Raw genomic sequence first — 72,089 nt, forward strand, 5'->3', positions numbered from 1 at the left:
TACCACAGGGTGCTACTAACTTTGTAGCTCATATATGATGAATGGTATGAATAAGGTGCTAGAGGATTTTATTCCTCATGTTACTATGCCTTTCATTGATGATCTGCCGATCAAGGGATGTGAAGAAGGGTTCAAAGATGAGGTAAAAGACCAGAGGGTGTGACGATAGTTTGTTGCCCAGCATATTGCTGACTGTGAACCCATTTTAACTAGGTTTGAAGAAGTTAACTTGACACTTTCAGGGCCAAAATCAATTTTTGATGCTAAAGAGGTTTTAATTGTGGAGCATATGTGTGGCCCAAATGGAAGATGATCAAGTCCAGCTAAAGTTGAAGCTATATAAAAGATGAAAGAAACAAGCACATCAGTCACTGAGGTTCAGAGATTTTTGGGTACATGTGTATTTTATCGTATTTGGTTACTGCACTTTGCTCATGTTACAAAGGTGCTTTATCAATATCTAAGGAAGGGCAAAAGGTTTGTATGGGAAGAGGTTCATACAATGGCCGTCAAAAAAGATTGAAGAAGATGCTTCTCGAGGCTCCTACCTTGAGAAAGGTTGACTATAAGTGTGGAAGGCCAGTAATCTTAACCGTTGACACTAGTCCGACAGTTATTGGGTGGGATATAGGTCAAGATGATATAGGCTCCTACCTTGAGAAAGGTTGACTATAAGTGTGGAAGGCCAGTAATCTTAACCGTTGACACTAGTCCGACAGTTATTGGGTGGGATATAGGTCAAGATGATGAGGATGGTCATAGGTACGTAGTCTGGTTTGGAGAAAAAGTGCTTAATGCTCGTCAAAGAGGTTACCCACAGGTTAAGAGAGAACTTTGGGGTGTTGCTACTGCACTGAGGTCTGACAAAGAATATTTTGTTGGTGCTTCAGTTGTGGTAGAGATAAATTGTTTACCATTGATAGTAGGGATGATTGCAAACTACACTACTCTGAACATTGCAATGTTGCGGAAGATAGCCTTTATTAAGTCTCTTAACCCAGAGTTTTGTGACATTGCAGGCAGATATAACCCTGTTGCATATATGTTGCCAAGGGCCAGGTATGAAGATGAAGAGGAGATGCTTACCACTAATGATGATGTGGGCTTAAAGTTCTATACCTCTTCTCATTCACATGCAAGCTGTGGTACTCATGCTTGTGTTTTGAAGTCTTTTCTAAAGAGATGTATGATGGAGAATGGCTTTTGATAGGCCGTTACCTCAGCACTTTTACCAGGCAAGAGGGATGGAGTGATCAAGAGTACAAGAGGATCAGGAAAAAGACTTATAGCTATTTTTTAAAGGATGGTCATTTGTGGAAGAAACCAAAGTGTTCAAGAGGGGTACCACAATGAGTTGTTTGTGATAAAGCAACTCAACAATAGGTGATTAAAGAGTTTCATGAAAGCTTATGGGCTGGACACAGAGGAGTATGGGCAACTTTTGTCAAAATCAAAGACCACTACTAGTGAAAGGGAATGTACAAAGGTATTGCTCAATTTTTGGAGACTTGTTTAGTATGCCAGCAGTATTCTAATGTGCGGCATCAAGATGGATTACATCCTACTTATCCACTAGCTATGCATTACAAATGGCTAGTAGATTTGATTACAATGCCAGTGGGGGGTTGGCAAATGAGGTATATTCTTCTTGCTAGAGAAGATCTCACTAATCAGGTTGAAGTTGCGTACAAAGTCTACAAGTGTTGTATGCAAAGTTTGGCTTGAAGATGTAATTTCCAGGTATGGCTATGTTGGTAAAATAACTGCTAACATGGAGAGCTGGATGCAGATAAAGCTCGTGAGTTCTTTGCTTGTTTGGGCATGAAATTGGCTCTTACTACGGCATACAATCCAGAAGGTAATGGGAAAAGTGAAAGAGGGCATACGCCTATTGTTAAGGCTTTAGCAAAGGCATGCCAAGAACATTTGGAGGTTGGGCTAAGCTGCGACCTTTTGCTTTATGGGATGATCGCACTATGCATAGTTCAGTTCAGGTTATATGCCATTTGAATTGATGTATGGACAGAAACCCATTATGCCTACAGAGGAGGCAATTATGTCTTAATCCATAATGCCATGGGAAGTAGATTTGTCTACTGAAGATTTGCCTGCTTTACATATTCATCAACTTGAGAGGTGTCAAGAAGATATGGAGCATGCCAAAGAAAATCTCAAGGAGGCAAGGTTGAAGAATAAAGCAGCATTTGATGAGAAGCATAGGCTACGGCCTTATGCTATCAAAGATGGAGATTGGGTACTTGTTTACGATAGTAGATTGGAAAACCAGTACTCTGCTATGCGGAAGATGGTCAAGTGATGGTTTGGACCATATGTTGTACTTCATGTTTATGACAATGCAACATATAAATTATGTGAGCTCGATGGCACTGAGCTTAGAGTGCCTATTTGCAGGGAAAAGGATTCAATTGTTCAAGAAACAGGAAGGTGAGTTTAATTTTGAGGATCAAATCTTAGATCGACAGCTAAGGAATGATGATGATATGTATGCATTGGAATTGTGTCAGATGAATCTTTTGATGATGCAAATTAAAAGGGAAAGACCGTTGGCACATGTCGGGTTCAAAGGGGGTGGATGTCATGCCGCTCCCCTTCCATGATGGGAAAAAGGGCCAGACGCTGCAAGTTTGGCTTCTTTGAATCCTATATGTATATTGAGCATGGCCAGGGCTTGATAACAGGCAAGGTTTGATGTTAAATGTACGCTAGATGCAGCTTTAAAAGGGACATAACCTATGTTTTTTATGCTAAAAGTGGGTATGTTTGAGGTGATTAAAAATGGAATTTTATGGATTAGAATTGTAGTGCTGAAGGTGCTCTATGCCCCTGTCTTTACGGCTCGTCAATTGGAGCTACGGTGAAGAAGTTATGCCAGTTTGAAGTTGGGATTGATTGCAGATATGTACCGGATTGGCCAACTGCATATGAGGGATCACGGATGAAGTGAATGCATGGGCCTGAAGTGCTCATCTTGTGGAGCACGTTGGTCTTTTTCAATTGGCAATCGGAGCTTTGGTTGCCAAGATATTGGCAGTTTGAGTTTCCACGAGGGCCAGTTGCGTACAAGTTTGGTCACCTCGGTGAGTATGCCAACTGGGAGTTTTTGGCTTTTGACCAAGTTCTAGAATCTGGTGCACATAATAGGGAATAAGTGGTAAGTAGCATTTAGCCCAAAAATTTCATCTTCTGCAGTGCATTGATAACGGGGTATGCTTCCAGAGTTGTGCTCAGCACTACGGTGGATGGTAATTTGACAATGGTAATTTGAGAATGCTTGGCTGGGATGTACCCTAAAGGTTATTCTTGGAAATGCCTAGAGGGCAATAAGTGCTTGAAGAGCTTTGTGTCCGGAATGTCGTCTCTTGAAATGCAATGTTCGCGGGATATACCAAACAGAGGCAGGGCCAAGAAGCTGGCTATTTTCAACAGATGCAAAGAGAGGACAAATCTCCAAATGCAATCACATAAGCTTGTATCTTGAAGACAAGAGGCACCATGAAAACTGCCAATAGCTGTTGGAAGCAATGCCTTGTTTAATTTGCATGCCAAATGTGGTGCCCTTATGAATGAAGGGCCAAAAGGCCGCCCACCCAATGAGTCAAATGGCCACCCAAGGGCCAATTAAACCAACCGCCCAATGTAAGTGGGGGGGCAGGGGGGGGTAGTGAATTTGAAAAGGGGGGAAAATGAAAAGGGCGATGGAGTATTCAATGAGCAGAGATGCAGGGGGGACGAAGGGGCTCATGGTGCGCTGGGTAGTGCTCATACGAGCCCGGCTAAGAAGCAAAAAAGAATCAGCCGCCCTTGGCATCCATTTTTGGCTCCACGCCCAATGTAAGTGGGGGGGCGGGGGGGGGAGGGGTAGTGAATTTGAAAAGGGGAGAAAATGAAAAGGGCGATGGAGTATTCAATGAGCAGAGATGCAGGGGGGACGAAGGGGCTCATGGTGCGCTGGGTAGTGCTCATGCGAGCTCGGCTAAGAAGCAAAAAAGAATCAGCCGCCCTTGGCATCCATTTTTGGCTCCACTCCCACCAAGTTTGGTGCTATACACAATTCAAGCTGCCACATCATTAGGCCCAATTCACATGCCACATCAGTCACGGTGTGGTGACTGATGGGCAAGAGGCATAAGAAGAAAAAAAAAAACAAGGGGTTCTAAGAGGTATTGTGTGATAAAAAAGGGGGGGGGGGGGGGGGGGGGGGGGGGGGGGGAGGTCATGGAGAAGTGTGGCGAGAAAGAAGGGAAGGAGGAAGGAAGCTGGTAAAGAAGTGCGATCCCTCTCTCAACTAAGCTTGAAAAGAAGCTCTATAATCTCTCTCTCTCTCTCTCTCTCTCTCTCTCTCTCTCTCTCTCTCTCTCTCTCTCTCTCTCTCTCTCTCTCTCTCTCTCTCTCTCTCTCTCTCTCTCTCTCTCTCAACTTTCTTCGAGTTCGCTCTCTCCCTCTTTGGACTAAGCAAGGCAAGCAATTTCGTTGGCTCCCTTGCCCTCGATTAAGAGGGCTCCCTCACCTTCCATGAAGAAAAGCTCTATCTCAGCACTAATGGAAGCATCAAGGGGACCATCAAGCGGAGCAAGGGGCTCGCCCTCTCGAGCTCCCTAGCTCTTGATTACGAGAAACTAAGAGCATAACAAGTGAAGTGAAGGAGAGGGGATTTCAGGAGGAAGGAAGAAATCCATCGAGGTCAAGCGGACAATAATCTCTCTCTCTCACTCGGCTTCAGAGAAGGAGAGGAAGCAAGCTCTTTCCCGCCCTCTTGACTTAGCAAAGCAAAGTCTCTCAGGGCTTGTACAAAGTAAGAGCAGGTAAAGAACAAGAAGGGATTGGTCAATGATCTATCTATCTCTCTCTGTCTCTATCTATTTGATGAAGCAAGGAGCAACCAAGGTGAGCTTGGATTCGAGGTCGTGATCTTTCTCTCGACGTCGACAAGGAACGAGGATGCATGCTCTTTTGAACTTTCTCTGAGTCTCTCGACTTGGTAAAGCAAGTAGGAGCAATTAGCAGGTGAAGAAGGAAAACCGAATACCATGTTCTTTTAATCTTGAATAGGAGGGATACCAAAGGGGATAAGCTTTACAGGTGCAACCAAGGTAATCTTGGCTCTCTCGGGCAGGTTCTTGAGATGATTAAGCTCTCACAAGCTCGGGATTGCATAGCAATGTCGTTAACGGCCAACATTTGTAAATAAATCCCACTTTGGCTAACCAATAGCAATTAAAGGCATTATGGGTGTCCATTTTAATTAATTCAAGAGTCATTTTCATTAATTTTCTTGGTGTCGTGCATCTTGTCTCTCTTGTTTCTCACTGTGAACATTCCCGTGCTGACCCGATTCATCTCGTGAACCCATTATCCCCGACAGCGCATGTGACATGCGATGGACACGAGGATGGATTCCAGGGATTGGAGTGCGAGTGTCAGGGTGATCTCCCTGAGTGGAGTTGTGAGCCAGATCTGTCTAAGATGGTTAGATTGGTAGAGATTTCCAGGATTGCATCAGCATTCGAGAGTCTCACGTACGAGATAGTGATCTCGAGACCCAATATTGCATTTGGGGCAGGTGCATTTGCAGTGGGAGCAGTAAGCCATGCAATGGTTGATATTGGCCTTGAGCATAGGGGCACTTTGCAACGTATGGTGCAATACCTGCAGGATGTGTGCTGCTTTGGTGAGGAGTATGGTTTCGATCACTCTGTACTTTCTCTATGATTAGATGTAGATGCACACAGATTCAGTGAGCCAGTGGGTGTTGGTTGAGGTCATACTTGTGATGGCCTTGTACAGATTTTGTACGGTTTTCTTTTCTCCCTAACGGCCACATTGGCCTTTACGTGGGAGGTTGTTGGGGTAAAGCCCCATGTGGTTGGTTAGGCCAGGTGCCCGCCCACTATACTTATTCATTATGTATATAATAGAATAAGGGGGATCACATATTGTGAGTGAGTTTTAGCCCCTTCAAACACAAGGTCTCCTCTCTTCTCCATTGCTGCACACACTCACACATGCTCCCGCTTGCGCACTTCAACAACTTAAGGGCATTGATATCCCAGGACATCACAGTCACTCTATGAGCATGCGTTGTAAGGATGTAGCTATCTTGGAATATCTCAACCCAAAAGTCTTTGGTTGCCTTGTGAAGGCAACCCATCGTGCTTCTAGCCCACCAAAAATTCCAGGTTCTCTCTCTCTCTCAAATCACACGCAAAACTCTGTGAAAAGGTAGCTTGGGAATAGCTAGGGATATATGCCTTTGGAGTTTGCAAAGCTCAAGTAGTATGCTTTGCTTTTTCTTGTACCTTTGACTCTGCATAGTTGCTCGTGAACTGGGCATGGTTTTCTGTGCAACTTGTGAGGTTGAAGGCTGGCTGCCTTGCGGGTATACCTTCCTAGCTATCTGCTTCCTGCGAGCCATGAAAACTTGAATTCTTCATGAAAAACAAAAGGTTGCAAAAAAAGAGAAGAACAAGCAGAGAGCCAATAAAATTGTAAATATCGGCTCTGGAGGTGAGGAGAGAGGTCAAACAATAGTGGACTCTACGGAGATAAGAACGTTTTATATAGGGGTAGACATCACCATCATTATTAATCATGGTATATTAATTGTGGCGCTTGAAATTAATTGGGAAGTGTGCACTTCACTATCATTGGGAAGTGTGTATCATTGCATGAACAAAATGTGACAGCATCATGCACAATGACGTTGGGAGAAGGAGGTACCGATTGCGTGTTCGTCGCAGCACAGTGAAATATGGGGGGTCTTCATAAACCGCACCTACCATCTCGCATTGTGGCACGACAAAGATAAATGTCATGCCACAACGCGTATATTGCGAGAGATTTCTAGTCACAACTCCATATTGCATTGTGGCCCAACATTTTGATGGCATGAATGACGTCACAACACGATATGGGGGTGTGCTGACAATCGACATGCATCTATGTCGCGTTGTGGCACAAAATTTGTATGTCGTTCCATAATGCAAGATTGAGGCACGTTGATTGTAACAGCACTCCATATCACGTTGTGAAGCAAGATAAAAATGTCACGTCACAATGCGATATAGAGGCATGTCAATTGTAGGCACACCTCCACATCGCATTGTGATGCGACATTTTTCACGCAATACAAATGCATGTCGATCGTAGGCCCACCTCCGCATTGCGTTGTGGCGCAACATTTTTACGCGATATCAAAGTGTCACTATGAAACGTGTGCACTATTCATGTTGTAATGCGATATTTACCATTGCCAAGCCCCCTTATATTGCGATGTGGATTTACCTCACTCGCATCAGGCACAGTACATTCTCGCATTGTGACATAACACAAATAAGTGAAGTCTTCATGTGCATACCTCGCTTTCGCGTTGTGACACAAAAAATAGATTGTGCGCCACACGCAAGGTAGTGAGCAGTCGTGGCACGCAGACTCCTCCTCCCGTTATGGTGCCACACATTTTGATAATAACTTTAGCATGATCACCAAGCATCGAAAATTGAAACGTAGAGACACGAGCATTGGAACTAGGTAGTATGAAAATTACGTGATTTCAAAGAAAAATCTACAATGAATTCTCCATTAGACAAGTCCAAGAGGTGACCGATGCACTATCTTCTTTATTCATTCCTACTATTCTCCCTCTTCCTTTTTTGTTGGTGATTTCTAATTTGCATTGTTGTCTCTTGCAAGTTTCGCCTTCCGGTTTGCTTTGGTTTTCTTCTTCAACTCCTTTTGCATTGCTTTTGCCTTGGCCAACGTTTTCTCAACCTTCTTCATCCGCCATCATCTTTTGGAAGAGCTTCGCTTTTCCCTTCTGCTTGACCTCGATACCTGCAATGTGTAGGTGTGGGTGACTCTAGGATTGTGCACTTAAGGTGCTTTATATAACTATGGCTCATCCAACCCGGATACATTTCATGGTGTGGTTGAGCTTTTGCCTCAGGCTGTTGTGTATCGCCTTCAATGCATCGGTATTAATGCAATCATTAGGGCGGCTGAAATGACAACATGAAATTCGTAGGAAAACTATAAATATGAGATTCTTCTTTTCCCTCTTTGTACTCCCCAATCCTAGCCAAAGCCTTCTTACTCTCGTCCTTACCATTGAAGATTTTCTTGCCTCCTTCCACAAATGGATCCCTTCCAGATCGAGATAGAGGAGGAGCTGTCTTGCTCTAGGAGGCACCTAAGGACAAGATCTTCCACTTTCTCTACCAAATTGGCTCTCAGCAGTAGGAGCAAGAAATCAAGCCAATGTATAACCCTGACTTCTCATTGCAAGAGGCTAGCTTTTGCAAGACATTTCCTTGCAGAGTTTCATAAGACACACAAACAAAAGACAGTCAACGACACAATTGAGTTTGAGGATTCTTGATATGTCCATATGAAGGACATAAGTTTTGACCATTCTAAGAAATGTGTTTTCTACAAGAGCATCCTCAAGTTCCTAGTGCAATCGCAAAAGAATAACATCGAATGTCATGTACATAATTGAAAGTGTCATGTGACGGAATATTATGATGAGTTCATACCATTTTTGAATGTCATTCTAGATTACCACCGAGACACAGCGAAGGAGGCAGAGAGTAGTCAGCCTTCAGTCATCACTGGTGCAAAGTTGGTGCAACCACCAAGTGGTGGTTTACGTATATCAGAAGGTGTTCAGTTGTCAGAGAGAGAATTGCCAGAAAATGTGCTTCCTATCGTTCCTATCAGTGATCATCATTATGTAATGCTTAATGACATCCTGAACTGTTTGACTTGAGAGAGGACTATTTCCTTGCTATATTTGCTCAGAATCTAAAAGACAATGGCAGTATAATCAACCCTGCCGATGGCAAGTACTCTATCATAGATGCTCATGTAGCAACAAGTGAGTTTGTTGAACCAACAGAGATACTAACAATGATTTACAAGGATGTAGCCACATGTGTCGCGAAGCTTCCAACGGATTCAGAGTTCAAGGCGGTACAAGAAAAACTTGAAATCACAGGATTGGGGAGAACTCCTCCATCAACGACATTTGCGTCGTCCTCATCCTTTGCAACTAAGATCACACTTGACTTATGGAGCGTTGCATTAATCGAAGAAGATGAAAATCAAAAGGTATACTTCTACTTAAATAATTGTTTCTTTCATGTTGGTAGTGCATAGGTAAAGAGTTTCATATGTATGTAGCAACACTTGGATTTAATTTGACATAGCTCATAGTCTATGATGATGAGCTCATTCCTCGTCCTCGTGGAGGAGGCAAGGGAGATTTGGAAAAGAATTTCTTCCTTGGACAATATTTGGAGAATTTGAGCGCCCTAACTTTCCTTTGCTTTCATTCCAGCTTCTCCGAGAACAAGGCTATATTTCCTCTTTCTGTATTGAAGACACTCTCAAGATATGTAGGAGGTGCGGCTATCAAATGAAACCCAGACAAGGTCATACTGCTAGAGAAGCAAACAGTGGTTTCAATGTTTGGTGTTGGGCCTAGCATATATAGCATGTGCAATCTCTACTTTTTAACACATGATGTGTATGGTTTAGCTTGTGGAATCACGTCTGGGGTAAATGAGGAGACCAGATTACCCGACTTGAACATGCTCGCAACAGATACTAATGACTAGACACACTGCTCAAAAAGACCAAGGTACAAGGAGGAGGGACCTTTGGATAAGTACAAGAGGCCATAGTATTTTGTAACTTTTTTCGATGACTACAAATAGTCAAAATGTAATTGTTTTATGCATCAAAATCGGATTTCTTTTATACCAAAATCTTGCAAGAGAATTATATTTTGTTGCAACCATCATTTACATTACGAAAAGTAGAAATTACATAAAGTCTTCTAACACCATTAAGGCACAACTTGCAACAGTGTTGTCCAAAATCTTCTCTCGTGTTGCTTCTATAGCCGCCAATCTGCATGTTGTCTTGCCGCAGAGGATAATTCCCATATCTCCCTTCTTCTTCGTTTTTTAGCTCATCTCAATGCATGGCCAATCTGATTGGCTTTTATTTGTTCCTTGCAATGTGACATGTGCATAAGTTTTCGATACGTTCATTGATGTATCTCGTCTAAGCCATTGGCTTTGTCTACACCACCTCCATGCCGAGTGTGGCTGAAATATCCAGTACGATCTTGGTAGTGGGTTTTCTCCATGCATTCTGTAAACCAAATACCCACGCTACCATATTCCTTTGCAAAACAAGGCATGTGATTACACATAATATGATGTGCACAAAGCAAGTACAAACATTAGAAGTATACATATTTGCAATTCAAAAGATTAACATATTATCAAACCAATTACATTACCATGTAGTGAGTGATATGATGATTTGTCAACGCATTTATGAATAATTTGTGAAATGTCTCCACAGCTACTTGAAAATTTGCATGGTTGGCTTCAGTCCATGAGTTCAATTCACAAAACCTGAATATTGCGTCCAAGGTTTTTCATACCTTTGCCTTGCAAGTCCTTGCTGCACCATTGTCTGCATGATCAACTACAGCATTGTGCAATTTTTTTCACTTGTTGTATTTCAATGCTTGTTTTCCTTATGCACTACGGCTTGTGCATTGTCTTTCAGTCATAGACATTGATATGAAGAGTCGGGCTTTCACACCGCCAATAGAAAACTTATTTGGAACATCCCGACCATTCTTAAACCTCTTTTCATCTTGCTCTATCTTAACAATTCCTCCATGCAAACCCTCCTCTGAGAAGATTGTCTCCAAATCTGAAATTACCCTTTGCTTTGCAGGGAGAGGTTAAGTGGTCCAAGCAAAACGGATGTAGTTTTTTTCTATCCTACAAAGTGCATGCATTATGCATATATGCACTCTAAAAAGTGGGATATCGGTCAAAAGTTGGAGCCACGAAGATCCCTCTCTAGCGCTCTTCTTCAATATGGTTTGTCTAAGATGTGAAGCCCTCCCATGCAATATAAGCAAGAGCTTTTCCTTGTTGCTCCTTTGGAAACGTTGTACATGCATTTGAAGGTCTTTAGGTCTCGAGCCAAGCTTCTTTCCATTTCTTTGTTTGCTTGTTATTTTCGAAATGCTAGTTTGATGGAAAACCCAGTTCAATATATCAAAGTTCTCAACTGGCACTTCAAAAAATAGTTTTAAGCTTTTTGGAATGCGCATTTTGAAACATACAAGTAAAATTTAACGTTAATTGAGCTTCAACATAACATTAGCTCACTTTGAAGGTTGCAAAAAGGAAAATGTTGTTTTTAGATTGCACACTAAAGTTTCTGAGATCAACTGGTCCAATTCTTGCATCCAGAGCTCTGTTCATGAGTGTGATTGTGACTTGCTCAACCTTCGTTCTCTTTACAAGCTCAAACTCATTTCGTTTGATGACAAACTTTAGGACACCCTTGCACTCTTCGGGAGTAGCATCAAACAACTGCACAATGTATATTTACGAAGCGATCAAATCATAAAAAATATTGTTATACTTGTCATATACAATTTCCTCCTCTTTTGATGATCTATATGTCAAATCAATGTGAAAAGGACTACCCAGAGTTTGAAGCACCTCCTCGTTAACTTCGTGTCCTGTTTTTTGAACAGAGAAAGGGCTTGGAAGTAGAGTATGCTTGATATGAATATTTTTAACTTGTGTTTGCACGTATCAGAGTACGAGGAGTTAGGATACTAAACCCTTTCTTAATAAAATGAAAACTGTAAATGACGCTACATACCTATAACTGCAACATATCTTTTATTGGATATTCCAGCTTCATCTAAAATTGATTGAACATCCGATGCATGGAGTTGGTTCTTCTTTAAAAGACCGGCAACGATCTTACCATAGCGCTTCCAAGAGGATAGCAAGGTTTTTGTCATCCAAGAGGCTAGCGACGTTTTTGCGATTCAATATTAGAACGTAAGATACCGAGGAGGTGCTTGTGTTGTACTCCACTTCCTTGTCGGGGTAAAACATACATATCAAACGTGAGAGATATGTTTGAGAGTTGAGGAATATAAACCTAACAAGGATAGATGCATAGATGCGCACTTATTTAATGGCTTGCACTCTTTTTTTTACTCTTCTCAAGCCAACCTTCAAGTCCTCGATGTCCCTTAATTTTCTCTCTTTGACGAAAACCTAATACTTTTGTTTTCTCTGAGTCGTTGAGTGAACTCTTTCATGGTCTTCTTGTTACCTTCAACCTACTGAACACATTGCACGACTTTCGTGAGTGAGTGCACATTTCCCTTGCATGCAATGTCTCTCATTACAAAACATCATTTCTTGCAGCCAACTGCTTGGTATAGCCATACAAACCATTGGATCCATTCTGACATAGTTCACTAAGAAAGTTATATCTTTGAAAAGTGGAATGGTGTTTGTAACAAGATGCTTGGGATGTATTACGCCGTCCAACCAAAGGTCCACATTTTTCACACCATGTGATTTGAAGTTCTCCTTTGAAGCTTCAGAAATGGTATTTAATTTGTTTTTCTTACAAAGAGGCTCATACTCTCATGAGAGCTCTATGTGCATATGATATACATCTCTCCGATTCCTCGTAGAAGTTTTTCGTGGAGAAGCTATAAGAGTGGATTGAGATATGACTAAATTGAGAGAATGTTATTATGACTAGATTACTTTTTGAGTTTTTCAATAAACGTACCTTCTGCTCTAAAATATTCGAGTTTTTAGAAAACATATATAAAAAAGAGAGAACGAAATTCCCATTACCTCTCTCTACATCGAGAGAGCATTTCTTACAAGGCCCAAAGTCCAAACTTTACCTTATGATATTTTCGAAGGTGAAGGAAAAAAATCCAAAGAGTCCTCAAGATCTATCCAACAAGTGTTGTATTCAAGACATACAATTCAAGATGGAATTGGGTTAATCAATCTACCACACTAAAGTAATACAAAAATTATTCCAATTTCATCCTCTCTCTCTCTCTCTCTCTCTCTCTCTCTCTCTCTCTCTCATGTCAGATAAAAGCTTTTGAGTCCTCTTGGGGTTTTTTCTATGATGGTAAAAACTTCTCTTCTCATGTGTGTGTGTGAGAGATGTCAAATAGATCTTTTTCTACAATGTTAAAAACTTTTCTCATGGGCCTCTCTCTCTCTCTCTCTCTCTCTCTCTCTCTCTCTCTCGGGTGGGTCTCTCTCTCTCTCTCTCGGGTGGGTGGGTGGGTGAGAGAGAGAGAGAGAGAGAGAGAGAGTACACACTCTCCAGCCCAACATTCAATATGTATTAAACAGAGGAGAAATTTTCTCGCTTCATGAATTCTCCAGACTACATGGAATCTGACCTACAAAAGAAGAAAAACAACCAGGTAATTCAAGGAGACAATGCATGGAACATTACATAAAAAGAGAAAAATAGCAGAGGGGGCAATACCATAAGACACACAAAGCTTGCATACAGTGAAGCAGACAGCCATATGTATGGAAGACATCACTACATAAATCGTTCACCAAATGTGACAAACAATATTAAAAACCACACCAGGTCGTGCCGGCATCTGATAACAAAACCCGTGTTAAGCAGTGAACCATAAAAATGCAATCATCATGAAACAAAGCTTTCTGCCGCAACAAGAGCTCTCCCAAATACAAGGCAGAGCTTGTAAGCAACATAACCAGACACTGTCCTCTAGAAGCTTATTCAGGACTTTGCACCTAGTATGTACATAGAGATAACTCATGAGTAAGCCAGTGAGATGCTGCTCAAGTAGCTCTCTCATTCTTGAATTCTTGCCAAAAGGGAATTGCAATTGACAGACAGCTCTCTTGAAGGTAACAAAGATGACATTTGTTCTGCACAATTACAAGGCGTAAGGGTCAAACCACTGCTACTAAATATTGAATCTAGTAACCTTCAAAGAGAATAGATGGCAAGAAGGTTGACAGGAGAATACATTTGGTCATCTGCACCAAGAAGACCAGATTGCTGCTGCAATATCTTCTCTTCATGACAGTAAAAGGCGATGAGACTCTTCAGCGCCATTTCTGATGATGGTTTGCCTTGCAAAGAATTGAAGTCTAACCTGAGAGTGAGAGTCCTTAAAAACTTTGTTGAAGAAGACGTAGTCCTCTCCAGGAAATTCAGATTAAGCCACTTTATCCCTTTTCATAATCTGTGAGAGAGAGAGAGAGAGAGAGAGAGAGAGAGAGAGAGAGAGAGAGAACCCATCTAGATGAATACGGATTGATTAAAATCGCAATTAGGCAGACTAAATGGAAAAATTTACCTTGCCATTTCATTGTATTTCACTTCCCACCAACTCTTGATGCAGCCGCCACTTCTAGCTGCTGCCACATCAGGTTTTGCTTCTCTTTAAGGACGACTGCATTTGCCTCCTCTTCTTTAAATTTACGCTTACACTCTTGAAATAGCTCTTGATCCGTTTCTAAAAACAACTTTCTTGCATTCATAGTCATGCCATGAATAGCCTGATTCCAATGACCATTCGTGTTCTTCTCCAATGCAGGGAAAATAAGAGGCAAGATAACTGATCGGTTTGGTATCACAAGGGTTACAAAATGATCATTATTCCAGAAAAACAATGCACGCTCTGCCACCTGCTCAAAATCCAGGAGTCAACAGATAAAACTATTTTAAAAAAATCTCAAATTCAAAATATATTGTTTGTAATAAGGAAACCAGTCATTAAAGGTAGATTGTTTATTCCTCTCTATCAATCCCATTAGATGTCATGGGAACTTGCAATAAATCTCATTGAAAGCACTCTTCCAGTATGGGCAATGCAAAGTCCAGCACATATGAAGTTTGCACCAATAAAAATAGGAAGATTATGCATATAATTTTTCCTCTTTATCAAACCCATCAGCCATTATGGGGGCCCACAAGTAATCTTGCCGCATGGCACTCTTCCAGTTTAGACAAAGGTCAAAGTCAAGCACACATGATTTTTGAACCAATTCAAATAAGAAGCGTGTGCAGATATTCCTCTGTCTATCCCATGAGCCGTTATGGGGGCTCGCTTTCAATCTCACCACATTGCACTCTTCTAGTATAGACAATGTCAAAGTGGAGCAGACATGATTTTTCATTTTCAAACAAATGAAAATAGACATGATTTATCTCTGTTCATAATCTGGTGCTTCTTACTTCAATTGAGTGGAACGGAATGAAACAGTGGAACTGTATTTCATTCATCTGTGGAACTTAAAGATTCACGATTGTCCCAAAAACCTGACCAAGTTTCCCAAATGATCTACCTATTTTGCTGAACACCCTTGCAAGGACATTCAATGCTGGAGGATACCCGGCCAAATATAAATGCATGTTTTCCACCGCAACTAACCCCGGAGTCTTACCAAGCACCGAGTAAACTTTACCGAGCGAACACAAAAACCGAGCAAAATCAAGGCGAAAGAGAGAGAGAGAGAGAGAGCATAGTTACAGGGGACGGGGGGGACGGGCCCTAGGGCCGGGGAACGGCCGTAACCGGGCCGGGAACGGCTGGGAACGCCGAGGGACGGACGGAAAACGGGCTGGACGGGCGGGTCGTAGGGGGGACGGACCGGGGACGGCCGGGGCCGGTCCGGGGTCGGACGGACCGGACGGGGACGGCAGGGGTCGGCCGAGGTCGGATTCAAAAAAGTGGCCGTTTTTGACCGTTTGCAACGGCTCTGTGCAGCCCCAACTGCCATATTTTTTAAGCCTTGGCCCTTGGGAGGCTATAAAAGGCTCCCTTGGGCCTCTTAATACTCATAGTCTCAATGCTCAATGCTCATTCCATTTCCCTCAAGCTCAAGGCTCAAGCTCATTCCATTTCCCTCAAGCTCAAGGCTCAAGTTTGAACTTTGAAGCTCTCCTCTCCCTCTTCTACCCACTTTGAAGCTCTCCTTTACTCTCTCTCCACACAAGCCCTTCTCATTTTGTATCCATCGATCATCGATGTTTTATTAGCACATTTCAGCCTATATGACTCATGTTCTTTGGTCTATTTAGTGTAAATTTATGGTCAAAGTGATGCTCTATGTGTGTGGCATGTGTGTAGGTCAAAAAATGCCAAAAAAACTCTCTTTTTTTTTTTGCCGTTCCGACCCCCGTCCCCGTTTCCTGACTTTTGCCGTCCCGACCCCGTTCCCAACCCCGTTCCCGACCCCGACCCGCCGTCCCATGTAACTATGAGAGAGAGAGAGAGAGAGAGAGAGAGAGAGAGAGAGAGAGAGAGAGAGAGAGAGAGAGAGAGAGAGAGACCATACAAGAAGGATTCATTTGATGCCATTTCCAAGTCAAGAGTCACACTTTAGTGAACACTAACTAATGACAACCAAGTAATTCTCACATTTGGTTGCATCAAGTACAAAACATGATACTTTAGCATGTATCACACTCGTTATTGATGAAGGCATGTCTTTTACATGGTTTATCATAGGTTTGAACGTTGTACCATGGATCCCGCACCATCCTTTTAGCCTCTGCCTCAATGTACACTGGCAATTCTGTGCTCGGCTCACACGGTAAGGTGGCCGGTTCGGTGGCGTGCTTCCAGGTATCAAATCAATGGTATGATCTTCAGGACAAGCAAGTGGTAACTTGCCTGGCAGGCCCTCTGAGAAGCAATCGGCGTGAGTGGAGAAAATCTTGGCGTTCTTTATCAAGTTTAGACATTTTTGTCCTATCCTCATCACTCAGCTCTTTCATAAAGATCGAGTAAACAAACAGACTGGATTTCATTGACTTTGAAATGGCCGAAGCCGATACAATAGGGACAGACTTGCCCTTCGGTTTTATATCGAGTACAATGGTTCTACCCTTCTCTGTAGTTAATGTCGCTTTCCTCGCCCGATAGTCGACCACGGCGTTGTTCTTGTGGTACCAGGGAATTCCCAAAAGAACATCACAACCTTCCAAAGGCATTATGTAAAAGTCCTCGTGCCCCAAATACCCCTGACAATGCAACCGAAGTTTGCCAATGACAGGTGTAATGGCTACGTCCCTGCCGGGTGCCGCTAGAACTGCCTCTGCAAGTGGTCCCATCCGTTCGGGAGTGATCTCGAGCCACGCCGCCAATTCCGGTGAAATGAAGTTGGCCTTGGCTCCTCCATCAAAGAAAATCAGGGCTTCTTGGTCTTTCACTTTGCCCCAAGCTTGGAAAAGTTCTGTACTCTCGTCCATCGTGTTGGGATGGGTACCCACGCAATCTAGAACCAGTCCTGTTTTCATCTTGCCTTATCGTCCACATTCCTCAGCTGTCCTCGAGCTCTCAGGCCTTTCGTCATCCTTGTCGTTCTGTTCTTTCTGTGCCTTTTTAGGGCACTTCGCGGAGATATGTCCAGTTTCCCCGCATCCAAAGCACTTCCCTTCCCTGATGAAGCAAGCCCTCTCCTGAGAAGTAAGCTTGGGTCGTGCATCTTCCTTTTCGTGCATCTTCCTTTTCTGGGTTGCTCTTTCTCTTTCTACTTTCATTTGTCGAAGTCTGTTCGGCTCTTTGTGTCATGATCTCATCGATGGGGTAGGTCAGACTGCCAGAGTGGATGGCAAAACCCCGTTTCGCATGACTCATCAACTCTTGAATAGAAGCTAACTTCTATTCCAAGCAGTGATCTCGGATCTCTGTAGGTAGACCCAAGGTAAACCGCTCAATCTGTTCCTTGAACGAGATCTTCTTAAATGAAGTGGAGGGTAGAAAAGAGCTTCAGAATCTCTCCCAATAAGATGGTTTCAAGCAGTTCGTATATCACGTTCATACTCTCCAGTCAACTAAGAAGAAATAAAAAGTCTCTTGAATTTCAGCCATTTAACTGGTGTAGTCTTGCTTAATAGAAGCGTGGACCACCAAGTTCGAGCATTCCCCTTAAGGTAAGAGGCAGCTCTCCGAACCTTAGAGTGCTCTGAGTAACGTCCTCCCGTGAAAGCAATGTCAAACTGTTGTACAAAAGACAAAGCCTTCGAAGCATCTCTATATCCCAAAAACGTGTCAAATTTAATTGACTGTCCACCTTCCTTAAACTCTCGGACTTTCTTGCTTTTGTCTTCCAGAAAGTCATACTGGTTGGCTTTGTAAAAATTCTTCTTCTTTGCATAAAAGTTGCTCTCATCAGAGTCTGAACTGTCTGTAGACGAGTCCTCTGTAGAACTGTCACTCACGGGGCGAGATTTAGAATTCTTTGCCTTTTTCTTACCCTTTCCGAAGCGTTGCTTCTTGCTTCGCTTTTTGCCTTTTCGGTCTTCTTCGCTCGAGTCAGATGAGCTAGAAGAACTGTCAAAAGAAGAAGAAGAAGAAGAAGAATTGGGTACTCCTTCAAATCGAAGACGCTTCTTCTGTTTCTTTGCCTTTTCGAAAGTCGACTGACGACCCAAATAGCCCAGGAAGTCAGTGCCTTTCTTCTGCTTTTTGCCGTGCTTTTCAGCTTTGTTTTGCGCGTCAAAAAGCTGAGCGATTCGTGCATCCACCACCTCTTCTAATTCCTTCTCTGTATACTTCTTGAGGAACACGAGGTTTCTTGAGAGCGGGTTTTGGGGGTGGTGTTGTGGTTTTCTGCCACTGCGTGTGCACCTCCTCCATAGAGGTCTTGCTCATACATTTTGCCATTTTCAGGTCCTTGGCAAAATTAAGTATCATCTTTGTTGCATCCCGATCAATTGTCGGCGCTCCATCTCTTGACGCTCCGCCTGAGTGGGCCTAGGCGGGCCATACTCCTCGCATGAATCTTCGTTGGGATCCTTTCCCGCATCTTCGGATGAAGAGGGAGTTGACTGATCCTTGCATGAAGCCATAGGTGCCACGGAAAAAAATTAGGCATCGGATTTCCCATAGAAGAGAAATCGGCCGTGCTCTGATACCACTATAACAGACTTGGACACTCCAAGTCAAGAATCTACCGCGACAGCACCAAATAACCACTTCATAACAATTCACAGTTCACAGTTCACAATTTATTCGACACTGGCCCGGCGGAGTTCCGTGCCTAGAGATATTGGCCCAAAGACTGGCGCCCCTTTCGGTATTTCTTTTTGTATTAATCTGAGTTCTAAGTACAAGAGTGCGGGCAAGCGCTCACACTCAGACTCTGCATCCAGATACTCTAAGTTGTCAGAGGCCCTGCCTGCTTATTTAAGATACAAGGGATGCCAAAAGCAGAGCCCCAAAAGCTTTAAAAACCAAAAGCTGTAAATTTCTAAAAGTTGGCCTCTCACAAGGCTTAATTAAATTAAAGCAAAAAGGTTTTCTCTCTACTGCCTTGCGTGAAAAATAAAGCAGCTCTTTTTGCGTAGCTTTCAGCCCCTTATTTCACGTAGCCAAAAGCTGTCCCCCAAAAGCTGGCCATCCCCTACTGCCACGTGTCAACAACTCCGCCAAACACGGGCGTCCATACTACAGCACCACGTCAACAGCAGCCACATCAGCCCTGCAGCTTCATTTTCGGGACTGTTTTTTTTTCCCGCCAGCTGGGGTGTGTACTGCTGCCCATAGCCAAGCCATGCCACGTCACTGATTTGTGACAGTTATCACCCATAGTGACGGTCTACCCATGAGTCTCCTGGAGAGAGCTAAACCAAGACTATTGGGGAGTCATGCGAGTGGTAGCTCCACTGTCGACAACCTAGGTACTTGATTACAATGTAGCAAGAGCTGGTCTGCCGTCCTCGATCCGTCGTCGCAACAAGAGCGGTCCCTTGTTTCTCCTTGTTGGCCTCTTCTCGCTTCTTCTTTCTTCATTCTGATTCTTTGTGCCCTTTCTTGTGACAATAGTAGCATTCGGTGTCCTTGTTCTTCTTCTTCTTCTTACCTTTGCATTTCTTGTTGCCTCCTTGAGCGACTAACGCTCCTTCAGCATCAACAGGACCTCCAGCTCTGCACATGGAGTGCCCCTTGATTTGTGTGAGGGAAGGATGAATCTAGTCCCATGTGCGAAAGGAGGTACGTCTGGATGTGAGTAAGCTCTGAAAATAGGGATCAAAGCGTGCAAGAAGCTTGAATAGTAAGAGGCCAACCATGCGTGCCGAGGTGATGTCGCCTCCGGCAGAGACAAGGTCGTCCCAAAGCTCCCGCATGCGGCAGGTCAACCCATCGAGTGAGTTGAAATCCTTGATGCAGATCTTGTACAACTCCCGTTCAAGTGTGATATGCCCGAACAATGTCTCCTCAAACTGGTCAAGTATCCGTGTCCACAATGGATTAGCATGCTCCTCTTTGGAAACTTCCTTCATGATGCAATCCGAGAGATTCATCATAAGAAAGTTGAAGACTCGTATGTCCCGATCCACCCACTAGTCGATCTGATCTTGAGTGGCGGTGGCTGAAACCGGCCCGTAGGGCAGTAGACTTTGGCTTTCACCCAAAACTTTACTTTAAACTTTAGGACAAAGAGAAACTTTGCAACTAAAAACCTGTAACGGGAATTGACACTTCACACACGGCTCGGAAGCTAGGGCGCTACCAAGGAGACGCCGACACCAATTGGCCCCAAAGACTAGCGCCCCTTTCAATATTGCTTTATTATATTCAAAGAGGGAATAAAACTTGTGATCTCCTACGAGCTGTCCCGCATAATCCGGGCTGGAAATGACCTGTCCTGGCCCAATTTTGACAGCACAACTGTACTAGGACACTTCACAGACAATATCCCCAGGTAATAGGTGACTTTCCCGACGCATAAGGACACTTTGCAAAACCTAGCGAGAATCTGCAGCACGCTGATTTCTCTGTTTTCTGCCCTGAAAATGCGCAAGATCACCCGCACAGTAATCCCCTCACGTCCCCGAACCTCCTGGAGGTATTAGAGACCGTTTAGGGCCGAAACCCTAAACCTACAAAAATACACAGGCCGTTTTTCTCTGTTTTGGGCTCGTTTTGCGAGCCGGTCCCATCTGTAGCAAGTCTTCGAGCTCCCGCACCTGTAGGGCTACTTGCCCTGGACCATTCTGCTATTGGTTACAAATTAATGAAGGGAAGACTTGAAGTTACATATCAAGAGGAACCTGCTCCTAAACAAAATCCCTATAAAACAACGTTCTCATTCCAAGGATTCTCATGACACTTCGACTCCACTTGCACACCTCGCTTTACTGCTCGCCAATAAGTAACTTTTCAACAAGAAGGCAAGTGTTTTGAATGATTCCAGACAAGACACACTTCCTATGTGTATCGATATAAAGGGGATAAAACTCTTGAGCAACCTTCTGCCAAGAAGGCCAAAACCACAATGAGACTTGTTCCAAATATTTATGCAATTTCTACACCCGAGCCACTAGAGAATTATGCAAAGCTTATGGAAAGATTTGTGGCAACAAAGCACTCATCCTCTATGATCCTAAACTCTGGAGTCAATATCTATCCAGAATTTTTGAAAACCATCGATTTTGAGTACGATCAACTTGCTGGACGAATTGAAGCTAGCTATAGGAGACACCAGTATAGTTGTCCCTCTTATTGGTGATTTGTCTGTCACCGTTCAAGCACACCATGGCAAAGTGGACTTCCACATCATGAAGTTGGGAAATTGTGACGCACTTTTGGGGATGCCTTATCTTAAAGATGATGCTACGAACCATTAACTTCGACCAAGATAGCAAGACAGTCGTCCTCCAAGTTCGGCTTACAAAACCTCACGCAAAACATTTTGTCATGGTTTTTGTGTTTATATTGTTGGGGAAAAAATATTTAATACATAATATCTTCTTTAACTTGTTCTAGTGCCGATTGAACTTGTTTTATTGTGGTTGCAATGCTGGTTTTATGTCACGTGACACATCCAACCCTATGTGTCCGTGGACAAGCTACAGCAATATGTCCTAGGCTTGACTCTAATGAATTTAAAGAATCCACATAACCCACTTCCTCTGTCAATGCAATAAATGACAACACGAGTGTGTCCCAAGTTTCTCCTGACCCTCCCATTGATGAGTCTCTCATTAAATGTTATGGTCATATAACGGGGCAGTGTTTTGTCATAATGTTTGACCCAGGTAGTATGCATGATGTGATTAGTCCCTCTCTTGTTGAGAGAGCCCGCCTAGAGGTTAGTCAGAAATCTCCTCTTGAGGTCTCTGGTTTCGCTCCCGGTATAGACTCTCTCATCACGAAAGAGTGCCTTGATGTGTTATTTACAATTCAACAAGCTGCTTTCCATAGAAAATTTTTTGTCTCTCCTCTCTCAAGATGTGATATGATTTTGGGCATTCGATGGTTTCGTGAGCATAACCCTCTCATTGATTGGGCGGAAAATACGTTCACTTTCAATGCCAAAAGTGACTCTCCCCTTGTCATTCGTGGAGAGCAAGTTGTTCATTCTCCATCTCTCATTTCTAAATGTGCAGGCAAAGATTGAAAGGATTCCGGAGAAGGAGACTCTCTCAGTCTCTTCTTCTCCAAAGCATGATACACAAGATTTACATGATGATAAGCATGATGATTTGAATAACAATGACAAGCATCATGATAAGCATGATATGAATTACAAAGACAAGCATGATGATTTGCATGATCACGATGTGAGTTCTCACAAGCATGATGATTTGCACGATAAAGATGACGTGATTGTTCACAAGGATGATGGTTTAGTTGATGCTTTTTCTAGCAAAGCTAACCTCGTTGCAGATTCAATCAATCACGAAGAATAGATCTTGGCTTTCGAGTCCAGGTCCACAGCAACCCCCCCCCCCCCTACAAGGCAAATTTGATCAAACACAACGAACTGATCTTGGCTCTCAAGTCTAGGTCCAAAGAACCCTTACAAGAAGTACTATGTGTTCGCACGATTAGTCAGCACGCATTGTTCGAGTGTTTCATTCGTGATCGTTTCTTGTATTTTAGTCAGCGTCTATATGTGATCCCTTTTCTTAGGCATGACATATTGTATGTTGAGCACGTTTCACTCATGAATGAGCACGGATGTATGTGGATTATTCATGAAAAGCTGAAAAGTATGCATTCAAGGAACTCAAAGTCCATGTCTCTTCCTTGGCACGACACAATCGTAGAAAGAGCACAAGAAAGTATGAGCACCAAGCATGGGCATTTCCATGAAAATTGCCACAGCTGATTGATTTGGATCAGCAAGGCAAGATTCGATCTCATTGTTTGTGTGTGTGTGGTGAACGGTTTGGCACTCCATCTCTTTGTTCATCTACATTGCATGCACGGTCTTTAGAAAAGATGAGTTTTTCCAGTCACTTTACATGTAATAGGTATGTTCATGTTTTTCTGTTGGCAGTGGTTTCAAGAATTTTCAGTCTTGGAGATTCTAAAGGAAGGTGGACCTACGTCCATAGACAAAGTTGAAGCATACAGAAGCCTGTGTCGCTTTCGGCGCGGCCCAAAGAAGCAAGCGTTGCAGACCTGTATGAAGTTCAAGTATCGCATGACCCACGCATCACAGTGGGCCGACGAAGAGTCCCTTCCAAGATTCCAGACCCTGTTGGCGATCTCCCTCGACGCCATACAGTTCGATACCAGTACCTCACTTTGAAAAGGAGAGGATGTCACGTGACACATCCAACCCTATGTGTCCGTGGACAAGCTACAATTCCGTCTAGAATAGGAGGTGATCTAGCACTTTTGTGAGTATGTTCGCAGACCGTGCATGTCCAGACACTTAGATTAAATGCATATCCTCCGGTTGCACACAGCATAATCATCAGCATTACCATCAGAATCCATCAAGGTAATTTTCCAATGCATTAAACATATTTCCTATTTTTGACATTTTTCACTTATTTATTAAGTGACTTTTGTTGGGAACTAGGTACGGCAATTTGCTAAGATAATATATAAGCAAACCAAAGTTAGCACTTTCTGGCAGAAGAGGCAACAAGAGCATTGCTCAACAGGCACCTTCTCAAGCAAGACTTTCCCCAACCTGGAACCTGGCGTTTTACCTAAACACACCAATGTTTTCAACCTAAACCCATCAGCGTTTTCAGCTCAGATTCAGCCCGTCATTGTCGTCGACATCGTCGGCAAGTCCAAGCATTGTAGAGATTTGTGCAATCAATAGCATAGACCACTCTCGCCATCGAGAGTGGGGTCCTTGGAGGAGGGTTTGACAACATCTCTGGTGTCGTATTCTCTTCTCTCTCTATCTCTCAGTCTCAGCACCTTCACGCGCAGTGTCTATTCACTTTGTTTGTGATCACTTGCACTCTCTCATTAAAGCGCGGAAGGCTCTCCCTTCTCTAAGAAAAAGGAACCTTGAGCACAGTTCGGAGCACTCACCTTGAGCAAAGTTCAACATTCATTCCGTTGCACCTTACATTTCAATACTATTTGATGAACCTTTGAGCGGCACAAATTACGATATGTGGATCGTTTAGTTACAAATGGAAGCCTCTGAACCGTGCAAATTGTACTCTCGAAATCCTTTAGTTATACTTGGAACCCCTAGACGAAGCAAGCCACAATCTGCGCATTGTTTAGTTGTATACAGAATCCTCTCAATAATGCAGGCTGCGATCTGGGTATCGTTCACTTGTACTTGGAACCTCTAGATAGGGTAGGTTGTGGGATGGGTGTTAGGAAATATGACGTAGCTAAGTAGATAATTGAGTAGATTACTTAATGGAGAGAGAATTTTCACACACAAGAGAGAGTACACACGATATACGTGGTTCACCCAACGTGAGCTACATCCACGGGAAAGCAGCCACTTAATGGCTTTAATACTTCAAACAAGAAGTAGGTTACAAAAGGATTATACCCTTAATAGAGCTCCCGCCTTGCTTCACTCTCACCACCTCTACACCCACCTTGTTGCATCAACTTCACACTATATAATGTGTGTAGAAATGGCCTTCTTTTATAGGCCAAAAGGGCTGCCCTCTCTCATGAGAGGCAACCATGTGTAGCCGCCCTTGTGTAGATAAGTCCAAATCGGACCCTCCAATCCGCCTATGTGTGGCCGCCCTTGAGAAGACAAGTCCGCTTTTGAATTCGGCCACCGGCCAACCGGCCAACCGACCGGTCATTTTCCAACCACTTTTCGACCGTCGTCTGACCATAATATTCTGACGAAAAGGAATATTCCAATGACCGTGAAAATTCTGGTTTCTAGCGAGTGATTTTGGTTTCCGGCGAGTGATTTTTCTTCACGCACGATGGCTTCTACTCATAGTGGGGGCCTTACAAATGAGCGTTTTTACCACAGAAAATTACAAGAGGTAAATCAGGCTCCATACTTAACAATCTCCCACTTGGAGACTGATCTCCAAACCAAACCTGTGACTGCTTTCCATCCTGGCTTCTTATCCCTGAATGCCGATTCAAGATGAGCAAAAGCTCAACTTCTCCTTGTTGACCACCTTTGTAAACATGTCTCCAGGATTTTCACTTGCATGCACCTTTCCTAGCTTTAGTTATCCCTCTTCCAAAAGAGAGCGTATGAAGTGATATCTCACCTCAATGTGCTTTGTCCTTGAATAAAAGACAGAGTTTCTTCGCAAGAAGGATAGCGCTTTGGCTATCACTGTACAAGACACAATTGTCTTGTTTGAATCCAAGCTCTTCTAAGAATCTGTGAAGCCACACAATTTCTTTGCTTGCCTCCGTCATTGCTACATACTCTGCTTCTGTGGTAGAAAGTGAGACCACTTTCTACAACTTTAAAGCCCCGCTTACTGCTGTGCCTCCAATCGTGAAGACATAGCGAGTAGTGCTCCTTCGAGTATCTTTCTCACCTGCCATATCTGCATCAGCATACCCTTCTAGAAAATTATCAGTTCCTCCAAAATACAAAGCATTTGTTGTTGTCCCTTTTAGATACCTAAGTATCCACTTCAGAGCTTGTCAGTGCTCTTTACCTGGGTTGTCCATGAACCTACTTACAACTCCCACTACATGTGCAATGTCTGGCCTTGTCCAAACCATAGCATACATAAGAGAACCCACCGCAGCAACATATGGAACTTTAGACATATAGGCTATCTCCTCTTGTGTCTTCGGACGCATATACTTGGTTAGTTTAAAGTGACCAGCCAAAGGTGTAGAAACCGTTTTTGCATTTTGCATTGCAAACCTTTCTAGTACCTTCTTGATGTAATCCTCTTGAAATAGCTTTATTGTCTTCTTCGTCCTGTCCCTTGATATCTTCATACCAAGTATCCTCTTTGCAGCACCTAAATCTTTCATTGAAAAAGATTTAGACAGCTCCTCTTTTAAATCTTTGATGTCCTGCATGTTATCACTTGCAATCAGTTTGTCATCAACATACAACATTAGGATGATGAACTTCCCATCTCCCAAATTCTTCGTGTAGACGCAGTGATCCGAGTTGCATCTTGTGAATCCATGATCCAACATCCATCGAATAAACGAACTTCAAGTATTATTGTCTTGATGCTTGCTTTAAACCATACAAGCTCTTCTTTAATTTGCAAACCATTTTCTCCTTACCTTTACTTCATACCCCTTTGGTTGAAGCATGTAAAATTTTATCACAAAATGGTGACGTGGCAAACCCTAACACACACGGACACACTCCCAAGAACCGGTGCAGCAGGGCAGCCCCATGAAACGCCGAAAAATCTGCTGATGTGGCAGCCCGCAAATCGCGGCAGAAATTGCGGAGGCTGAGAATCTGCAGCAGATTTTCTTTTTTTTGGACACTTTTTGGATATTGCTTTTTCTTACGCAAAGGATGGAGGGGGGGGGGGGGGGGAGAGAGAGAGAGAGAGAGAGAGAGAGAGAGAGAGAGGCTTTTGCTTTATTTTCTATTGGCTCAAAAGAGCTTGTGAGAGAAAGAGCCTTTGCTTTATTTTTAGGCTTTTGACTTTTCAGTTTTTGGGCTCTGCTTTTGGCAACCCTTGTATCTTTAAATACATGGATAGGCCACTCACAACTTAGAGCATCTGGACGCAGAGTCTAGTGTGAGCACCTACCCGCACTCTTGTACTTTGAGCGCAGATTAATACAAAAAGAAATACCGAAAGGGGCGCCAGTCTTTGGGGCCAATATCTCTAGGCACGGAACTCCGCCGGGCCAATGTTGAATCATTTGTGAACTGTGAATTGTTTTGAAGTGGTTATTTGGTGCTGTCGTGGTAGATTCTTGACTTGGAGTGTCGAAGTCTGTTACAGTGGTATCAGAGTACGACCGATTTCTCTTCTATGGGAAATCCGATCCCAGATTATTTTTTTCTGCGGCATCACGCAAGGATGAGTCGACTCCCTCTGCATTCGGAGATGTGGCAAGGGATCACAACGAAGATTCCGGCAAGGAGTGTAACAAATTGCTGACGTGTCAGCCTAAAGAATGGAGCCAACTTACAGATGTGGCCGAGGGGCCTAAACCCTAATTTCTGCCAGAAACCCTAACTACTGAAACCCTAATTTTGGAAACCCTAACCCTAAAACCTGCAAAGCCTAATTTTGGAAACCCTAACCCTAAAATTGCAGAAACCTAAACCCTAACCATAAGGGCAACAGACGAATTCCGAAAATCACGCTGACATGATGACGTGGCAGGCAATACGCATTTCCGCGTTTTGCACTGGCTGATGACGTGGCAGGCTATACGGACTTTCGTAAATTGCGCTGGCAGCTTTTTGGCTTTGCTTTTGAGTTTTGAAGGCTTTTTACTGTAACTGCTTTTCAGGCCAAGGGCCTTTAAATATGAGGCTAGGGCTCATTCTCTGGCATGCTTCTTGGAGAAGGTGCAGAGTCTAGAGTACCAGCTTGTACTGTGTTGATGCAATATAAAGAAATACCGAAGAGGTGCCAAGGTTTGGGACCAATACTCTCTAAGGTGGAATTCCGCAACTCCGTCTCGCGTGTCGTCTCTCTCTCTTTCAGTTCAGTTGGTTATTGAAGTGCTAAAAGTCTGTTAAGTCTGCTCTTTTCTATTGGCACGTGGTGCCCGTCTTGTGACAAGGAGTATGGCCCGCCTCGGCCTACTCAGGCGGAGCGTCGAGAGATGGAGCGTCGTCAATTGATCGGCGATGCAACAAAGATGATGCTCAATTTTGCGAAGGACCCAAAATTTGCAAAATATATCAGCGAGACTTCTTTTCAGGAAGTGCATGCGCAGTGGCAGAAAACCACAACACCACCCCCAAAACCCGCTCTCAAGAAACCTTCTGCTCACAAGAAATATTCAGAGAAGGAATTAGAAGAGGTGGTTAATGCACGAATTGCTCAGCTTTTTGACGCGCAAAACAAAGCTAAAAAGCACAGCAAAAAGCAGAAGAAAGGCACTGACTTCCCGGGTTATTTGGGTCGTCAGTCGACATTTGAAAAGGCAAAGAAACAGAAGAAGCGTGTTCGATTTGAAGAAGTACCCAGTTCTTCTTCTTCTTCTGAAATTTCTTCTAGCTCATCTGACTCGAGCGAAGAGACCGCAAAGGCAAAAAGCGAAGCAAGAAACAACACTTCAAAAAGGGCAAGAAAAAGGCAAAGAAGTCTAATCTCGCCCAGTGAGTGACAGTTCTACAGAGGACTCGTCTACAGACAGTTCAGGCTCTGACGACAACAACTTTTATGCAAAGAAGAAGAATTTTTATAAGCTAACCAATCTGACTTTCTGGAAGATAAAAGCAAGAAGGTCCGAGAGTTTAAGAAAGGTGGACAGTCAATTAAATTTGACACGTTTTCGGGATATAGAGATGCTTCGAAGGCTTTGTCTTTTGTACAGCAGTTTGACATCGTTTTCGCGCGAGGACGCTACTCAGAGCACTCTAAGATTCGGAGAGCTGCCTCTACATTAAGGGGAATGCTCGAACTTGGTGGTCCACGCTTCTTTTAAACAAGACTGCACCAGTTAAATGGCTGAAATTTAAGAAGCTTTTTATTTCTTCTTGGGTGACTCAAGAGTATGAACGCAATATACGAGCTGCTTGGAACCATCTTCGGATGACCAAGAAAGATACAATGGACGCTTATTGCAAGAGATTCTGGAGCTCTTTTCTACCCGCCTCTTCATTCAAGAAGATCTCGTTCAGAGAACAGATTGAGCGGTTTACCTTGGGTCTACCTACAGAGATCCAAGATCACTGCTTGGAACAGAAGTCAGCTTCTATTCAGGAGTTGATGAGTCATGCGAAACGGGGTTTTGCCATTCACTCTCGCAGTCTGACCTACCCCACCGATGAGGTCATGACACAATGAGCCGAACAGACTTCACCAAATTAAAGTAGAAAGAGGAAGAGCAACCCAGAAAAGAAGGATGCACGACCCAAGCTTACTCCTCAGGAGAGAGCTCGCTTCATCAGGGAGGGGAAGTGCTTTGGATGCGGGAAACATGGACATATCTCTGCGAAGTGCCCTAAAAAGGCACAAAAAGAACAGAATGACAAGGACGACGAAAGGCCTAAGAGTTCGAGAGCAACTGAGCAACGTGGAAGAAAAGGCAAGATGAAAACAGGACTGGTTCCAGATTCCGTGGGTATCGATCCCAGCACGATGGACGAGAGTACAAAACTTTGCCGAGCTTGGGGCAAAGTGAAAGACCAAGAGGCCCTAATCTTCTTTGATGGAGGAGCCAAGGCCAACTTCATTTCCCCAGAATTGGCGGCGCGGCTCGAGACCCGATCGGATGGGACCACGTGCGGAGGCTGTTCTAGCAGCACCTAGCAGGGACGTAGCCATTACACCTGTCATTGGCAAACTTCGGTTGCATTGTCAGGGGTATTTGGGGTATGAGGACTTTTGCATAATGCCTTTGGAAGGTTGTGATATTCTCTTGGGAATTCCCTGGTACCACAAGAACAACGCCGTGGTCGACTATCGGGTGAGGAAAGCGACATTGACTACAGAGAAGGGCAGAACCATTGTACTTGACATTAAACTGAAGGGCATGTCTGTCCCTATTGTATCAGCTTCGGCCATTTCTAAATTAATGAAATCCAATCTGTTTGTTTACTCGATCTTTATGAAAGAGTTGAGTGATGAAGATAGGACAAATATGTATAAACTTGATAAAGAACGCCAAGATTTTCTCCACTCTCACGTTGATTGCTTCTCAGAGGGCCTACCAGGCAAGTTACCACCTGCTCGTCCTGAAGATCATACCATTGATCTGATACCTGGAAGCACACCACCGAACCGGCCACCTTACCGTGTGAGCCGAGCACACAAAATGAAGAGATTATGAACCAAGTGAAAGACCTCTTGAAAAAGGGTCTTGTCCAGCCTAGTACTTCACCGTATTGCTCTCCAGTGTTGTTGGTTTTGAAGAAAGACGGATCTTGGAGAATGTGCATCGATTATAAAGCTCTCAACAAAATCACCATCAAGAATAGATTTCCGATTCCTAGGATCAATGATATACTCGACAGATTACGGGGATCCTCGTGCTTTAGCAGGATTGATTTGAAGAGTGGATATCATCAGATCAGAATCGCACCGGGAGACGTCTACAAGACACCTTTTCGAACGACTTGTTCAGGTATAGGCGTCTGTGCCTTGCCCGGCCGCCCAGAGTCTGGGCGCCCACTGACTTGTATACCTTATACATAGCATAAGTGTATAGGGGGCTGCTCACTCTTTTGAGTCTCCCCACCCATATCTGTGTCGTGTGTCTCCTTCTCTCTCGCTCACTCTCCGTCTGTGGTGCTCCCCGATCCCCTTCAATTGGTATCAGAGCTTTGGCTTCGCGACAGATGGAGTGCTATAGAGAAGTGAGCTTTCGGCTATGGTGAGCTCGATTTCGGTGGAAGCTTGAGATCGGTGAGCAAACACCAGATCTGTGCTCATGGAAGCTTGAGGGGAATTCCCAAGCTTGAGGGAAGAGTGTATAGCAAGTGTGTATGGTTGTTTGCAGCCATACTTGCAGGAAGAATACAGATTTTCATTTCCGCAGGTCATTTTTCGGGCCCCAAAAGCAGTGTTTTTTGCATAACTTTTGCATACGAAATGCGATTTATGCAAGGTTAAGGTGTAACCTGGGGTTTTGGCACGCTCTGGACGCAATGGTGATGTCCATTTGAGCTGATTTTGACCTCTGAAATTTCTGCAGCAGCAGCAAGTTTTTGCTGCGTTTTTGGGCCGAAAACAGTGTTTTTGGCATATTTTGCACACTCGGACTCGGATACATGTGATCCAGGAGTCTACCTTGGGGTTTTGGCATGCTCCGGACGCGCTCGTCATATCAGAATTTTAAAATTCTGAACGCTGAATTTTCTGCTGCAGCAGTTGTTTATTGTGTGTCGAGGATTTCACACATGGCTTGCTCTCAGATGTGAGAGTGATATTTGTTGCAAGTTTCCTCACAGGTGGGAGGATACGATGTATGCCTTATGTGGTTTGATGCTCAGGGAGACTAATGTGATTGCATTTTGAGCTCGGCAATGTATGCCTCGAGCATGTTTTTTGGCAGTCATAGGTAGAGCAGATATTTGTGTACTAGATTTGCAGGTGTTTGCAATGATGTATGCAAAGTGTGGAGATTGGTGCATGCATTGGGAGTGCGGTTTGATGCGCTTTGGTTGCTCATGGTTTTGAGCGTGCAGTCAGTTTGGTTACTGGTTTTGTGGCCGTTTTACTAACGAAACTCTGGCGAAATTTTCCCAGGAGTTTTATGGGCATCATTTATGCGATCTAGGTAGAGATTGCGGGTTGCACTCAACATTTGCGTGCGGTGTTCTCTGCAGGTGAGAGATTTGTGCGTGTGTATGCATCGATACCGCACAGTGTGGGCTTGGTGATTAGCTCACAGATTGCAGTGTGATACTAGAGCATGCGAGGCTTGTATTGACATTGCGGGAGCTCTATTTTGGAGTGTGTCTCACAGGTTTTACATTGTGTTTCTGGCCATATTGGTAGACAGTTTCCAGGTGTTGTTGGTGAGGTGGTTTTGCTTTCTAGTTTGCTACATTGTGCTCATGGCAGAGACAGGTGATCGATCAGATTGTGACCTCTCACAGATGCGCATGTTTGATGGGTCAGACTTTGCGGCATGGAGAGAGTGTATGCTTGACGCATTGACACAGCGAGGGTTGCATCGACCATTGAGTGGTGATGCAGGTAGACCTTCAAACATGTCTGACGATCAGTGGCAGGAGCTAGAGGAGATGGCACTATCTACGCTCTCTTTGCACCTTGCGGAATTTGTATATGCTCTTGTTATGTATGAGACTACTTCGAGAGCACTTTGGCGCAGATTACATGATATGTATGATAGATCTGAGTCATCAAGGACTCATGTGAGACATGTACATTCACGAGTACGCCGACAGGTGATATGTTGGTATTGTGGTCATTCTGGACACGTTAGACGGCGCTGTTTTCGTCGTATGCGACATCGTAGGAGACATGACAGTCTCAGAGATGTATGTAGTGATGCCATGGACTCAGTTGCTTTGACAGTTGATGCAGATGCTATACATGTAGATAGTGCACTCCCTTCGCAGTGGTTGCTAGACGCAAATGCTATGTTTCATGTCACGCCGCATCGTGAATGGTTTTGTAGCTATTCTAGTGGGATGCTTGGCAGTGTACGTTTGATCGATGGATCGGTGCATGCGATAGCAGGTGCAGGAGATGTGAGATTGTCATTACCGAGTGGTGCATCTTACTTGTTACGACATGTGCGCTATGTACCAGATTTGACAGTGAGTTTGATCTCGATTGATCAGCTTAGAGATTGTGGATGTCAGATTTCGCTACGAGAGCGAGATTTTGTGATGCATTTGGGTTTGCTAGTGATTGCGAGAGGTGCCAGGAGTGGTACAGGTTACCCATTGCATGTGGATCACGCGAGAGACGGTGTTGTCTCTGTGATCATGCAGCCAGGTAGACAGCGAGAGAGCAAGCGAGTCTCTTTTGCTCATGGGTTGCAGGGTACTTTGCATGGAGTGCAGAGTAGTGAGCTCGTTGTGCACACAGTTCGGGCACGACTTGAGCAGTCACACAGAGAGGTGACAGAGTCAGACATGCATGCTTTGCTAGTGACTGAGCAAAGCAGAGAGTCAGTTGTGCGAGATACTTCTATGCAAGATAGACAGGTAGAGCGGTCTTGCTCTAGTGAGTCACGACAGGAGGACGTTGTGCAAGAGTCTATGCATACGGAGTTAGAGCATGAGAGCTCTAGTGAGTCACAGCAGATTGAGTGGTCATGTTTGCAGTGGATGATTGCAGAGGAGGCTGAGATGTCAGCGATTATGCAGTCATTCCTTTCTATGCTCGACAGTGAGCATGGGGATATAGTTGTGCAGGATATGTCTTCCAGCAGACACCTAGAGCAGCTGGTTTGCTCTGAGGTTGCACGACAGGTTGATGCGTCTTTTGCGGACAGTCAGGAGATGCATGTGGCTGACACGTCTTGTCAGTCAGAGATGCCTATTGCCAAGGATATATATGTTGATGCATGCTCCGTAGAGCTAGCAGGGCCCGCTAGCATTGCATCGGCATTCGGTGGTCTCATGTATGAGATGTTGATCTTGAGACCGGATATCGCAGCTGCAGTGGGAGCATTTGCAGTTGGGGTTGTCAGTCGTTTGTTGACTGATGATGGCATAGTGCACGAGGGAGATATGTAGGTATTGCGTACATACTTGCAGTACGTGTGCGGTATGTCTGGATATATGTAGGTATTGCGTACACGACTTTTGGGCTATTTGAGTTTTTGGTGATGCCTTTTGGCTTAACCAATGCTCCTGCGATATTTAACCGGATGATGGACAGGATTTTTCGAGAGTACAAGCTATTTCTTGACACTTTCTTTGATGATATCATTGTTTTCTCCAAGAATGAGGCAGAACATAGAGATCATCTGCTTCAGGTCTTTCAGGCATTACGAGATCACAAGTTAGTGATTAATGCAAAGAAAAGCGAATTTTTCCTACCAGAGATACACTTTTTGGGACACATTGTGTCAGCAACAGGAGTGCAAATGGATCCGGCCAAGATAGACACTATCCGTGATTGGCCCGATTTGAAGAATGTCCATGAAGTTAGAAGCTTCTTGGGACTATGTTCGTACTACAGGCGGTTCATTCGAAAGTTTGCAAAGGTTGCTTCCCCTTTGCATATCTTGACACAGAAAGGAGTCCTTTCTCGTGGGGACCCACAGAGGTGACTGCCTTTCAAACATTGAAAGAGAAATTGACTACGGGACCAGTTTTGACTTTGCCGGACTTGCAGAAGTCATTTGAAGTATATTGTGATGCTTGTGGTCGTAGTCTGGGTGCGGTCTTAATGCAAGAAGGCCATGTCATTGCTTACGAGAGCCGATTGTTCTCAAGGCCAGAAATGACAGCACAGATTTATGAGAAAGAGCTTTTGGCGGTTATCCATGCTCTTACTCAGTGGTGGCATTACCTACTCGAAGCAGATTTTACTGTCTTTACAGACCATCAGAGTTTGCGCTACTTCTTGTCACAGAAGCAGCTATCAGAAAAGCAGATGCGGTGGGCAAACATCTTCTCACAGTTTCACTTCCAGACTGTCCATGTTCAGGGACAAAAGAATGTGGTGGCAGATGCTTTGTCTCGAAAGCCGTTGATTCTGGCTATTTCCGCGATCCATTATAGGAGCTTCAAGGATATGGTCGACCAGTATGCCACAGATACAGATTTTGCGTTTTCACACGGATACGGGATGGGGAGACAGTAGCGAGATATTCCGTTCGGGATGGTACTTAATGAGAAAAACCATATTGTGCGTTACACAGCCGTTGAGGGAAAATGTTATGACTGAATGCCACTGTCCACCTTTTACGGGTCACCGTAGCATAGCTACCACCATGAAAGGGATAGAGGGATACTTCTTTTGGCCGAGACTCAAGAAGGATGTGGAAGAGTTTGTGCGTAGTTGCTTGGTATGCCCTAAGGTCAAGTTTGACAGGCATAAAGCACAGGGATTGTTACAACCTTTGCCCATACCCACCCGCCCCTGGGAAAGTATTGCAATGGATTTCATTTTTGATCTCTCGAGAACACAGAGTGGTCACGATGAGATCTGGACTGTTATTGACAGATTTAGCAAGCAAGCTCATTTCATTACAGTGAAGAAAACAGTCAAGCCGGATCACTTAGCCAGACTGTCTGTGGCCCCGATTTTCAGATTACATGGCATGCCTGAGACGATTGTCTCCAACAGGGACCCCAGATTTACGAGTTTGTTCTGGAAGGCAACTTGGGAGAACATTGGCACGCGGTTGCAGTTCTCGTCATCGTTCCATCCGCAAATTGACGGGCAATCTGAGATTGCCAATTCAGTGGTTTTAGATTCATGAAGTATTATATCTCGGATCAAAAGACTCAATGGGAAAAGTATCTACCTTTGGTGGAATTTGCCTACAATAACACGATACACTCTTCACGGGGAAGGCGCCATTTGAGATTGTTGAAGGTGCTGCGAAGGTTCCATCCTTCCTAAGCACGAAAGATAAGATTTTCAAAGCCGATGAGTAGACACGACTTTTGCCATGGTCCACGAGGCTTTGCAAAAATCTCAAGAACGACAGAAAAAGGCAGCCGATCGCCATCGTCGCGATTTGAAATTGAAGGAGGATGGTTGGGTGCTCTTACGTTTTGAGAAGGCACGCCTGAGAAAGAAGAAGGGAAAGGAAAGGCTTTTTCCAAAGCTTAGTATGCGATACTATGGACCTTTCCAAATCTCTAAAAAGATCAATGATGTCTCCTTCCGACTGAAACTGCCTGACACTTGGAGGATTCACAATGCATTCCAAGTGAGTCTCTTGAAACCTTTTAAAGGTGATGTGCCTGATGATGGGGAGCCTGATGAGCAACCCGAAGTGGAAGAAAACGAGGAGATCCTTGTTCCTGAACAGATTTTGGTACATAAGGATACAAAGAAAAAAGGTAAAGTCCGAAGGCGGTTCTTGGTTAAGTTCAAGTACTATCCTGTATTGGATGCGAAGTGGATGGAGGAGGAGGACCTAGCAAATACTCCTCAAATTGTGAAACTTTACCTCAAAGCTTTTGGTTTAGCATAGTCTACTCCAAATGGAACCCAGAATTCAGCTTGGTCGAAGATATGGTGCAGTGGGATGCACAAGAGGGGAGTTACTCCGCTCCTTTGCCAACAGATGCCTCGATTTTGATACTAGAGTCACTGATGTCTCTTTGAGCTTCAGGGATACTGAAAGCCGACAGTATTCTGCTTTATGACTTTATGAATGGAATTCCTGAATATGAAACTGGTTTGTTCTTGACTTGTTTGTAAGTGCAGGAACTGATAGACGAAATGACTGTAGCATTTTGGTCTAATTGATCTCGAATAGACATGGTTGCAATAGTGGTTAGTCAATTGGACATCGATGAGGTCCCAATTGGATCTACATGCGATTGCTAGCTACATTGCCGATAAATCATGGTCTAAGATCCGAATGAATGTTGAATGTCATGTGATGTCCTGTGATGGGTAGTGATGTCGTGTGATGTGACTGTCAATTGATACATGTACTAGATGTGTGTTCCTAGATCGTAGGTACTAACAGTCAGTGTCTGCTAAGGCAGTTTATAGCTTCTATCTGTTTTGCAGGCGTAATCGAGGGCGATTACAATGCTTTCAAGAGGGGGGTATGTCACAAAATGGTGACGTGGCAAACCCTAACACACACTCCCGAGAATCGATGCAACGAGGCAACCCCGTGAAACGCGGAAAAATTGGCTAACGTGGCAGCCCGCAAATCCGGCGGAAATTGCGGAGGCTGAGATTCTACGACAGATGTGCTTTTTTGGGACAATTTTTAGATACTGCTTTTTCCTACGCAAAGGATTTGGGGAGGGGGGGGAGAGAGAGAGAGAGAGAGAGAGGGAGAAGCTTTTGCTTTACTTTCTATTGGCTCAAGAGAGCTTATGAGAGAAAGAGCCTTTGCTTTATTTTTAGGCTTTTGACTTTTCAGCTTTTGGGCTCTGCTTTTGGTAACCCTTGTATCTTTAAATACGTGGGTAGGCCACTCACAACTCAGAGCATCTGGACGTAGGGTCTGAGTGTGAGCGCCTGTCCGCACTCTTGTACTTTGAACACAGATTAATACAAAAAGAAATACCAAAAGGGGCGCCAGTCTTTGGGGCCAATATCTCTAGGCACAGAACTCCCCCAGGCCAGTGTTGAATCAACAATTGTGAACTGTTTACTGTTTTGAAGTGGTTGTTTGGTGCTGTCGTGGTAGATTCTTGACTTGGAGTGTCCAAGTCTGTTACAAATTTCCTCCTCGTCACCGTGAGGGAATGCCGTATTTACGTCCATTTGCTCAAGATTTAGATCATGAGCAGGCACAAGGCTTAAGACAAGCCTAATTGAGTTCATTTTTACAAAAGGAGAAAATATTGCATTGAAGTCAATACCTTTCTTTTGAGAAAACCCTTTTACCACAGGCCTAGACTTGTACCTTTTATTCCTATCTTCTTTTTCCTTCAGCTTGTACACCCATTTGTTTTGAAGTGCCCGCTTACCTTTAGGCAACTCAACCAACTCCCATGTTTGGTTGCGGGATGTAGTCCATCTTCACTTGCATGCTCTTCATTCATTCTTCTTTGAATTCGTGATGCATAGCTTCTTCGTATGATTCCGGCTCTCCAGAATCTGAGATCAAGAGATGGTTGAAGGAAGGAACGAACCTTTCTAGAGGTCTACTTGCTCTTGTAGATCTTCGAGGAATAAGTTGAGGCTCCTCATTTGGTTGACGCTATTGCACATTGTCATCGTTTGTAGTCCTTGAGTCTTCACCGTCCTCAAGCTCCATGTACTCATCACCTGTTTCTTTTGTTTGTTTTCTTTCCAAGTAATCTTTGTACATATTTTGTTGGTTAGAAATTACATCCCTACTCCTAAAGATTTTACCACCTTCAGATTCCATAGGCCATACCCAAAGTCACCTTCTCCATAGCCAATGAAGAAACACTTTTTAGAATTTGCATCTAGCTTTGATCTTAGGCTTCTATCTATGTGCATGAAAACTTCACACCCAAACACTTTGAAAAATGCATAATTCACCGGTTTACCTATCCATGCCACTTCTGGAACTCCCCCATCCAATGCGTTGAAGATGATCGGTTGATTAAGTACACAGACGTACTTATAGCTACCGCCCAAAGCTCAAGCGATAGGCCTACATGTAGCCGCATACTTCGTGCTCGCTTCATAATTGTTAGGTTCATCCTTTCGGAAATGCCATTTTGTTGAGGTGTCCTTGGGGTTGTTCTTTTCCTCCGAATGCCCTGCTAGCACAAAAGCTTGGCTACAATAATCGCCTCCATCGTCGAATCTGAGGCATTTAACCTTAGTACCTGTTTCATTCTCCACAAAAGCTTTCCACCTTTGAAGTATGGAAAACACATCGGATTTATTCTTCGTTACATAAACCTATGTTTTCCTAGTCGCATCGTCTATGAATGTTACATAGTACAATGAGCCACCAAGTGATGGTGTACTTGCAGGACCCCAAACGTCAGAATGAACCAACTCAAGTTTTTTATTTTTTCTTTCGTTTCCTGATTTTTGAAATTTTATCCTCTTTTGTTTACCATAAACACAATCTTCAGAGAACTCTAAGTCCACTTCTTTCAAACCTTGTAGAAGCTTTCTTTGTTTGAAGGATTTGCATTCCTTTGACACTCATATGCAAAAGCCGATAGTGCCACACCGCACTGTCGACTTCTATAGCTATTCAACAAGTTGAAGATTGTGTGCTTACAGTACACAAGTAAAGTGTACCGACCTTTTCTCCCTTGACAACCACCAAAGATCCCTTTGAGATCTTCCACTATTTGCTTTCGCATACAATGTTGTGACCTTCATCGTCCAATTGTCCTGTAGAGATCAAATTTTTGTGAAGAGAAGGAACATGCCTAACATCTTTAAGCTTCCATTCATTTCCGTTAGCAATTTTGACACAAACTGTACCTTTGCTGACAATATCATCTCCCAAGTATACATACCCAAAATTACCTTTGGTGTAATCTTGGAAATGTTGCTTGTGTGGTGTCGCATGGAACGAAGCCCCGGATTCTACTATCCAGGAATTAGACACATTGTCTAATGAGAGAATTAGAGCATCTTGCTCTACTTTACTGCCACATTGGCCTCCGACGTTGACTTGTTGTCTTGAGACTCCGACTCCTTCTTCTTGGACCAACAATCCTTCTTGACGTGGCCCTTCTTGCCGCAGTTCCAACATTCAAGAACTGACTTTGAGCATGACTTGCTCCACCTTGAGCGATCACGACCCTTTTGGTTTTTAAACCTCTCCTTAGGCCTTCCTCTTGTTTTCACTGAAAGTGTAGCACTTGATGATTCTCCTGTGCTTCTCCTTCACATTTCCTCGCTTAGGAGAACACCCACAACATCATCAAACTTAAGAGTATTTGTGCCAAAGATAGAATTACTTACAGCCATCACAAGGCTGTCCCAACTATCCGGTAGAGATGATAGTATAAGGAGAGCTCGCACTTCGTCATCGAACTTGATTTTCACCGATTGAAGCTGACTTATGTTTGTGTTAAAGTCATTTAGGTGTTCATTCTCTGTCATCTTTAGATTGAACAAGCGCTTCATGAGAAATACCTTATTGGATGCCGATGGTTTCTCGTAGAAGTCATCAAGTGACTTCATCAAGTCCTCCGTGGTCTTCATCTCAGAAACGTTGAAGACCACCATTGATGCCAAGCTTAACCGGATTGTTCCCAGTGCCTTTCGATCAAGGACAATCCATGCTTCATCTGTCATCGTTGCGGGCTTCTTTGCAAGACCGCCTAGTGGCAAATAAAGGTCCTTCTCGTAGAGATAGTCTTCAATCTGCATCTTCCAATGTTGGTAGTTTTTGCCGTTGAACTTCTCGATCTTGAGCTTTCCTTCCTCCGCCATTACTCCTACTCAATTCAAGGAATCCTTTCCTTGAGATAATTTAGCTACAAGCAAACCTTGCTCTGATACCAGTTGTTAGGAAATATGACGTAGCTAAGTAGATAACTGAGTAGATTACTTAATGGAGAGAGATAATTTTCACACACAAGAGATTATAGAGTAGAGAGAGAGAGAGTACACACGATATACGTGGTTCAACCAATGTGGGCTACATCCACGGAAAAGCAGCTACTTAATGGCTTTAGTACTTCAAACAAGAAGTAGATTACAAAGGGATAATACCCTTAATAGAGCTCCCGCCTTGCTTCACTCTCACCACCTCACACCCACCTTGTTGCATCAACTTCACACTATATAATGTGTGTAGAAATGGCCTCCTTTTATAGGCCAAAAGGGCTACCCTCTCTCATGAGAGGCAACCATGTGTAGCCGCCCTTGTGTAGATAAGTCCAAATCGGACCCTCCAATCCGCCATGTGTGGCCGCCCTTGAGAAGACAAGTCCGCTTTTGAATTCGACCACCGGCCATTGATTACCGGCCACCGGCCAACCGGCCGGTCATTTTCCGACCACTTTCCGACAGTCGTCCGACCATAATATTCCGACAAAATGGAATATTCCGGTGGCCGTGAAACTTTTGATTTCGAGCGCGTGATTTTTCTTCACGCACAATGGCTTCTCCTCATAATGGGAGCCTTACAAATGTGCATTTTTACCACAGAAAATTACAAGGGGTAAATCACGCTCCATACTTAACAATGGCCATCATTTAGTTTTACATGGAATCCTCTCAATGGCATAGGTTGTGGTCTAGGGATCGTTTAGTTGTAATTGGAATTTGACTCAGTTCGAACAGACCACAGTCTGAGCGCCGATCAGATGGAAAAGTTTTATGTTTTTATATTTTGTGACTGCATCTGTGTCATTTGCATAGCGTTTTTGTGAAGCGTATGAATCTAGTGCATCAAAAGTTTCAACATGGATGAGATAGATTGGGTATGTGGTCTTAGTGCATCAAGACATCTGTAAATGATCAATACAATCTCGATGTGATGACTTACATCACTATGTTGGGATATCCCCAAATCTGACAAGTATGAGATGGCTGGATAGAAATCAGATTGTGGAACTGTATGGTGTGATGCATGCTCAAGAATATTCTCCATAGAGTACCTACAACAAGTACTTGATTAAGTGGAGAGTCAACCTCAGAGATTCCCTACTTGAGAATCTATCAAAGCTTTAAAGTTTCAGCTTCCCCAAAGGTCCTTCAAGGGGGAAGTATTTTAGGACCATCATAGGAGAGGGGACCTAACTTAAAAGTTAAAATTCTTTGAGAGAACATTATTGTAAACACAGATAATGAGGCCTTAATAGGTGATCATAGACCTTAATTGTGACAACAGTGACCAACTAGCAAAGAGCTCCTGGAGGCTAGGTTAGCACAAGGTCACTCCATTGAACCAAATGTATAGGATATGCACGGTCTTCTAGATTCTGGCTTACATCCTTGAACATTGGCCCCGGTGCTAACAGATAGTGACTCTGATCCAGTGGTTTGTGCACTCAGCAGCATCGCACTGCCGGCCTAGAGATCCTCGTGCATGTGTATCAACCATCACAATTTCCTTGTTTGATTGGAGAGCAAAATTATGAATCTTTTTACATATATCGTAGAGCTCAATCTTTTCATGGATATATTTCAGCTGAGATTTTAACATCAAGATTTCTATATACATAGTGAAATCCAGTCAAGCTCGCTCATGAGGAAAGTTCACGTAATAGACTTACTACAACCAGTAGCTTCCCAACGCATAAACTTTAATGCTACCATATTTACAATAATTACTAAGCTAATCAATACTTTGTCAGGATCAAATTGCAGGCCAAAGAAAAGGCAGGACTTCAGAGGGTTAGAAGAGCTTAAAAATCCCCTTTAGGGCAAAGAACATACATGAACACATGGGCATACCTGAAAATGTGGGCTATTCAAACAGCGTCCCAGCTGCCTGAAAAGAGGAACAATGCATCGCTGAAATTCTTCAGGTTGAGTAACTTCTAAAATATCTTCTAGTTCTCCCAAAAACAATACCTCCTTGTGGCTATTTGTGAGTGGCCAGTACTTAAGCAAGCCCCTAATGATTGTGTCTGCCAACCTAAAATCCTTGTCAATGAACTGGATCATACAATAACAAAGCTGCCGATGATACATAGCCACACATTTGGCCTTGTGAAGTGGTAATAGAGCGCGACGAAGAAAGACCTTGTGCTCTTCTTTCAGGGGACAAGCAAAACCATTAATAATACTGCCCAGGATTTCCAACAGCTCTGCAATCCCATTGTGCCTTTCGGTCTCAAAGACAAACCGGTAAAAAACATTGTTTATAGCTTTCCGAATGAAAGCCCGGTGCACCATGAACTTCCCATAGACACGGTGTAAAACCGTCTTGAGATACTCCCTTTCTCTAGAATCCTCAGAGTCAAAGAGCTCTATCAGCTTCAGCACAAATGCCTGATTTATAAAAGTTTTTGCTAGTTTTGCATCTGTGTCTGTGCATGTCACAAACCGAAGGAAAAACTCATAAACAACCTGCAAGTGAGGCCATGCAGGCTCCATGGTTGGCTCCTCGTCGTCCAGATCAAAGCTCTCCAAGTGAGCATTTTCATGCATAAAGGGAGGAAGTGACCGGAACAGATTGGCTGCCACCATCTTCGTTACTTCTTCAATAACCTGCTCAGTTATCTCCATATTGCCAGCGCTAATGAAATCGACGAGCTCAAGCAGCGTCTGCTTCTTGATGTCCTTCTCTTTCAGATTCTTAGTCGGGTCTCTAAAATCAAAAATATTGGAGCACAGATGTAACTTAGCTAAAAATAGGGTTGGTCTTTCTGAAAGGGGTACATCTCTGAAGAGGGGAAGAGATTCAACAGGGGCAGTGGTAGTAGATGACGCAACTATGGTTGCAGGCATGGGGCTTGCGACGATGGTTCCGTTGGGAGCAGACCCATCTGTTGCTTTCCGAGAAGTGGGTCCTGAAAGCTTGTAAGTTGTTACAAGGAGTTCTCTGCTAGGAGCAGAATTAGTGCTGCTGTCATTGCTATTAGCCTCAATCGGACATGCAGAGGGCCGCCCAGCGCTTTCGTTGCCATCAAAGGAATTTCTTCTGGGCAATCTATTCAAGATTTGCTTAATCATGACTGGATGTGCTGTCGTGGGTAAGAGGAGTTACCTGCGAGCGAGAGGGAGTCCAGCAGAAACATGCGCGTCTGCTAAAGCTCCGAAGCAGAAGAGAATGTACAAGAAGCAGGTAATCGGAAGAGGAAGAAGCATCAGGAAGACAGCGCCCACAGGGATTATAAGCAAATGAGGGGCGACATGCGCACGCAGGGCTACAAATTAATCAAACGCACATGTGATGCAATGCTTGTGTTCTTACATTTGGGGCCTTCAAAAGGCAATCCATAAGATGACATGGTCCCACAAAACCACATGAAGCTTAACTTTATTACAGCCACTTTCCACTTTTACTAGACTTTGTCGACCTATGGTATCATGTATATTTGATGCATCTCTCCAAAGGAAAGGATTCTTAACATCATCTATGCCATAATGGCACATACACATTCCAACGCCGTCACACGAGGATTCTTGCCCCCAAATCCGAGAAAGTTGATGCCAACGTAATCCTCTACATAACCACACACATCCTATTAACGTATCCTTTTGTTCCACGTCGAGACATGCATGCCTTCCTTGTTTGGATTCATCACTTCTACATGTGGAGGGTTGGCCAGCCCTCATGCACATGGAAAGGAGGCACCCTTTGATGCTCACATGCAAAATATGTGCAAGCTTGGCTTAAATTGAGGCACTATTTACCATAAAGGGATCTTAACTATATCGCTCTTTAGGAGATTTGGAAAACACACTTTAAGCCTTACAAGTGAAAAGTAAGTGTATTTATGCATACTTTGGAGCACAATGACTCAGAAGACTTGACAAGACACAAAGAACAAGAGAGAGAATGGCACTTGGTACAGTCCCCCACCTCTATAAGAGTGAGCACCTCCCAATTGTGTGTATTTCAATTTGTAAGTACAAGATGATGCTCAATATATTACATTCCACTTTTGGGCCAAAATTAGCAAAAGTATATAATAGTTCCTTACAACAAAATAAATTGGATGCTAATAATAATTTGACTTCAAAGAGGGTTCGCACAGGTTTGTCGTTTGGCACACCAAACACACTTTAAGCTTTTGTCGCTCTTTAGGAGATTTGGAAAGCACACTTTAAGCCTTACAAGTGAAAAGTAAGTTGTATCTACGCATACTTTGGAGCACAATGACTCCGAAGACTTGACAAGACACAAAGAACAAGAGAGAGAATGGCACTTGGTACAATCCCCCACTTGTATAAGAGTGAGCACCTCTGAGTTGTGTGTATTCAATTTGTAAGCACGAGGTGATGCTCAATATAGTATATTCCACTTTTGGGCCAAAAATAACAAAAGTATATAATGGTTCCTTAGGACAAATTAATTTGGATGCTAATAATAATTTACTTCAAAGAGGGTTAGCGTAGGTTCGTCATTTGGCACAAAAGTATGGCAGCACATCCACAAAAACTTGGATTGGAACTCATCAAATGTCTCCTATCTAGTGCATTCTTCCCAAAAATATGCGAGTTCAATGATTTCCATAACATACCCCGAGTTGAAAAGCACCTAGCCTCAATATAACAGAGGTAGCTAGCCACATGCAAAACAGATTTTGACATTGTGTTGCCTAAGCTAATTAATCTACATGAGGAAGGCTTGTTGCCTATCTAGTGTCACCTAGACCGGCCAACTTGAGCTTAATTTGAAAGAGTCGTGCTAATTAAATTGGTCTATCTATACTACAAGTTTTTGAAGATTAGTGCTCGGTATGGATACAAATTTGCTCCTAATTTCAAATAGTCGTAATACCTAGATGTGAAAATATGCCTTTGTGGTCCCTAAATCAATAAGTGTGTGCATAAAAGGACTCACAATCTTAATAAGTGTATCTGTGAGTCTTTAGTAGAAAGACATTGATAGTTAGCACCTTTGTGGCTCTCTAAAATTGTATATTGAAGACCTAGAGATAGGATCAATGAACCATTAAGCCATTATATATGTACATTAAGGCCTACAAATAGCCCCTTGTCAACTAGCACACATTGAGGCCTTACCTCCAAAGGACTTGTGTCTTTGGCAACACCCCCCCATTGTGGAGGAGATTTTATACATGGTGACATGTATGTAAATAAGGCACATTACTTTTGAAGAAAACCACACCTTATGTGTAGACTGAATTGCATGATTGATCTTTTTAAGCTTTAAAAGAATCGTTAACCAATGCACTTGTTTTAACACTACCCGACTTTTCTAGTCCATTCTTTGTCATTGTAGCGGATGTTAGTGGTAGAGGCATAGGTGCTACACTTATGCAAGACAATCACCCAATTGCTTTTGAAAGTCAAAAGTCCAAACCTTGTGAAATAAAATAGAGCACTTATGACAAAGAACTCATAGCTATTATACAGGCATTTAAATTTGACAACATTAGCTAATGAGTTTGTGATTAAAACATATCAACAAAGCATCAAATATCTAGTCTTTGATCCCTTTATTTCTAAGAGACATATTAAGTGGGCCTCTTTTAGTCAAATCTTTCAGCCTTTTATTTGATACCAACATGGTAAAGAAAATGTTATGGTTGATGCTTCGAGTAGAAGACCCTCTCTTAAAAATCTATCTATCATAAAAAGTACATCATTTGTATCCACGCCTGACCCATATGCACAAGATGGAGATTTTAAGAATACATGGTTGCACATGAATGAGCATTCTACCTATTCATTTTTTAAGTACACCATTCAATACCACTTCCTGTGTTTCTAGAAAACACTTTGTGTTACACAACCATATGTTCTCATGATCATAAAAATTTGCATAAACTACCAGATGTTTGTCCTCGAGGTTTTGCTGCCACTTATCAAATTTATTTTGCAATCCCTTTTGGCATACTATGTGCATTGATGTCCAAAAAAAATGTTGAATTTTGTTTTTTTTGTCAAAAGATTAAATTGCCAGAGGTAAGAGATTTTTCATCCACTATCTATTTCTCAAAGACCTTGGGAACATGTTTCACTGGATTTCATTACTAGTTTTCCTCTTACTGCACATAAGCATAATGATTTTCAACGATGATTGATCGTTTCAATAAACATATTTATTTTATTCCATGTAGCAAAAATCTCATTGCACATCAAGCTGCACTCTTGTATTTGAAAACTACTTTTCCACATCATGGTTTACCAAAAGTTATGATTTTTTATCGAGATTCAAAGTTTTATAGTGCATTTTGGACCATTCTATTTTAAAATCGGGCAATAGACTTGGTTTCATATCATCTTTTCATTTGGAACCTAATGGACAAACTGACATGACTGATCACACAATGATTGATTTAATTGAAATCATATGTGCATTCACAACATAAAAAATGGGATTATTACTTACACATTTTGCAATTTTCATTTAAGAACACCACTCATTTTGTCACTAGTAAATCACCTTTTGAAATTGTGTATTGACATTCATTGCCTACACTATCTTCTTGATTGTCTAACTCTGTTCCAAATGCTCATGATTTTGCTATTGATTTTCATTCCATTTATGCTGACGGTCATGCTGCCATAAAACACTCACAAGAACAATACACTACACTACAAGAATCATGTTTTCAAAGAAGAAGATTACGTTATGTTGAGAATTGAAAAGCATAAGATTCAAAGTGTTGATACTAAGGCTTTTGTTAAACTTGCTCCTTGCTTTTATGGACCATTCTGCATTTCACGGGTCATCAATAATGTTTCATTTAGACTTGATTTACCTCCCTACATACACAATGCATCTTGTTGGGGTAAAGGCAATGTGCCTCTTAAACATGGCTGGACATTCCAATCACCCACTCCATTTACCCTTTATTCCTTATATACAAAGTAATAAGGATCTCTCTCAATATCACATTGAGAGGTTGCCCTACACTTGCACCGCTCTCACAAGATCCTTCAACTAGTACGGGAGCTTGGCTATGGTGGTGCTCTCCTTTCCCAAGTGACTTCTTTCTCCAATCAAAGATAAGGCTTGCAACCTTAAGTGAAGTACACATAGAGATATTTGAAATAAAAAATATATTTTTTGTATTGCATAGAGAGTGTAGCAGGGGAAGAGCTCACATAGCAGGCAATCATGATGCACAAGTAGTAGAGAGTAGGGAAGTTTGATGGCTGAGTGGTTTTTCCCGCATCCCTGCACTTTCAAGGTGGATTCTGGTTTGGATTATAGCAGCAGTGCCCAACACGTGTTTTCATCTACGTTCACGTGCTTGCACTTTCAAGGTAAATTTTGTTTTGGATTGCAACAACAGGCTCGTCACATCGCATGAGTATTCCCAACACGTGTTTTCATCTGCGTTCACGTGTGTGCACTTTCAAGGTAAATTTTATTTTGGATTACAACAATAGGCTCGTCATTGCAGGAGTATTCCCAACACATGTCCTACAATTTTATCCCCCTTTTGAAGTTGTTTTTGCCCTTAGAATCTCCATTTGAGCAACACATCAAAAGATTGCTATTGAATATATATTTTGGAGCTCCAAGTCTATATATCACTCGAGTGGGAGGTCAAGACAAGTTCTTGGCACCAATGGATACACATTCATAGAGATCTCATAGTGCCTAGTTCAGAGAGTGACACTACGTAGTTTGATACCTTTGCTCACATTTGGAGAGAGCATAGCGTGAGTAGAGTCGGATGATGGATCGGACACTTCCCAAGCACATAGCTCGAAGGTGTAGTTTTGGCATCTACACTATAGGTGGAGCTTTATTATCAACTAATGAATACTTTTTTAATGAGGCATAGATTTTTCCATTGACACTACATGAGAAGTCTTCGTAAACACATAGGCATACATATAGTTTTCTACATTGTTTGCATACAGATTGTGCTCTTCTCTCTGCAGGTTTCAAAGAAGGTTTGGAGTTTTCAGAGAGGGTTGGATTCCATATAATCTTGGCTTATGTATGCCTCTTACATCTTGATGTATGATGCATGTGGTTGACAGGTTGAGCCACACAAGATCATGCCATGTAGCAGTTGTTGGAGAGTAACAATTGTTCTCGCCGACCATCCATGTGGGGATTTCCATACATACAAGCAAACAAATTGTATCTACTAGGATTTTAAATGTGTATGCGTTTTAATTTCATGAATTTCATATTGTGGATTATCTCCTTCATTAGCAATTTTTTGTGAAGCCGGGTTGGCTTGTGAGTTTGTCTCTACAAGTTTTGCATTTAGCCCAAATTGGGTTATGGTTTGCATTTCATATAGGTGTTTTGAGCATAGATACAAGTTGGCTTGTGAGCTTGTCTTCACAGGTTTTGCATTTAGCCCAAATTGGGTTGTAGTTTGCATTTCCTAAAGGTGTTTTGAGCATAGATACAAGAACATGTAAGATTTGTTATGAGATGCATATGGTCATGCATACAATTATGTGGTTTATGCAGTATTGACTACTTGTGCTCTTCTAAGAGTAGTTTTTACATGCATTTGTTTTATGCCACTTTTGGTTGAGATTTTGTTGAGTTTTCAAGGGGAAATCTGGCTAATTTTTCCCAATTATCTCACCGAGTTTGGATTCCATATGCACTTAAATATCTATGACATTGAGTCTACAGGGTTGACTCTTTAAGAGATTGCGATCTCATTCTTATTGGCTTATGTGATGTTGGCATTGTGGGCCATACAAGGCGCATTTGACGACATTGCTTGAAGCATATGAGGCAACACAAGAAATGCATGCATGACATAGATTTTAGTGACGCTAATTAGTAACGGCTGAGTATGCCAATGATGTGATGTCACCTTTGCCTCAAGTTTACCTTATTCTCTGAGCATTCCCAAAGGAGTTCTTTGTAATTAGATTCAAACTCTTCCTCCATAGGGCATTGCATCATACTCTCCATTGAAGTGTACACATGGTCGTGCATTTTTTGGATACCTATAAGCACACTTGGGGCGAGGGGAGGAAAACATAAGCATGATAAATGGAGAGGTGGGAAAACATAAGAAGGGCTTTGGACACACCCGTGGAAGTAGGTGCTCTACCCAAGCCTTCTTTGTGTGGAACCAACATACTAGCACAAAGCATGCAACTTGGTTGATGCTGACATCTCCATCCACTACCCAACAAAATGGATTGACATCAACCAGTTTCTTGATGGCTTGTATTGAAGTCATGCACTTATCAATCACCAATGCATTTAGGTGGATGTTGTTTAGTCTTTGAAAGATTAGTCTCAAAGTGACATGCAAGGTGACACTTTCCTGGATATTTCCTACATCATGTGTGCTTAACATGAATCCCACAGGTAATCCAACACCATGTTGGTTTGGCACCACTGCTACATACAAAGGCATGCCAAACACGTTCGTCTTGAAGGTTGAGTATGTTTCCGAAGAACTTTTGCTTGAGAAATTCATGAACATGTGAAGCATCCAATTGTCTTGGATAACTAGAATGAAGGGTCGATCCCTCTCCTCATGTGCATTGGGGTTGTAGGGCTGATAGTGTAGCACCTTGTTTTACTCTTTCAACTTAAGAGCCTCCTTGTACATTGATGACAAATCGTTACTTCCTAGCCTTCTTGCAGCAGCAAAATGAATATGGTAAACTCAAGTAAGTATAAACCTAGGCAGGCTAGACATAAACTCGAGCAGGTGTAAACCATCTAGATTTCAATAAATAATAAGTAAAATTAGGCATGAAACTACAGAAGGGTCACTACCTTCAACGTGCAATTTGTAGGACATCATTTGAATTTCCTTTGGAATCATGAAGAATCTATATGATACTTACTCCACAAGAGATTTCATGTTGATGTGAACGTCTTCTTTAGATACACTCATCATTGCAATATGGCGACATGTACCAATAAACAAATCCTCCATGCACCACTTCTTCGCCATAGGATGCATAGGGAGGTGATATAGGTCATCCCACAATCATGGAACATGAACTTTGTGACCCTCAAAGATCTGTATGATGACCTTATCCATGTAATGTCTTGGAAATATCATGCACACTTCTTGGATGTGTAGAGTCACTGATGTTGTTGGCCCTTTCTTTGCACGTCGCCCTATCGATGACACACAAATTGAGCTACGATTTTTGCTACCCCATTTAGTCTAACCAATCTATCTTTGTGGTTGACAATTACACTATGTAGTTTTTTTTAAACATTAGCAAAGTTCACTATGTGCTACTCAATACACACTTCACTCTTGCTAGCACTCTTGCCCCTACTTCCATGTAAACCCAAGTGCCTATGTCCCAAGTGCCTATCCATCCTCCAAAGTTGAAACTGTAGCACAAGAGCAAAGGTCAAGGACCTCCTTTGCAAAATCAAGTGAAATATTGTGCATTCTAATGCTGGTCCACCATGTAGATACGAATGTTGTTTTGGTTGTTGTGGTCCAATCAAGATGTCAACTTGTGGGGCATGGAAACAAAATACTTTCCCAATCTTATATGCATGGAATCCTCTTTTCAACGCTATTGGCAATATACATAACACCATCCTCATCGATGACCATGTGCAATGATGCTTGGATTCTTCCCCATTTTCTTGAGTCTAAGAGGCCTCATTTGTCCATTGCTTTGAGAGAACCTATGGTTAGTCCTTACCATTTTTTTACGGAAGCAATCATCAAGATGTATGTTCGTCTATCAAAGACGAAATACCAATCAGATGTAAATGCGAAGGCATCTATGCATGGTTATTCAGCCATTAAAAAAAAGGAATCTATGATGACTATTGAGCCATTTTAATTGCATTTTGTTGCTATCAATAGAGTGTCCCGCATGCATCTTGCATTTTGTGGCTATCACTAGACTCTCCCCCATCCATCTCTGCATCAGAGGTCTGAGGCACATTAAATTTGATACATATCAGTAAGACCTTGTAGCCCAAGCATCTCCATGATGGCTTTATCCATTGTCCCTATTCATCAATGACTGGGAGCTCATTCAAGTCACAACAACTAGTCATTTCTCCCATTTTTGCCTTGTTTATGTTATGTGTCTGGGTTTACAATGACTTTGTCACCTCTCCCCCAACTATCTAATGCAACATGCTCATGAAGTCATGGCAAGATCCTTTGCCCTACTCTGCTGGTGAGGGCATAGACCTTTTGCGGTTACAATAATATAGCAAGGGTTTTGTGAGTGAGTAAAAGCCAAGCAGCTTAGGTCCTCAAGGTGGTAATAGGCAAGGATGGAATGTTTGGCCAAGTAGCAAGTTGATAGGCCAGCTCTCATAGAGGCTCTCATTGTTTGTTTTAAGATGTAGCGTGGCATGTGGCACAATGGAATTCTTTTCGCACATCCAAAGAATGCATGCAGAAGACTCGTAGTACTGATGCATTATTACCTAGGAAGTCCTCAATTATGCATTTTTAAATTTGCATCATGTGGCGTCCAATATCCCCCTCAGGCATATATTGTGGCATGGTTTGTCACCCTCTAGTGCCCCACCATGTTGGCACTCTGTGGTGCCCTACCTTATCCGGGTTTACATCTCTAGTAGTGGGTAGCCCCGACCCCTGCACTACCAAGCCCCCCGCCATGTGGTTGGTCAAGATCACCTTGCTCCCCACACCCAACTTGCACACCCTTGATGTCATCAAAATGACTTGTCACACTCAAATGGCATATAGTCTCGAGGCTCTTGCCTCTAAGGTCTTGGGTTCAAATGCCCTTGAGAGTTTGTGTGACATATAGCCCCTAGGGGCTATTCCCCAAGTCTAAACAATGGGTTGGCCTACCTTATTCGACTGGGATGTTCCACCTTAGGGAGTCGGGTGTGAGTTGTAATTTCAAATTGTAGGTCTCTCTAAAAAAATAAAAAATAAAAAAATCCTAGAGAGCATGCACATAATCTCCCTCAACTATGGGGATTTTATCATGGACTTATATCCATCTACGTCCCCAACATCAATCTAGCATGTTTTACCTAGTGGCACAATGGCACATCAAAATCAGCATGAACATCTACATTTCATGAAGACATGTGTGCACACATGTGGTTAAGGTACATGTCTCTCAATGCCCAAGTTGTGGACTCAATCCTCAGAGGTGGAAAGGGGACCTTTTTCTCGAGATTACTTTGCCCAAGGTCTGTGATGCTCAATCATCCCACCATCTCCCACCCGCCCATGCCTGCAAAAGATGTAGTGGAGGATATGTCGTCCCTTTAGATGGGATCAAGGGTGGAAAATGTTGGGCCTTTAGATTTTGTGATGTAGAGCATTAATCCTTGGATATGTAAACTCAAGTCCAAGTGTAAACTTGGATTGTGAGCATATTTGTCTCCTCAACCCAATGCCACGGTGAAATCCAACCTTGAGTCCCAAGGATATGGCCAGTAGTAAACTCGGGCAAAAAGTGAACTTGTCCAAAAGAAAAGTAAACTTGTTCCCACAAGGTTTTTGATGCCACACTCACTCCATATGCCAAATGAATGCGAGCTCTTGTCAACATGAGAATCCCCAACGTGCCACATAGAGTTAAAGGCACAAGGACTTGCCCATCTCCTTGAAGGACATTTTTTCGGACTTTTTCTTCCATTAATGCATACATGTTTTCAAGCCCTTCCACATTACAATTAGTCAAGAGTGCCCTATACAATCATGACACTACAGAAACTAAAGTCAAGACTCCAAAAGGACACACAATCAAACAAGTTTTCAATACTATGAATGTAGGTTAAAGGTCAAGAACTTTGAGATAGCCTGTTCAAACATTGAGGGGTATAGTGGCAAACTGCACAATTATGGGCACTTTGTCGTGGTGAGTTTTGAAACCTACAATCTCCCATGAATGCATGAAAGCACAAAAGTAGGGGGGAGAGTCTTCCTCATGACTAAATGGCCCACATTGCTAGAGAAATTCAATGGCCCCAATGATCGGTCCAAATGGGTGTAATTTCTACCATTCGACGGATTTTGTGAGCATGGTGTGAACTACATCTAAAATTCAATGGCCACAATGATCCCCCCAAATGTTTCTAAGCCTAGAACACTCCTAAGGTCTCAAACACTCAGATTCTTTTACCAACTAGCACTAACAGCCAAGTAAATGGGTTAATCTAAAGTCACGGCCTCCTACGCCAAGGCTCATTGATAAGACTAAACTCTAGGTCAATCAACTAAAGGAAAGACAAATTTATACATCTTCAATGGTAGATAACAAATTGCACTCAATCAAACCATGTAAAACCACAATCAGTGGATATAGTTGTCCACAAACATGAATCATGGAAAGTAGTATACCTGGAGGTATGTGATGCATCTATAATCTCCAAAATCCCCAATGGATTTTGTGAATGCAGTGTGGACTGGATCTAAACCTCTTTGTGTGAAGTAAAACAAACATTTAATTTACCTATCCCATGGATAAGTCCTTCACAATAGTCCTCATTCCTTAATGTAAGATAAGCCAAAGTAGGAAGGATTTGTTTAGGGTGAAAGTTTGAGGCACGAGATGCACTTGAGTTTGAAATCCATGTTGAGGTGTAAAGGACAAAAGGGCCAATGTCCCGGATTGATTCATGTCCCACCACCCATTATCATAAAATTCAATTAATCATTTACCTTGATTAAAGCTATAAGGAGCTATACAGAGAGAGCTGAGACAGTTGTAGTGATTGTAGGCTATGACCCAACCATTTGTGTGTGTGTGTGTGTGTGCGCGCCGAGAGAGAGAGAGAGAGAGAGAGAGAGAGAGAGAGAGAGAGAGAGAGAGAGAGAGAGAGAGAGAGAGAGAGAGAGATGTCGTGCCAATAAGTGATATCAAAGAGGTGGTGCTTGACTAGTTGCAAGTGAAAAGGTTGCTTCTTTGTTTCGCATCAGCACTAGTAGTTGGACACTAGAACGTGTTGAGATAAGAGGAAATTAATTCATTTTTGTGGGCATGCAACCAGTCCCTCTTGAGCAATAGTCAAGTCCAAGAACATAAACAACAATGTTTAAAAATCACATAGATCCAAAATTGAGTTAAAACAAATCTAGAGAATGCAAAACATGCAAATATCCCTTATTTTTTGTCATACACACTTGCTATGTGCAACACCATGTACCTATAAATAGTTGTTTACTCACGTGCAAGACAATGACTTATATTTCTTGAATTCATTGCAAACTAGTGGCCTAGTATGCTTCACTCCACTACTTTCAACAATGTTTTATGGTTAAAGAGGAGGGGAAGGCGGAGATATTTGTGTGCACTTGTTGTCATGAAAATTAATTTTTAACCTTATACCAATATTTTCCATCTTAACTTTGCCACTTAAGTATGGAGAAAATAAACGAGAATAAGAGGAATTGATTAAAGTGCTTATAGCTTTAGTTAGGTCAAAGGCTTGGGACCAAACGAGAGAAGTCTATAAAGAGCAAGGATAATTGTTGTTTAGTTATCTCAGTAAAAGGTATAGGTCAAGGAAGGATGAATCTATCTCGAGCAACCTAGATTAAAGGTACATGACAAAGGAGATTACCTAAGGCAATTGTAGGAGTCTAAAGATAGAAACTAGCTATGTTCAATTTTCATCGGCACATGTAGTGAGCATTTCATTTGAAGCTTTTGGCAAGTGTGGAAAGGGTAAACGCAAGGGGGCTCATGCGATTATATATCTCTCTCTCTCTCTCTCTCTCTCTCTCTCTCTCTCTCTCTCTATCTCTCTCGTGTGCCTAAGGTTGGCAAAGCAAGTCCTTTCTCTCTCACTCTAACATGGGAGCTCAAGAGACAGTTTCTATTTTCAAGCTCTTGGCTATGGATGCAAATCCAAGCAAATGAGGTCTTTTTATTCTTCATATCCTACTCTATTATGCTAAGCTATGCTAAGAGATAGCTCATGGAGTAAGCATATACAAGTTACTACTTCTTTGCTTAAGAAATACTTTTTTTTCACCCTCATCTACCTCCATCCCCGCCACAATTCTTTCTCCCCATTGAGATTGTTTAGGGCTCCGGAGAAGGAGGGTTATGCCATGCAATCATGAAGATCATTATCTTCTTGATTCAAGAAAATCTCCGCAATACCACAATCTAGTATTGAAATCAAGGCTCTCTTTGAGAGAATTATAATACAAAGACCTTTTTTTTTGGGGGGGGGGGGGGGGGGGGGGGAACCGGATCCAAAAAAATTCGGTCCTCAATAAGTTGTCAATCTTAATTGTTTGATTCTCTTCAAATTATGTGCATGAATTGATGTTCTCATATGAAATGTGCAAAGAAAGCAAGCCATCACAAACTGGAAAGAGCAACGTGATGCGAAATGCTCCCAAGATTGATAACAGCAACAACAAAGCAAAGGCAAAGGACAACAGTAAAAACAAACTTTCACCTAAAGAGGTAGAGAATTATAGTAAGGATAACAAGTGCTTCTCAAGTGTAGGGAGGAGCCGGTCCCCCCTCCAATAGGCTTTTGTATTATAGATTCTCCCATAAAGAGAGACTTGGTACAATACAATCTTTGTGTTCCTTGTGACCTAAGTGATGCCACGAAGATGGAAAGCTTCATGCATCACGAGCATAACATAAACTTTGAAAAATAATTAACCATCCCGGACCTCAATCCTAAGGCCTCAAACACCTTCGAAGGTGGAGAGAGCTAGCGGGGAATGAGGGTAGGAAAGAGGAAGAAGAATCTTTCATAGGAAAAAGAAATATTTCCTCACTTATCATCACTCTTCTTGCTTAGCATAGCATAATAGAATAATAATGAATATGGAGAATATGGAAAGCTTAAGCATTGAAGCATGGCTCTTGGTTGGATTTGCATTCCATAGCCAAGAGTGTTGGTGTAGTCTCTCAACTTCTCAACAAGCTTGGAGAATGAGATGGAGCTCTTGCACTTTCACCAAGTGAGAACGTGTGAAAAATGATTGTATGAGCCCAAGAACACCCCTTGCTTGCTTTGGTCAACCCCTCCTTGTAGATCAAGCTTGAAGCTCATTGGACCCATCTAAGCCTAGCCAATCACATGCACAATGTATTTCAAGCAACATGGGTAGTCTTTGGACAAGTGTCCTCCTTACCCCTTTGAGAGAGAGAGAGAGAGAGAGAGAGAGAGAGAGAGAGAGAGAGAGAGAGCTTGAAAATATATAGATATTTTTTGAATTGAACTAGAAGCTCATTGGAGCCCTCTTTAGCCCAACCAATAGGATTCAAGCACACCATGTGGCTAAGCATAGGGAGAGCGTGACATGTGTCCATGTGCCCCTTGAGAAAGGGGGTGCCCTTTGGATGAGTGGTAGGCTAAGTCAAAGATTCCCCTAACTTTGGGGCTTTCACCCTCCTTTGTAGGGTCTCTTTTTGACTCAAACCCCTCAAGCACCTTAACCCCCCATGCATGGGAAGCTTCTCAAGCACCTTACTCATCAAGCATGACAAGAACCTTAGTCAGCAAGCACAACATGCACGTCAAGCTTGGGCCAGGTTCCCACCTCAAGCACAGCCCTAGCTTGCCTAAGGTCTCTAAGGACTTTTAACACTAACCTTTGGAGGTCTTTAATGAAGCTAACCCTAAGGTCTTTTAAGCTCCATTAGATGCACGTTTCTTTTTTATATACTATCTCATTTTGGACCCCTATTGAGATGTAACCATCTTTCCTCTTGGTCCCCTACTGAGATAAGTCGAGAATCACTTATTGCACATTTCTCTTTGGTACACCATCTCCTTTTGGACCCCTATTGAGATGCAACCATTTCTCCTGTCGAGATAGGTCCAGAAGCACATATCTCTGTTCTAACTCTTGTTCCCATTTATTCTCCCACATTGAATGATTAGGTTAATATGAGACAATCATTTGGATTAGCTAGATATTATATTTTATGACATTACCTCTCTCTTGAAACCATAGTCGTCCTTGACTATGAGGTAGATAAGATAAAGCCTAGTCATTAGTCCATGTTTCTTAGCGGGTAGAGGATCCCTTTTTATCCGACAATATCATTCCAGAATGGATGACTAATCCATTTGGTCCTCGGGAGACTTAGCTGTCGCAAGCATGTCTGCTCTTTAGTCCATATCATACTTCCAAAGTAGAATGACAAGTTCTACTTGGTGTTTGGGAGACGTCATCACCACAAACATGATCCTAAGCATGCATACTATTTAAATTTGTGCACAAACAAAAGAGAACTAGTCTTATAAGACAAAAACATTGTTCATTTAAAATGCATTTTCATTTGCTTATTCTAATGTAGCATTGTACGCATTAACAAGGTTAATATTATCCTTAAGCTAGGTTCCTTGCATCCATTTAGCATCTTTAAAAGGATAAATTTTAAACTTAATAAGATATTGTCAGATAATCTTATTGTTCTTAATACCTTGTCTTCATGTCGTAGGATGGACTCAAATTGAAGTACTTCTTCTTGATCTTTGATTTTTGGAGGGTTTGCAACTATTGCTTCTTTTGGTGGTGCTCCTTTATAAGGCTTACGTGGGCTCTCATGGAAAACATTGTGCATGAGCCAATGGATGAGCAACTTTAACTAATAAGCCATCTCATTGATTGGCTTAAGAATTTAAAAAGGACCATAGTATCTTTTTGCTAGTTTAGCATAATACTCTTGGTGGCCCACAGGATTCTTGCTCGTAGTATACCTTAGACGAGCCTTGAGAAACTTTAGCAAGACCCAATCATTTTTTTTAAAGTCTAAGGCTCTTTTGTGCTTATTAGCGGCAACCCTTTTTGCCTTTGCTGTGAGATGGATATAACCTCTTTAATCTTTGGACAAGATTCTTGTGAGTCTCGGCTATGTTCATCAATAGCAAAGATCTTCCCATGTACTTTAAGTAGTAAGGGACCTTCGGATCTTCCCTCTTTAACCTCAAAATATGCTTTTCCCATAGAAGTATGTACAATGTCATTGTACGCATACTCTGTAAGAGGTAGGTACTTCTCTCATTGAGAATGTTGATCTACTTCCATGACATAGGCTTTTAGTAGATTCAAGGATTGTTAGATTAGTTATTTCACTTTGCTCATTCATTTTTTTGTGGATGATAGGACAAAAGAGAAATTTAATCTACTTTCTAGATTCTCAAAGAGACCCTTCCAAAAATTACTGGTTATTCTAGGATCTATGTCCGACACTATGGATACTGGCAAGCCACGATAATTAAAAATTTGAGACGAAGAGGGTTGCCGTTTGATGTGCCTTAATAGTCTTTTTGACAGACATAGAGTGTGTTTTCTTGCTAGGCCTGTCGATTGAAATAATCCAAGTTGCTTCCCTCGACCAAATTTCAACTTTTGGCATACCACACATTTTGAAACATACTCTTGTACGTTTACTTTTCATGGTAGACCGACATAAATACATTTCTACTCCTTGAAGAGTAGATTATGGAATCCCTCTTTGCCCCGCATAAGGAGAAGCATGGGATTCGTACATGATTTTCTTATTGTATGGGTGAGTAACACATAGCCTATTTTCGTTTAGAAGATAACCATCCTCTAGGGTGAATGGTTCTTCTTTCTTCCCTAATGCAAAGGCTGTAATTACATACTCAAAGTCTCGATCAGTAGCATACTCATGTATCATAAAACATAGATCATTGTGAGTAGATATTGACACCACATTTACCTTTGGCTTTCGTAAAAGTGCATCGGCCACTTGATTGTGCTTGCTAGCAATGTGAGCAATATGAAATTTAAATTGCGAAAGAAAAATTTCCCACCTCATTTTTTTTATTGAAGAGCTTGGTTTGCGTCATGAAGTTCTTGAGGCTTTGTGATCCATTCGTAGGATGAATGGAGTCCCAAGAGATAGTGTTTCCACGTGTCTAGGGCATATAGGACAACTAGTAGCTATTTTTCATATTTGTCCAATACTCGCTTATCGGAGTTGAGTCTTTGACTCTCATATGCTAGGGCATGCCCTTCTTGAAGCAAAATAGCTCCAAGGCAATCACCACAAGCATCACATTGGACCTCAAATGGCTTTGAGAAATCTAGTAGTGTGAACACAAGTTGAGAGACAAGCTTCTCTTTAAGCTTCTCAAAAGCTTGTTGCACTTTTGCAGTCCATGAATACTTAACATTCTTTTTTGCGAGGTCATGTAATGGGCTCGATAATTTTTCTATGAAGCATCTATAGTGTGCACACATACCTATAAAGTTTTGTACCTCCTGTAGATTCCTTGGATTAGGCCATCCTTTTATTACCTCTAACTTTGGATCCATACGCATGCCATCTTTAGAGATAATGTGACCTAAATATTGAATCTCTTGTAGGAAAAATTCACTTTTCTTTTGATTAATGAAAAGTTTATTCTCTCTCACAACTTGAAAGATTACCTGGAGGTGTCGCTTGTACTCCTCAAGAGAATTTGAGTACCGTGAATATTTTTTTCCGTGGGGCTAAAACTTGTAAATTATCAAATAGATCTTCTACTTGTGGTAGGGAAAATCTTTTTTTATTTTTCAATAGTGATCCTATTTAGTGCTCTATAGTCGACACACATGTAATATGTGCCGTCTTTCTTTTGCACTAAAAGTACTGGTGAACAGAATGGAGAGGAGCTAGGTCTCATCATCCCTTTTCCCCCCAATTCATGCACTTGCCTCATGATATCCTCTTGTTGAGCTTGTAGAACTCGATAAGGAAGTTTATTAGGCGGTGAGCTTCCTGGTAGAAGCTCTATTGCATGGTCACCATCCCTCGTTTTGGAGGTAGCTCACTAGGGATGTCATCAATGAAAACATCTTGGAATCCATTTAAGAAATTAGACAACTTTAATTCCTCTTGGTTCCCTTTATTGCTACTTGTGAAAACATTGGAATCATTTACAAATTCTCCAACAAAAATCATATACGCAGAAGTAGAGCTTTTCATGGACTTATCAAAAGTAAGCATATTTACCAGGGATATGGTGTTCCCCGACTCATTAGCATCTACATACATGGATTTTTTTCTATAATTGAAATAAATTCTCCTTTCAAGGAGCTTCATAGTGGAAGCCATGCGAGTGAACCATGTTGCCCCTAGGATAACATCCTCATGTTGGAAAGGAGAGATGAAGAAATCTTCTTTGTCAACATAGCCTTGGACATGAAGCCTCCATTTCCCAATCAAGGGAGTAACTGCGGCTTCTTGCCCATTGAAGGCTCCATGACTACAACCACATCTCCCATCTCATGAGCTTGAATGCCTAACTTGGTGGCCAACTCTGCTGATATGAAGTTGTGAGTAGAGCCAGGGTCAAACAGGATGAAGGATCATGATCCCTTACCTTTCCCCAAGCATAGGAGAGAGGTGATCCTTTGCAATGAGCATTCTCTTTTGGAGCTTCGATTGTGGAAGCTCTAGGAGTCTCATTGCAAGTATTTCTTTTAGGGCAAGAACGGTAGCCATGTCCTTGCTCCCCACACTTAAAGCATTTGTGGTCCTTACAAAAAGCTTCTAGATCTTCATGAGAGAGTTTATTTTTACCTTTGTAAACTCCCTTCTCCTTGGACCGATTCTTGTTGGAATTGCCTTGGGAAGCAATTTGGGTATTGTTCTTCCCCTTTGCTTCATTTTGATATTTGTTTTCCATGGGCTTAATATTCCTTCAAGCCCCTTGTTGGAAATTGATGCATGAAGCAACCATGGTGTGCTGGATTACTATGGTGATAGAACCAGGCCGTTGAGAGTTGATATACTCGGCCATCTCTTCACGTAATCCCACACAAAATTGTTGCTTTTGGTCTGTAGAGTCTATCTTTTGAAAAACAGTAGCCTTGAGATGTAAATCCCAAAACTTGTCTACATATTTGTGGATAGACTCATGGGGGAGAAGCTTCAAACTCCGCCATTCAGCAAGCACTTTGTCCTTTGCATCGCCTGCAAGGAATTGCTTTATGATGGAAACTCGTAGAGTTTTCCATGTCTTTGGGGCTTCGTCGTTGCCACGAAGGTTAGACCACCATTGACGAGCAGATTTCTGGTAGTGCATAGCTACATGGTGTAGCTTGGAGGAATTTGTAAAGCCCTTATCTCCAAAGGCCGCGTCGAACTGTTGGATGAAGGCCAATACTTTGTTAGTAGCACCAAAGGTGCCATCATAGGTAAGAAAAGAGATACTCTTTCCTCCCTCTTTGAACTTCTTAAGCTTGTAGGACCTTTTCCAAGCAGCATAGGATTTGCGATGTTCTCTCCTCTTGTATTCTCAAGGAGATTAGTCGTTGCTTTCATCGAAAGATGATGAAGATGGAGAGGAGGGTGACCTCTTTCTCACATTTTTCTTCCTTTAATTCCTCTCTTCCCTTTCAGAGTGGCGAAGACAAGGACTATAGGTTGGTCGTTTCCTCTTGGGAGGAGTTGGCAATCGTCGAGACCGCCATCTTCGTGGAGCAACATCTTCAGAGGAACTTAGTGATTCGCTTCTTTTTTGTTCTTTGGATTCCTCCTCTCTTATGGGAGAGAGTTTTCTTCTAGGAGTTCCATCAAGAGGCCTCCTAAGCTCTCTCTCCTCTTGGAGAGGAAGGGAGACACCATAAGCACGAAGTTGTTGAGTAACTTCGGCTTGCAAAGCAGGTTTCCCATAGCGTGTTGCAACCTAGTAACAAGATAATTAACAAACATGGGGGCATCATCATTAGCACCTTCATGTGCAAAATCAAAGTTGTCAACATTCATTCTACTCTCTTGATTATTGTCAGCCATGCTAATTTAACTTATGTATAAAATTACTTTGTGCTTTGGTACCCTCAAAAACCTTAGTCGCTACTCTTCTTTACCTTTGAAAAGTAGTTCTCAAGCAGCCACACCCGTGGTTTAGACACTTTTGATTGCAAAGCCTAGTAGAGAGGGTCTAACATTGCTCGGTTGATTATAGTTCTTGTTGAGCTTGCTAGTAGCTCAATAATGGCTAAGCCAAAGGAAAGCCCTGAGAGACTCCATTATTAAGATTATAGTTCCCAATGCTGTACCTCCATTATTAAGACTATAGTTCCCAATGGTGTACCTCAAACTAAGTCCTTTTCAACCAAGATAATAGATCCCTGTCCCACTTACCCTATTGCAATGAGCATCTCCAGCCTTTCATGGACAGCTTAAGGACCTCTCTTCTTAAGAAAGAAAAGATAAACCAATAGCTCATATACCAATGTAATGGATATGGCCTATGAACATGGAGAATAGCGGATTTAAGAGAACTATAGTGAGCATTTTTATGAGACTACTTTGAGAACATAGAGGGTGAACTTCATCAGTGGTAGCAACATAACCATTATACTTAATTAACTTGGCATGAACAATACTTTCACAAGAGAGAGAATTAGAGAACTTGACAACAGTTGAGGACTGTATTTATGTGGAGTCGGTTCCTCCTCCAATAGGATTTTGTATTATAGATTCTCCCATAAAGAAAGACTTGGTACAATACAATATTTATGTTCCTTGTGACCTAGGTGATGCCATGAATATGGAAAGCTTCATGCATCACGAGAATAACATAAACTTTGTAAAAGCATTAACCATCCCCGACCTCATTCCCAAGGCCTCAAACACCTTCAAAGGTGGAGAGAGCTAGCGGGGAATGAGGGTAGGGAAGAGGAAGAAAAATCTTTCATAGGAGAAAGAAATAGTTTCTCACTTATCATCACTCTTCTTGGTTAGCATATCATAATGGCATAGTAATGAAGATGGAGAAGATGGCAAGCTTAAGCATTGAAGCATGGCTCTTGGTTGGTTCCATAGCCAAGAGTGTTTGTGTAGGCTCTCAACTTCACAACAAGCTTGGAGAAGGAGATGGAGCTCTTGCACTTTCACAAAATGAGAATGTATGAAAAATGAGTGTGGAAGAGGTTGTATACCCCTAAGCACACCCCTTGCTTGCTTTGGTCAACCCCTCCTTGTAGCTCAAGCTTGAAGCTCATTGGACCCCTCTAGGCCTAGCCAATCACATGCACAATGCATTTCAAGCAACATAGGTAGTCTTTGGTGGACAAGTGTCCTCCTTACGCCTTTGAGAGAGAGAGAGCTTGAAAATATCTAGATATTTGTTGAATTGAACTAGAATCTCATTGGACCCCTCTTTAGCCCAGCCAATAGGATTCAAGCACACCATGTGGCTAAGCATAGGGAGAGCCTGACATGTGTCCATGTGCCCCTTGAGAAAGAGGGTGCCCTTTGGGTGAGTGGGAGGTTACGTCAAAGATTCTCCTAACTTTGGGGCTTTCACCCTCCTTTGTAGGGTCTCTTTTTGACTCAAACCCCTCAAGCACCTTACCCCCCATGCGTGGGAAGCTTCTCAAGCACCTTACTCATCAAGCATGACAATAACCTTAGTTAGCAAGCACGACAAGCACCTCAAGCTTGGGCTTGGTTTCCACCTCAAGCACAGCCCTAGCTTGCCTAAGGTCTAAGGACTTTTAGCACTAACCTTTGGAGGTCTTTAATGAAGCTAACCCTAAGGTCTTTTAAGCTCCATTAGATGCACGTTGCTCTTTGATAGACTACCTCCTTTTGGAACCCTATTGAGATGTAACCATCTCTCCTCTTGGTCCACTACTGAGATAAGTCTAGAAGCACTTATTGCACATTGCTCTTTGGTAGAACGTCTCCTTTTGGACCCCTATTGAGATGCAACCATTTCTCCTTTTGGTCCCTTGCTGAGATAGGTTCAAAACCCGGGGGATTCACTCTATATATAAAACGGGACGCCACGTGCGAGCGGACAATTTGATAAAACCCCTATATACGACTCCCCTTTCTACGCTTATACAACAATCAATGCAGATAATTATCATACCCCTATCTTACATATAAAATTTAGGTCTCACATGATCTAACTGAGTAAAACTAGTCAAAGCGTGTAGCATAGTGACTAGCAACATACTAAGGAACCACTTATGTTGATAACTAGATGTACTCTCAATGTGTCTTAGTTTGACTTTCAAACTATGTACCCGTTCAACTTGCACTCTAGCTATTCATCCAATTCTGCCCCATCTAAATTACTCAAAAAACATGGTCATATAGTCGTGCTAGGTTCTTCGTGTAAATTTGCATCTATACGAACTCTTTATAGCTTTCATCCCTCAACAAATGAACTATAATCACAAAAAAGCAATTGATACAAAGCAGTGTTAGTTCTTGCATGGATCTTTGTAGCTATTGACTCAAAAGTTCAAGGGCAAACTCTTTTGGGAAGCAATGATTTTGAAACACAAAAACTTCCTCTCATTTTTTCCTTTTCTCACCCCCCCCCCCCCCAAACCAATAAATATGATACCCCCTCCCTTATTTTTAAGCTTAGGAGATAAATTATTGGGGGTCTGCCCCTAACTTATACGCTTATGTAACTTGTAAAAAAACCCCCCTCCCTTGCACTTACGTGGTGCGATAAGTTTTCCATGGTGAATCCCTCGGTGTTCAAAAGCACATATCTCTATTTTAACTCTTGCTCCCGTTTTTCTCCCACATTACATGATCACTTTAATATGAGAAAATCATTTAGGTTAGCTAGATATTAGATTTATGACAAAAACTCACTCTAAAAGGTTGCTCCAAAAAGATCACTCCAAAAAGAGTTTTTTGGAGTGAGCTTGTGGAGCGAGATTTGTCCCCCCCCCCCCCCCGCTCTCTCTCTCTCTCTCTCTCTCTCTCTCTCTCTCTCTCTCTCCACTCCCTTTTGTCTCCTCTCTCTCACTGCCATTAAATCTTTTTCAACCTCTCTCTCTCTATCTCGCTCTATCATCCACTCCTTCAATCTCTCTCTCTCTCTCTCTCTCTCAAGTGGGCACTACGCGCTCACCTTATCACAAGAGATAGATAGATTTTATTATCATCTCGGAGGTCAAAATTGACCTATGGGACCAAAGTTACATGTGATGTAGTATGTGTATGGCTGATGAGTGACTCTCGATGCTCCAAAATTGTGGTGAGGGAGTCGCAATGGAGAGCCCACACTGTGGGTGACTGGGAGAGAAAAGCGTGTAGGTCTAAGTCATGGATGAAAATGTGAGAGAAGCAAGTTTGGATGTGACCAAAATCTGAGTATTCTAGTAGTGTGTGGTACTCAGACTCTTGAACTTGCAGTGAGCATAATGTGCACAATCGATTTGACTCTTCTCCATTGGCCCAACGTCCTGTCTCGCATCATCGAAGGAAATGGGAGCTAAGCCAAATGGCTCTGATAGTGTGTATCACCGACAAGGGGATAGGCTCAAGCATGCAAGTGTGAGTACGGTTTCCTCTTACAACGAAGAACATGGTTTTGTAGTTGGGGGCAATATGGGTGGTGTAATGTATGAAGCGTGACCCACCGGATTTCTCCCAAGCCGTAATACATTGGTGTTGTAGAAAAGCTTCATTCACTTGGGAGTCAATTGAAGCATCATGTAGCAAGTGTAATGCATCTTATTTCCCAAGCCACTTCTTTATGTCTCGCATCCATCGCGTGCTCAAGATCTTGTTTTTAGGACAAGATAATTAACAAACATGGGGGCAACATCATTAGCACCTTCATGTGCAAAATCAAAGCTATCAATGTTCATTCTACTCTCTTGGTTATTGTCAGCCATGTTAATTAAACTTATCTATTTACTTAGTGCATGCTTTGGCACTTCAAAAACTTAGTTGCTACTCCTCTTAGCCTTTGAAAATAGGCACTTAAATATCTACACCCACGGCTCGAATTGGTTAATTATAGAGAGTAGTGGAGTGAGTCTAACATAGCGAAGTTGATGAGGGATAGCTCCTTTCAAACTTCTTATGGCTCAATAATGGTAAAGCCGTAGGAAAACCCAAAAAGAATCCATTATTAAGACCAAAGCTCCCGAGGTGTGCACCATATCCCACATAGTGGGCTCAACAAAACCAATAATAGATCCGAGTCCCACTTACCCTAATATAATTAACGAAATCAACCATTAATGGGCTACTTAAGGACCTCTCTTCTTAAGCAAGAAAAGAGAAATCAAATGCTCTGATACCAATGTAATGAAAATGGACTATGAACTTTGAGAGTAGCGGAATTAGAAAATTAAGTGAAGCACTTTTGTGAGATTACTTTGTGAGCATAGCAGGTGAACTTGATTGATGGTAGCAACATAAACATGGTACTTAGTTAACTTGGCATGAACAATACTTTTGCAAGCGAGAGAGTTTAGAGAACATGACAATAGTTGAGAACCGGATTCATACGGAGCCGGTCCCCCCTCCAATAGGCATTTGTATTATAGTTTCTCCCAATAAGAGAGACTTGGTATAATACAATCTTTGTGTTTCTTGTGCCTAGGTGATGCAATGAAGATGGAAATCTTCATGCATCACAAGCATAACATAAACTTTGTAGAAAGCATTAACTATCCCAAGCCTCAGTCCCAAGGCCTCAAACACCTTCGAAGGTGGAGAGATCTAGCGGGGAACGAGGATAGGGAAGAGGAAGAAGAAACATTCCATAGGAGAATGTTGAGCCAGCAGAGGATCACACCCACATTTTTGCTCACACCCATCATTTTGTAACCATTGATTGTAATAAATGTTTTTCCGACATTAATTTTGATTTGAGCCATTCATTAAGTAACGGGACTCAATTGAGTTTCCAGCTTGTAATCCCGACGTAATTTCACCTGCTGATGTAAATAATTAGAGATGTTCTCACCTCCAAGGCTGAGGTATATAAGCCAAAGTTTTGTAACCTAAAGGAGGATTCAATCATTAATCAAAGTGAGTTTTTGAGCGCCGTGACTGTGTCTGAGAGAGAGAGAGAGAGAGAGAGAGAGAGAGAGAGAGAGAGAGAGAGAGAGAGAGAGAGAGAGAGAGAGAGAGAGAGTCTTATCTCCTTGCTACGCAAGCTACGGGGCTGCCATTGGAGAAGCGACACCGCCATTGTGTTAGCAACGGTGAGAGCTACGCACAGATACCAAGAGTGCGCGCTATCGGCTTCTACGTGTGGTAAGTTCCTACGAGCTTCGGTGTGAGTTTTCTTCCAACTCGTGTGTCGGAATAGAGCGTGCAGCATATCTATAGAACCACAACGAGTAGAGCTACACATTAGTACCATCGGGGTCAAGTTTCGGTCACTTGTATTTTTCGGCCTGTCTTCATACGCGTTTACCGCACGGAGTGGTTATAGGTTGATTTTGCAGTTCAAGTCTTTAGGGTGTTGTTCTTACCTAGTGCATAGACTTCCCCTTGAGTTTGAGATCGATTCGATGATTCTAGATCCTGTTTCGTATAGCATTCGTTCGTAGTACGGATTTCAGTCACTTGCGTATTTTAGAACTTAGATTTGATTTCCTTAGTAGTGATTGTCATTAGAAGGTCGAGTAGGTGATTTGACACCCACCTAGTTGTTTCCATGCGCCTGCGGGTCAAGCTCCGTCCTCGTCTGACAAATTCTGTTGTTGGTTGAGTTCTCGCTATTTAGCTTCCGCTAGCGGCGTAACCGCCTTAACATTTGGCGCCGCTGCCGGGGACGAGAGCCCTAAGTAGGTGACCTTAGACTAATCCTACGAGGTGAGTCGTATAAACTACTTTGTATACTTTAGTTAGAAAAGATCTAGGAGTGGTGGACTCCGAAGGTCTCGAGAGATACTAGGAAGTGGGGTATTCCTGGGTCTTCCGTGTTGACAGTATTTTTAGTTTAGCTTAAATTAGATTGTTTTTGATGGTGTTTAAGTGGTTGTAAACATAAAAAGCATTTGCTACTCCTTGTGTGGTAGTAAATCTCTTTATATTTTCAATTGCAAAAAAATCCATTTTATGATTAGAAGTAGCTTAGGTAGGGCCTGATTTGATCCTGATCTAGAGCTATCAATTGGTGTTCTATTTGCTTGATGTGTTTGATTGCATGTTAGATCACTGAAAAAAGTCGCTTTGGTAGTGAAATATGCAATAAACAAAGTTCAGAAAAATTTTCTGTGTAACTGATTGTTGCTGAGCACTTAAAAGAGCTATTGGAAGAGTTCTGTGCTGAAAAACTGGAAATCTGCAACTTTAGACATCATACGCGTATGATGTCTTAGGACCTAAACATAGACTAAAATTGAAAATTTGACATTGCCAGAGTGTTTAGAAGGGGGGTTTTACCCTAAGATCAACTTAAAACAAGAACATTAACACTCAAAGAAACCCAAAAAGACAAGTCGGAGTCCAAGAAACGCAAAGAATAGGAAATTTTGGATTCAGCTCTTGTTTTTACATTCAAACCTGACAAAAACACTTGAAACTCAATTATAAACATTGGAGAAGGCTTAAAACCAAAAATAGTCAAAATCTGGGACAAAAGACATCATACGCGTATAATGTCTTTTGGCACATCCACTACTTATTTTTGAAATCTGACCTGACAAGATTGTTACAAACACTGTTGGAAGCATAAATATCAAATTTGGACCCAATTTGATGAAAAAGACATTATACGCGTATGATGTCTTTGACCTAATTTTGGACATATTTTGATACTTTGCTAACACAGATCCATTGTAATAGCTGTCTAGAGGTTATATTTCAAGTTTCATCCCATTTGGATCACAATTGACCCAAAAAACAAGTCAAAAGCAGAAAATTGCCAAGAAAAGCCTGAACTAGCCATAACTTGCTCAAACAGAGTTCAAACTGAATTTTGTGAGTGAACAGAGCATAAAGGGGCCACTGAGAGTGAGCATAACCAAAATAGTCAAAATCTGTGAAAAAAGACATCATACGCGTATAATGTCTTTTTCAGCATAACAGTAACAAAATTCTCACTTGATGAAACAGAAGTTGTCCAACTGACAAGATTAAACAATTGACCAAGTATCAGTCAGTTTGGATCAATTCTGACCACAAAAACTTGGGGAAAACAAATTGCCGAGACGGAAAAGTTAAAGTCCTTTAGGGGAATTGATGAATTTGAGATCGGGCAGGAATCTCCGAAATAATCAACCAAAACAAGGGGAACCAGCAAGTGTCATATCAACCGAGGGAAGTGTAAACCAAAGTTGGGTGCAACCATTAGAGCCGATCTTTGAAGGAAGTGTCTCTGATACTTCTTCGGAGAGATCTTACGAGATTTTCACCGAAAACTTGAACACTTGAACCTGAACAACAGAGAAAATATGGCAGCAGGATCATCAAACCCTTCCGCCACAATGAAGCTATTGTTCATAAAATACCAGTACGACAATGAGCAAGGTGCCAAGATCTACAAAGATGGAATGGACCGCTATTGTGTAAAGATAGAAGAGAGACCTAGTGAGTTCAAGGACTTAGTGCCTGTGAGCTATAGCGGAGATAGATATCTAGATGACGAGGGTACCATGTACTTGGTAGTCCTAAACCCTAACATTGTGGACAAGTGGGGATTGATGGGCACCAAAGCCAAAATAGATGAAGAACTCGAGGAGAAAGCACCAATAATGAACTTCCCTAATGCGAGGTTAAGAAGAGAGAATGAAACTACAAGGATCAACACTGATAACATCTATGTGGGGCTGTACAAATATAATAATGGGGAGCAAGATCTCTATTATAGATGTGAAGAACCCTACACTGGAGAGTTGACAGACAAAAAAAGACTTTATGTCTTTACCTACACAGAGGGATCGGAAGTGAAAATTGCCGCTTACGATAAGTATGGCAGGCAATACTCAACAATGGGCAAGAAAGAATTAGAAGGATATACATACTTTGGGGGACCACTACATCAGTATTATGTTACTTCTAGCTCACATAGACCAGCACCAACAAATGGAGTGCAAAACTCAATGACAACAGGAGGACAAAGAACTCAGGTTGCTGACTCTTTCAGTCAACCTTGGGACTCGAAGCTCGGACCAATGGGATCATTACATTCCAGAGAGTCAATGGAGACGAATCGAGGTAGTGCAGTTCCAATCCCCACCTATACCACTCCAGGTCCAAGGTTTGAAGCGGAACCATCACATTTACCTCCCAGTAGTAGATTCAGGGCAGAGGAACCGACAAGGGTAACCCATGAAGTCCATGATGCTAGAGAAAGCTTTAGCCGAGACACAGGAGCAATGAGATTGGTAGCAGATCATAGACGTATGAGACCATCTCAAGTAGCCAAGTGTATGCCAAAGAAGTATGGTGGTTCAGGAGATCCGTATGCACATGTGTCACTCTTTAAGCAAGTCTTAAGAGCTGAGCAGATAACAGATTTCCATACACAATACGAGGGATTTGGTCTTACTCTAGAAGGTACTGCATTGACATGGTTTCAACCAATGAACATAGGGGGATTCCATGACATTGACCATTTGCTAAGAGAGTTTGCTGAGGAATTCTCAAAACGAGGGATTAAGCACAATACGGTCTCACAAATATATGCTTTTAAACAGAGAGAACACGAAAAAGTGAAGGAAGCTTCACTTCGCTTCAAACAATACATTGAGAGATGTCCAGTACGTGAACGACCACAAGATGACAGACTATCTGTTCTCTTTATTGAGGGACTGAGGAACGACACTCTCAAGAAGGACTTGCACTTGAAAGCTTGTACAAGTTTCGAGCAAGTAACGAGAGAGGCATTGTACTTAGTGGATAACTGTACGGTTTATGGAGAGGTGTCAGCGGATACAGATTTTGCATCCAGTAGCTCCTCCTCCGTAGCGAGCGAGACTACCACTAAAAAGAATGTTCAAACAACAACCATGCCAAATGTAGAGCAAATGATAGAAGATGCTCTAAAAAGGATGGCACCATACCAAAAACCATTGCCAAAAACACTGAAATGGTGTGCTATTGAACAAAAATGGACAAATCATCCAACAGAGGAGTGTTATTACAACAAAGGGTATGTAAGGGAGCGCCAGTATGCACCTCCTGCTCAATTAGCACCACCTCAGATACATCCAGTACCTCGATACCCAACGGGAAATGTACCAGGACCTATGGGGATAGAAAGACCTCAACCGGTATTGGGACAACAACCACCTTTACCAGGAGCAAGACCAGTGGGCATTAGATATGCACCAACCTTAGAGAATCAGGAAGAACAAGCCTTAGTGCCTGTTCAAGCCTATTATGAAGAATCTGGTGCACACATGTCTCCAACTGTGTATTACCCACCAGAAGAACCCAAACAACCAGAACCATGGGGCATGATGGGGAATGTTGGAACACCAACAGTTACAAGTGCTTCTGATGAAGAGAGATACAATATGGACGCAAGAACCTTGATGTTCATAGCTCATGGAGGGTTAGCAGGACAGAGACCATCCTATCCACAAAGGACGAATCAAATGGGACCAAGACCAGCACTAGGACCCTGTTACAAGTGTGGAGGTGACCATCTGATGAATGTTTGCCCACATACGGAAATCATTCGAATTAACGCTTATTGCACTGAGTGTGGGGTTACTCACTTCATTGAGGATTGTTCAAAGAATCCAAACAAAGTGCAAAAGACGACATTGAATATGCTAGAAACTATTCCTACCAGCAGTGGGTCTGAAAATGAAACTCTGATACCAACGCAAGTTGTTACTAGAGCTCAAGCTAAGAAAACCACTAGAGAACCTGAGAATGGAAAGTTAGCGACTGAAGTGGTTAGTCAAGGACCGCGGAGTCAGAAAAACACATGGAAAGCTAGAAAAGCACGCATGAAGTTGAGAAAAGAACGTGAAGACGCTATTCTAGCTGAGGAACTAAAGCAAACTAAAGCTAGATTAGAAAAACTTGAGAGTCAAAACGGGAAACGAGAGATGAGCCCGGAAAGAACGAAACAAAAGAGTATCAAAGAAACAACGAGCTTAAGCTCAGGGGGATCAGTGCTAGTCGACAAGGTACACGAACCATTGGACGCACTGATGAGAGCTTACGAAGCTAGGTTAAAGAACAACCAAACACAAGAACAGAGGTGGATGACATACCCAAACGCGGAATTGGAAAAGCAGAGACTTGAAATGTGCCAGAGAATGATCGAGACTGCACAAGCCTTATTAGAACCACCAAAAGAAACAATGAATTGTGGAAAGGAAAACCCAATTCAGCAAGAGACTATCGTTTCACGGGTAGCTGAAAAGACTCCCAGTGCACAAAAGCCTGAAAATACACAAAAGGATGACCGCATAGTGTTGAACACAACCGATCAGGAGATAGAGAGTTTTCATCCAGTCATACAGAGGTCTTACGGAAGAGATGAGGATTACAATGAATTTTGGAAACAAGTGAGAGAGGCAAACTTTGCAAACGAGCTAAGTTGCCAAGCTAATCAGACAAATGGGGAAAAGGACATCAGGAATCCTCCCATA

General features: G+C 42.4%; 1 protein-coding gene across 2 annotated transcripts; it reads right to left on the minus strand.

The window, feature by feature from the left end:
* Positions 1-13,512: 13,512 nt before the first annotated feature.
* LOC147423633 (serine/threonine protein phosphatase 2A 57 kDa regulatory subunit B' beta isoform-like) lies at positions 13,513-43,151 on the minus strand. Of its 2 annotated transcripts, XR_015186679.1 has the most exons (4): positions 41,701-43,151; positions 14,243-14,573; positions 13,910-14,128; positions 13,513-13,808 (listed from the first exon to the last, which is right to left on the minus strand). XR_015186679.1 is itself a non-coding variant. In XM_086502208.1 (3 exons), the coding sequence occupies exons 1-2, from the start codon at positions 42,922-42,924 to the stop codon at positions 14,262-14,264; spliced, it is 1,536 nt and encodes a 511-aa protein (XP_086358334.1). In that variant the 5' UTR covers positions 42,925-43,151; the 3' UTR covers positions 13,513-14,128; positions 14,243-14,261. The 2 variants fall into 2 exon arrangements, 1 of the variants encoding a protein (XP_086358334.1); XM_086502208.1 differs by having other exon boundaries at positions 13,513-14,128.
* Between the last annotated feature and the right edge of the window lie 28,938 nt (positions 43,152-72,089).

The sequence above is a fragment of the Adiantum capillus-veneris genome, chromosome 26 (genome assembly GCF_014529385.1).
Source record: "Adiantum capillus-veneris isolate H3 chromosome 26, ASM1452938v2, whole genome shotgun sequence".
Lineage (NCBI taxonomy): Eukaryota > Viridiplantae > Streptophyta > Polypodiopsida > Polypodiales > Pteridaceae > Adiantum > Adiantum capillus-veneris.

Excerpts from the sequence above, each read along its gene's own strand:
- LOC147423633 (XM_086502208.1), bottom strand. The coding sequence starts at position 42,924 with ATGATTAAGCAAATCTTGAATAGATTGCCCAGAAGAAATTCCTTTGAT. Across the intron at positions 14,574-41,700 it reads TGAATAGCCCACATTTTCAG|GTGGCAGAGCGTGCATTGTT; the intron begins GTATGCCCATGT and ends GATTTTGAGCAG.